We start from the raw sequence: 72,089 nt of genomic DNA, 5'->3' as shown, positions 1-72,089 counted from the left end.
GACTGCAGTCTCTGCAAAGATAAAAGCACTCAGTTTCCCTGAATGAGCAAATCCAATATAAAACACCGACTAATGGCATGTCTCTTGTAATATCAGAATGCTTATTCAAAACAACCAGGTTCACTCGAAGACTGCCTGCTTTTCTGTAGTTGATGAAGATATCAGTCTATTACACCTTCATGCATCACGTTCCTGTTTATTGTACAGAAGAAATAATAATGAAAACTCCCCTCACTTTATTGATTGTTTAGCAGGCTTCTTCATTGCGTCCTTCTTAATGTTATAAAAATGTATTTGATTCTTCTGTCTGAAGGATGGAAATCACATGGTAAATGTAAATAACATTGCTGAGAAAGCTGCACTCTCTGAAACCTTAAGCAATGGGAGATGGTTACATGGGGGTCCATTCGCCCCTACATTTGAGAGATATGTGCCAAGTATTGATTCATTGTACCTGCCTGACCCAAATCAGTAAAAAGTCTGACAACACCAGGTTTAAGTCCAACCGATTTATTTGATAGTAAACTCACAAGCTTTCGGGGTTTGTCCCTTCGTCAGGTGAATGGAGAGTTCTGGCCTCAGACAGAGCATATAAAGCACAGACAGTTTACAGATTACTGATTAGAATGCGAATCTAAAGATTCGCATCTTGCGTAAAGATTCGCATTCTAATCAGTAATCTGTAAACTGTCTGTGCTTTATATGCTCTGTCTGAGGCCAGAACTCTCCATTCACCTGACGAAGGGACAAACCCCGAAAGCTTGTGAGTTTACTATCAAATAAATCGGTTGGACTTAAACCTGGTGTTGTCAGATTTTTTACTGTGTTTACCCCAGTCCAACGCCGGCATACCCACATCATGACCCAAATCAGGCAGACAAGAATCATCGAGGAATATGTTAGGCTTGCATCTTTATCAAAATAATTTCTACAAGTACGTTTGAACTGCAGAACAATTCAGAGGAATCCCCATCCTCTACCTTTGAGCATTTTCACTTGGATAGAATAGTCATCAGAGACCCTGGATCTCTAATTCCAGGTGGAAAACAGAGTTATCGGCCGGAATTCTGTCGGAAAATATTCTACGTGTTGAATTAGCAGGAAAACTGGAGTAATTCATGCTGTTTATTTCAGTGGGAGTTCACACTAGAATCTCCCACACTCTGTGCACTGCAGAGGCCACCAGTGTGAATATCATTATAAGTCAGTGGGCGGGGCTCATTCCCACCTGGGAGGCTGAAACCAACAGGCCTCTGCACACGCGCAATGGCTCCAAACTGTCAGCTTGACTTTGCTGACCAGTTCGATTGCTGGGCAGCCCAGGGCCCCCCACAGTGCTGCCTCCTCAATCCTCCCATGGCCCGATTGTGCCCCCCTCCACGGTTCCTGAGCCAGCCTCAAACCCTTCCTCCCCATCCTGGGCAACCCTGATCTTCAGCCCATCCCAGCAGCAATGCCAATCCCCCCACACCCCCCAGCAGTGCAGACACCCCTGCAGGCAGACCTGACAAAAAGCGGGAGTCAGCGCTTGTGAATAACAGCAGCCACGGGTATGTAAAGCGATATAAATGAAAGTTAGCAAATGGAATTTTGCAAAACACGTGTGCACAGTAACAGATGGAATTACATCAGGCAGCATGTGTGGCTGTAACTGTGTGGAAGTAATGGTTGCTTTGTCAGCTTTTTGTATGATATATAGTGGAAAATCTATCCTGAACCACCCTTCGATTTAATTATTTGTTAACAAAAAACTTAAAAATGGAATAAATTGTGAACTTTGAGATTGCTGTGAGATAATTTTTGTTTGTTTACAACAACAATGATCGGGAATAATATTTATATACATTTATATTGCAATTTTAACACAATGAAAGTATGCAAGGTGCTTCTTTGGAGCATAAGAGACTGAAATTTCACACCAAGGCTCACCAGGAGGTGCCAGAGCAGTCAAGTAGTAGGATTTTAAAGACCATTTTAAAGGAAGTAGAGAGGTGTGGGGCAAAATTTCCGAAGCTGGAGCCTGGGCAGCTGAAGACACAGCTGCGATTGGTGAAGTGATTTAAATGGGGGATGCTCAAGTTTAGAATTTATTTATTAGTGTCACGAGTAGACTTACATTAACATTGCAATGAAGTTACTGTGAAAATCCCCTAGTCGCCACACTCCGATACCTGGTCGGGTACTCTGAGGGAGAATTTAGCATGGACAATGAACCTAACCAGCATGTCTTTCAGATTGAGAGAGGAAACCCATGCAGACACGGGGAGATTGTGCAGACTTCACACAGATGGTGCCCCAAGCCGGGAATCAAACCCAGATCCCTGGCGCTGTGAGGCAGCAGTGCTAACCATCATGCTACTCAATATTAGCTGCCCAAGAGGCCAGACCTGGAGGACCACAGATAGCTTGGAGGGTTTGTTGGGCTAGAGGGGATTATGGACAAAGAAAATTGTTTGAAAACAAATTGAGGCATTGCTTCACCAAGACATAATGTAAGCCGGTAAGAGGTGATGGAGGGGTGGGACTTGGCGCATATAAGGACAAGGGCACCAGAATTTTGGATAACAAAAGTTTACATAGGACAGAACCTTGGACATGAGCCAGAACTGTGTTGGAATAGTCAAGTCTGGAGTCAACAGGCGTTGGTGAACGCTTCAGCAGCAGATCAACTGAGACACGGGAACAGTAGGCAGTATAATGTAATGGACACTTATGCAGACTCCAATTTACTTACTACAGTTCAGCCTTCAACATGATAATTCCAACAAAATTCATCTCCAAATTCTGCCTCTGTGATTGGATCTTCGACTTCCTAACCTACAGACGGTAACCAGTAGGGATAGGTAACAACATCACCTTCATGATTATCCTCAATACCGGTTCCCTCAGCCTCTTACTACACTTCTTATACACGTATGACTGTGTGTCCTAATTCTTCTCCAACTCCATTTTCAAGTTTGCAAACAATACCACCATAGTGGGTGAGATCGCAAACAATGACAAGACAGAGTACAGGATGCGATAGAGAATCTGGTGAAATGGCATGGGCTTCCACCTTCTTCTGTTGGGAAAAAGGCACAAAAGTCTGAGAACACGTACCAACAGATTCAAGAACAGCTTCTTTTCTGCTGTCATTGGCACTATCATATGTTAAACTGATTTTTGTCTCAGTCCACCTGTAGCTACAACATGATGTTCTGCACCCACTCTTTTCCTTCTCCCCTACGTACATTAGGAACGGTATGTTTTGCCTATGTAGCATGCAAGAAACAATACTTTTCACTCTATCCCAGTACATATGACAATAAAATGAAATTAAATCCAATCCAGATGACAAATTCCCTATTCGTGTCCTCCTTGCCGCAACTGGGAAGACATTTCTGAGGCACTGAGGCACTATCCCACTGCTGACTCATCGCAATGCAGGTGACTCTATTGGCTAACCCTGCTTGTTCATTCAAAATCTGTATTCGACCATGAACGTCATGGTGGATGAGCTAATAAGCGTGACAGTCTACGTGCGCTAATGTTATGTGTGACAATACATGTGTGCACACACACCCCACATTGAACAAGGAGAGGACAAGGTTTTATACTATGAGGGATATTTATTAAGTTTATGTATGTATTAGTGTCACAAGTAGGCTTACATTAACACTGCAAAGAAGTTACTGTGCAAATCCCCAAGTCGCCACACTCCGGCGCTTATTCGGCTACACCGAGGGAGAATTTAGCATGGTCAATGCACCTAACCAGCACATCTTTCGGACTGTGGGAGAAAACCGGAGCAGCTGGAGGAAACCCATGCAGACACGGGGAGAACATGCACACTCCGCACAGGCAGTGACACAAGCCAGGAATTGAACCTAGGTCTCTAGCACTGTGAGGCAGCAGTTCCATTAATCCACCGTGCCGCCCTATCGTATAAGATTCGGCATCAGGGTCGCTGTTTAGTAGCATGTGAAAAGTTAAATTCCATTCTGATCACCCAGCACTGGATGGTATTCAACCTGCCTATCCATCATTCTATACTTTACATACATTCCTTCACCAAGTATTTGATTTTTGTAAAAATCCCAGACCAGTTTTAAAGTTGAGATTACACCGCAAGATAAATCAGCAAGATGAAGCTGGAGTTGGCACCCTGGTATTCCGCAACATTGATGGTGCTGGGAGTGGGGCTTAACTCCACTGTGCTGTTTGCTAGCTACCAGGCAGGTAATGTGAAGAATGGTGCCACATTCCTCGAACACAAAGCTATGACGAGTCAGTCAGAGGTAATTGTAATGAATATGGAAGTTCAAATGTGATGGACAGATATAATTGAAACAGCATGTGGCAAATGGGAACTCTGAGAGGAAGTATCGTTGAGCTCATAAAGCAAGCGCGCACCACACAAAAAAACCCCTGATATATTGCAAGTCAATCTGTCACACACATTTGCACAGAACGGAACTGATTTTTCCCTGAAATGTCTAGAAAGTATTTTGAAAGAACTTTGGAAGCCCGGTGACCAGATTGCACAATTCTGCAGTAAGCATCAGAGCTTATGGCAGGGAATCATGGTGACACGGTGGTTAGCACTGCTGCCTCACAGCGCCAGGGACCCAGGTTCGATTCCCGGCTTGGATCACTTTCTGTGTAGAATCTGCATGTTGACGGTGCTCCGGTTTCCTCCCACAGTCCACAAGATGTATTGGTTAGGTGCATTGGCCATGCAAAATTTTCCCTCAGTGTATCCGATACCAGAGTGTGACAACTAGGGGATTTTCACAGTAATTTCATTGTTGATGTAAGTTTGCTTGTGACGCTAATAAATAAGCTTAAATATTATTATAAATGTGAATGCAAAACTTTATGATGGGAAAACATTGATGCAGGAAACGTGACAAAAAAAGTGACATAATGAGGTAAAGTGACAGTGACAGTCAAGTATGTGTAAATAAATTGCACACTATGACAAATGTACCCCGAACATAATGCGAATGTCCAAAAACATTATAAGCTATTTTTAAAAATTAAATGTTTCCGAACACTGGATTGCTTCTTTTGGAAAGGAAGAGGAATGGTTACTGGAGATGTTTTAAAAAATTCCAAATGAATTCACTCTGGGCAGCATGGTGGTACAGTGATTAGTACTGCTGCTTCACAGCGCCAGGGTTGCGGGTTCGAATCCCAGCTTGGGTCTGTGTGGAGTTTGCACATTCTCCCAGTGTCTGCGTGCGTTTCCTCCGGGTGCTCCAGTTTCCACCCACAGTCCAAAGATGCGCAGGTTAGGTGGATTGGCCATGCTCATTGACCCTCAGTGTCAGGGTGCCTAGTTGGGTAAGTGCACGGAGTTATGGAGATAGGGCCTGGGTGGGTTCGTGGTCGGTGCAGATTCCATGGCCTTCTTCTACACTGTCGGATTCTATGATTCCAACTGAGCGCTAACATATTCTTGCACTTTGCCATGTCACTTGTCTGAAGCTCATGTGCTGTGCTTGTTTACCATTCAATATGAAAAGTACCACAAGGGAAAGTGGCTTCATCAGCTTTTAATTCCTGCTCGGAATCTGCTCAGCTGCATCACTAGGCAACTGAGAGAGATTTTTCCTTGTAGCTGGCAATTTCCAGAACACTTGATGTCAGGTCTGACCTTGTTTTGGGGAGGTGGGGGCTGGGGGGGGCGGGTGGGGGGGAGAGAATGGAAGGTCAGCTCCAGTTCAGCAGGGTTAGATGCAGGGCGAGGAGACTGTTCTGCAGAGTATTCAGTATGTGTCACTTTCCATTAATCACAGTTCTCTTCCCTTCATGAAGTGCCAACAGATAATTGGCACTAAATGCAATTTGCAACACCCTGCGCTGTGGCAGAAAGAACAGAAATGGGCGAACAGATGAAAATCTTGTTTAGCTTTCAGGCAGCAAGTGTTTGCTATTCAAGGGTACATCATGCATAAACATTGATTTAGGCGTGGGTTGACACTTAAAGCTTTTGCTGTTTACAGGATGCCCTAATAGTCAGGCTGTGTGACAGCCAAGGGCAAACTCAGCTGCTTCTGAAGTTTAAATTCCATTTAGATTCTCCTGTCCTAAATGGTCGATGGCTGCGAGGTTGAAGGAAAAGTTGAATGAGGGTGAGCAGTTACGAGTGTCAGATGGAACGCTCCTGCATTAGACACAGTTCTAACATGCTTCAGAAATGTAATCCTCCTCACAGCTCTCTGACATAAAATAATACTGAAGTGGCTCAACATAATATTTTCGATATTAACGGCCAATTGTGATGTGGCATTGGGTTTCAAGAGCTGAAATTCCTCCATCTTGAGGAAAACGCGAAAGTTCAAATTGAATTCATGCATAATACACGAAAAGGGACCAATAACTCGAGGTACAGAGCAGCTACGATTTAACTGAATGGCAGAATGGGCTTGAGGGACACAATGTACAGGTCCTCTTCCCCTGTTTCTTTTATAATTTTGCATTTGATCTACTGACAGAGCTCATATTTATTTGAAGAACTTGCAATGTGCTGTGTGCTGATAATTATACAATTCTGACCTTTTGCACAAGTCGCAATTTTCATTTCTTCACCATTGCCAGCTGTGCCTTCAGCTGCCTAGGCCTGAAGCTGTGAAATTCCTTCCCTAAATCTCTATGTGTTGAAGGCACAATGTATAAATCCAAGTTGCCATGTTGGTTTGCTTAAGAAAAAACAACAGCCTCATGAACTTGAGACCTGTGCTTTCCACTGCAGTGTTTCACACAGTCTTAGGATGGTCATGCAGCTTGGTATGGCTTCTGCTCTGCCCAAGATCCGAGGAAACTACAAAGGGTCGAGAATGAAGCCCAATTCATCACACAAATCAGCCTCCCACCCACTGACTTAGTCTACACTTCCCACAGCTCTGAAAAGCAGCCAGCATTCTTGAGGACCCCACGCAACCTCTTCCACCTTCTTCCACTGGGGAAAAGATACAAAAGTCTGAGGTCATGTTGCAACCGACTCATGAAGAGCTTCTTCCCTGCTGTCATCAGACTTTTGAATGATCCGACCTCGCATTAAGTTGATCTTTCTCAACACACTAGCGATGACCGTAACACTACATTCTGCACTCTCTTGTTTCCTTCTCTATGAATGGTTTGCTCTATATAGTGCACAAGAAACAATACTTTTCACTGTATGCAAATACATGTGATAATAATAAATCAAATCAAATCAGGACCATATCTTTTGTACTGAAGTGGGCAGCTTGAAATTCCCCAATTCATCAAACAGTACCACAAAATTGGCAATTATCATAAAAGCTGACACGTGTGGGATAGAGTTGGGCCTCACGACCTCAGAAGCAGTGTGTAGATGGCCAGAGGGCGAGCAAGTGCTGAGACTGATTGGTGGAAGGTCTACCTCAGTTCTTTGAGAGTTAATCCCGGTTGTTTCAAAGGTTGGTGTGCCTTCTAGCCCTCATTCCTTCTCATCCTCTCACTCCCATCCATCCCACCCCCATGCTAACTCAATGCTAATTTGTACCTCCGACCACCCTCTATGCCCTCTCATAGCCCCCATTTTACCTCTATAGCCATTCACCCAGTGGCCACCATACTTGCACCTCAGGAAACGTGGAGATGAAAAAAGCAACATTTTCAATTCTGCCCAAATTCTTGGTTGTTCAAATTAAATGCTAAGGGGCTGATTTCCATGGAGTCGGGAAAAGTCCTTGCACCTTGAAAAAACGGCAGGAGGGACCAAAGTGCAAAAATGCCACCCCATTTCCAATATCCAGTCTTTACTGATGGGAAGCATAGAACACTACAGCACAAACCGGCCCTGCGGCCCACAAGTTACGCCGATCATATCCATACCTACCAAGCCATAGAACTATCTGCAACTCCCAATCCCATGTACTCATCCAGAAGTCTTTTAAAAGACCCCAGCGAGTTTGCCTCTACCACCACCGACGGCAGCCGATTCCACTCACTCACCACCCTCTGAGTGAAAAACTTACCCCTAACATCTCCTCTGTACTTGCTTCCCAGTACTTAAAACCTGTGTCCTCTCGGAGCGAAACCTGTGTCCTCTTGTAGCATGATTCACTCATGTTATACTGCATCTACCATGTATTTGCCCTCTCATTCAACTTGTCTAATTACTTTGAAGCCTCTTAATATCCTCTTTACCACTCAGTTTCCCACCAGCAAACTTGGAAATTTTTTGTTTGGTTCTCCCATCCAAATCGTTGATGGATATTGTGAATAGCTGGGATCTGAACACTGGTCCCTGCGCACCCCACTAATCACTGCCTGGCCACTTGGAAAAAGAACTAGTTGTTCCTTCTCTCTGTTGCCTGTCTGCTAACCAATTCTCAATCCATGCCAGTACATTAATTCTAAATCCACGCGCTTTAATTTTGTACACTAACCTCCTATGTGGGACTTCATTGAAAGCTTTCTGAAAGTTCAGATACACTGCATCCACCCAGTTCACTCCTAGTTATGTCCTGAAAAATCTCTAGTAGGTTTGTCAACCATGATTTTCCTTTCGTAAATCCATGTTGACTTTGCCAATCCCATTGATATTTTCTCAATATCCTATTATCACATCCTTGAAAATAGGCTCTAACATTTCCTCTACTATTGATGACAGAATAACCAATCTATTATTCCGTTTTCTCACTCCCTCCTTTTTTAAATGGTGGAGTTACACTTTCCATCTTCCAATCTGCCAGAACTATTCCAGAATTTTGGAAGATGGCCACCTCCTTTAGTACCCTGGGATGTGGATTGTCAGACCGTATGGATTTATCATCTTTCAATCCCATTAATTTCTCCAACACTATTTTTTTAGTTATATTAATTTTCTTGGATTCCTCCTTCTCATTGGATCCTTGATTCCTCAAAATTTCTGGGAAGTTATTTGTGCCTTCCTCCTTGAAGGCAGAACTGAAGTATAAAGATCTTGTACTTTTGTATCTTTTTCTCGATGGAAGAAGATGGAAGAGAGTATGTCCAGAGTGTGTGAAGTCCATGATTATGCTGGATGCTGTTCCACGGCAACGGGAAGTGTGGAACGTGTCAGCGGATTGAAGGCTGGTTTGTGTAATGGACTGGGCTATGATCACAGCCTTTTATAGTTTCTTGCAGTCTTGGTCAGAACAGGAGTCATATCAAGCTGTGATACATCCTGAAAGGATGCTTTCTCTGATGCATCTGTAGAAGTTGCTGAGAGTTGGAGCGGACATGCTGAATTTCCTTAGCTTCCTGAGAAAGTAGAGGCATTGTTGGGCTTTCTCATCTATAGCAACGGCATGGAGGGACCAGGACAATTTGTTGGTATATCAACATCTATCAGCTAGACTGAAGATCTTCGTCATAATGAGATTTGGATTAAATTCTAAAGCGCAAATCAGCATTTGAGATTACATTAACATGAATTCTAATAAATGATAATTACACAGAACTGGGTCAGGATGATTAATATGATGTTTTTGAACTAAAAGTCTGTTTCACAAGCTATCAATGGTAGGAGTTTAATGATTTTTAAAGTAGAATTTGGAATAACTTAAGATTTCAGCAAAAATCCCTCAGTAAAATATGGCTCTATAATGTAACATGTCTTCTGGCTGTAAATAGACCATAAGACCATAAGATATAAGGATATAACTAGGCCATTCAGCCTCTCAAAATAGAGTTTTGAATTAGTAGAAACAAAAGCAAGGAAATTGTCCTTGCAATAATAATGTATCCCTGGCATTCCTTGATGATTAAAAGAAGTGTTTTTGAGTTGTGGATGAACATTCATTGCTCATCCTTTGTTGCCCGGAGAAGCCTTCTCCTTGAACCACTGCTCCTATCTTTTCCTCCTTAAATAATTTCCTGTGTTTGGATGCGATGATATTAAAAGGACAGTGATCTATTCCACAACCAGTTCATGATGCAATCCAAAAATCTGCGAGCCATTCCCAGAAGTCTCAATGTGTAAAAGTGCAGATTCGCTGGTAGATTTGACCGAGTGAATCCTGGACTCCACAGGCTCAGTGAGATGGAGTGATGACACAACTAAGCTTGTATTCCAAGAATCAGCACACGTAGAGGTGATTTGATTGAAGTTTTCAAGATATTGAGAGAAACATAAAGGTAGACCAGCATGAAGCATTAGTAAGTTAATGGCTGGCACAATTGGTCGGGTAGTTAATAGGGGCTGGGTGTCTTGGGCTATAAGAAGATATAGACAGAATGGTCAAATGGGCAGACAAGTGGCAGGTGGAATTTAACCCTGAAAAGTGTGAGGTAATACACTTTGGAAGGAGTAATTTGACAAGTAAGTACTCAATGAATGGAAGGATACTAGAAAGTTCTGTGGAACAAAGGGATTTTGGCATGTTTCTCCACAGATCTCTGATGGCAGAAGGGCATGTTAGTAGGGTGGTGAAAGAGACCGTTATGGGTCCTTTATCAAATAAGGCACAATGATAAAAGCAAGGAAGTCATGTTGGAGTTGTATAGAACTTTGGTGAGGCCACAGAGTACTGGTCACCACATTATAGAAAGGATCTGATTGCATTGGTGGAGGGGGGGGTGGGTGGTGAGAGAGAAGGTTCACCAGGATGCTGCTTGGGATGAAACACTTAGTTATGAAGAGAGGTTGGGTAGTCTTGGGTTGTTTTCGTTGGTGCACAGAAAGGATGATCTGATTGTGGCGTACAAGATTATGAGGGGCATGAACAGAGTGGATAGGGAGCAGCTGTTCCGCTGAGTTGAGGGGTCAGTCATAAGGGGACATAGGTTCAAGGTAAGGGACAAGGGGTTTAGCAAGGATGTGAGAAAAAAACTGGGCTGAACAGCCTCTTCTGCACTGTAAGATCCAAGATGGAGAGAAACTAATTCCACTGGTTGGGAAATTTTGGACCAGGGAATGCAGTCAAAAAACTTGAGGCAGGCCTTTCGGGAACCAAGGCTGGGATTTTTTTGCCTCTCCTCCCCCCCACATCAGGCTTTCCGGCAGTAGAGGCAGCTCATCATTGGTTGGCAAGCAATACAAATGACTATTTACCTCGGTGGGACTGGAAGGTCCCACTGGCTGGAAGGACAGGAAAATCCTGTCCAGAATTAGAAAACACTTCACACACCGAGAGTGATCTTCCTCAAGCACCACTGAATGCCAGATCAATTTGTGATGTTAAACCTGGGACTGATAGATTTTTGTTAACCAACATGACGAAGGGGTATGGGGCAAAAATAGTGGTATATGAAATTAGGCCTCAGATTGAATGGTAGAACAGGCTCAATGGGCTGATTGGCCTCCTCATATTACCTCTGTTCCATTGAGTAAAATGTTGAACGGCTTTGTTGAAGCGTGATCTTGCTTTCCAGAAGCCATGCTGAGATTCTCAACAATTCCATCTCTTTCCAGATAGATGCACAGTACATTATTAATGATCCCTGCTAACAACCTCCCTCAGAGCCAGTCGTTCAATCTGTTTTGAAATCAATAAGGACCGTATCCACATTTACTTTGGCATGTATAATGACAGCATCGAGCCTATTGTCGTATCGGAAACCCAGGATCATCTTCAACCTTGAATATTAATGCCTTTTAGAACCACCTGCTGCAACTCCACCGAATCTGCTGTGTGAAATGCGTACTATTTTTGATGGCCCCCTGACTCCTAATACAGATTTTGCTAGATCACCACATCTTTCCACTGCCCTCTGATCCAATATACTTTTTGGCTGGAATAATTTGTCAATTTTGTTTCGGATCCTCACCCCTCTCTCAGCTTCACACGGTTCACCTCCGCCACTTCCCTACCCTTCCTTCTCTGTTTCTATTCATGGGGATAAGTTGTCCACTAATATTCTTTACGAATTCACTAAATCCCATTGCTACTTCGACTGCACTTTCTTACACCTTGCTTCCCTTTGGCTGTTCACAACAGGTCAAGTACTGATCGGACCCAACCAGCCCCCTGCTTTCAACGCGCTAAGCGTATTCTGCCATTTTCCACCCATGTTTTCCACAAACACAAATATGCACATAATCTCATGGCAGTCGGAAAAGAAGAATTTCGCCGGCGAGACCTTGTTTTCCGATTCTCCCTGCTCCTTGCTGTTGATATCACAAATTCTGCCAAGGAAGTTCAAGAACCTCATTTCACTGCACCGCCACCACCCCCGCAACATTTGAAATCCCCCCCCCCCCCCCCCCACCTTTGTCACTGCCCCTGCCACTAACCCCTCCCAGCACCCAGGCACTGCCCGCTGGGAGCAATCTGAGGGGCTAGTGCCAGGTGGCAATACTGGTGCAGTGCCAAGGAGCCTTCTGGAGAGCTCAAATGAGGGGGGCTCACCTTTTGGTTGGGTATTGTTTCGCTTACATGTGTGAGAGTGGTTCCCTTTGTGCATAAGATCTCTGTTGAGGAGATGTTGGGGGGTGGGGTGTGGGTGGGTGGTGGAGTCCCCTTTGTCTGCGCGGGGGTGGGGGGGAGGACCCCGTGTACATGAATGGAGTTGGGGGGGGGGGGTGGAATCTCCATTTCGTGTAGGGGGTGTCCCTGCATTTTATATTAAAGATTGAAGTGGCTTTAAAATTTGGATTCCCAGCTGTCGACTTTTCCTAGCCCAACCCCGCCAGTGTGAGCCACACCTCCAAATGTTTTCTTCACAGGGTGCGGTGTTATCTGTGGAGAAAACGCAACTGTGAGCTGCACACCAGTTTTCTCACATCAGGCAGCAGAGACTGGAAAATTCCACCCATTGTGTTCACCACTGGATATAATTCCGCAATTGGGCGACACTGACTAAATAATCCCAATTGTGCTGAGAATTCCACTGAAACCAATTTAGGATTATCAGTCATAAAATCGTAGCGTCTACAGCACGGAGATAGGCCCAACGGGTCCGTGCCGAACAAGAAGCCCATCTAAGCGAGCCCCATTTGCCTACATTTAGCCCATATCCCTCCAAACATTTCCTATTTATGTCTGTCCAAATTTCTTTGAAATGTTGTCAATGTCCCTGCCTCAACACTTCTTCTGGCAGCTTATCCCACAGATGTACCACACTCTGTGTAAAAATGTTGCTCCTCATGTTTCCAATAATTTTTTCTCCTCTTAATGTAAAGCTATGCCCTCTAGTTCTCAACTCCCCAACCCTGGCAAAAAGACTGTGTGTATTCACCCTACCCATATCTCTCATGATCTTACACACCTCTATGAGTCAGGCTCACAGGGTCACTTACTTATCCCTGCTACAGATACATACATTCAATTACTGGGCCCTGTCTGCGGCAAAAAGAAGGAGCTTGTCCACACATTGCACCGTTTTTAACTAAACACAAGCTTGTGGAACAGCCATTCCCCGGTTGAATCCCCATTGCAATGCTTTGGCCAATCAAAGTTGACCTGGCTGACTTGAATTTGAACAAAGGCTTGGCAGTTAACTGCTCCCTGGTACATTCTCAATGACAACACCTGTACCAACCAGGGTCCACTTACCAACACATCAACACTCGCTTCTCAAGCAGTATCAATTATTGTTTCCTTTGCTATTGGTATTCTTGTAAACCATTCTGATGAGTGCAAGATTTAAAAACAAACATTGATAGCATGTCTTTTTACAACAAAATCCTTAGTTTTCCCATTGTTAAGGAATGATAGTGATTAGTGATTAGAGGGGAAAGATTTATAAGGGACCTCAGGGGCAACTTCTTCACGCAGAGAGGATGGTGCACATATCAAATAAGCTGCCGGAGAATGTGGTTGAGGCAGTTACAACAGCAATGTTGAAAAAGCATTTGGATAAGTATATGGGTTGGAATCATAGTCCATCGAGTCTGCATCGACATGCCAAACCTGAACTCCCACCTCATCCTATTTACCAGCACTTGGTCCATAGCCCTGAATGTTATGGCATGCCAAGTGTTCATCCACATACTAAGCAATCCACCTCTACCACCCTTTCAGACTGTGCATTTCAGATTGTCATTACTCTCTGGACAAAAATAATTTTCCTTACATCCCCGCAAGACCTCCTGGCCCTCATCCTGAACCGATGTCCCTTCGTGATTGATCCTTCAACTGAGGGGAACAGCTGCTCTTTATCCATTCTGTCCATGTCCCTCATAATCTTGTACAGCTCGATCAGGTCGCCCCCTCAGTCTTTTCTGCTCAAATGAAAACAACCCAAGCCTGTCCAAACTCTCTCCATAACTTAAGTGTTCTATTCCAGGCAGCATCCTGGTGAATCTCCTCTGCACTCCCTCCAGTGTGATCACATCCTTCTTATAAATGATCAACTGTTCTTCAATTATCACCATATAAAATTGGTGCTTCAGAGTTTTTATAAATATATAAAAAGGAAGAGGCTGGCTAGGGTGAACGTTGGTCCCTTAGCGGATGAGAAAGGGGACCTAGTGGTAGGGGATGGGGATATGGCTAAGGTCTTGAATAACTTTTTTGTTTCTGTCTTCACGGAGGAGGACGTGAATAATTTGCCGGGTGTTAGCGATGGAAAGGTGGTAGGACTGGAGGGTCTTAATGACATTACTGTTACTAGAGAGGTGGTGCGCGACAGACTGGAGGGGCTGATTGTGGACAAGTCCCCAGGACCGGATGGAATGCATCCGAGGGTTCTGAAAGAAATGGCGGAGGTGATAGTGGATGCCTTGGTGGTTATTTTCCAGACGTCGCTGGATTCCGGGGAAGTGCCGGAGGATTGGAAAACGGCTAATGTTACGCCGTTGTTTAAGAAGGGTGCCAGGCAAAAGGCGGGGAATTACAGGCCGGTTAGTTTAACGTCTGTGGTAGGTAAAATGTTAGAATCCGTCATTAAGGAGGAAATTGCGAGGCATCTTGAAGGGAATTGCTTGATAGGGCAGACGCAACACGGTTTCATTAAAGGGAAGTCGTGTCTGACAAATTTACTGGAGTTCTATGAGGATGTGTCTAGGGCGGTGGATAGAGGAGAGCCGGTGGATGTGGTCTTTCTGGATTTTCAGAAGGCGTTTGATAAGGTACCTCACAAGAGGTTACTGCAGAAGGTCAGAGGACATGGAGTTGGGGGTAGGGTGTTAGCGTGGATAGAGGATTGGTTGTCAAATAGGAGGCAGAGAGTGGGGGTCAATGGGTGCTATTCGGATTGGCGGTTGGTGACTAGTGGGGTGCCCCAGGGGTCGGTACTGGGGCCTCAGCTATTTACCATTTATATAGATGATCTGGAGGAGGGAACCGAGTGTATGGTGTCGAAATTTGCTGATGACACCAAGATTGGGGGAAAGGCAAATTGTGCGGAGGGTGTGGAGAGTCTGCAGAAGGATCTAGATAGGCTGGGCGAATGGGCCAGGAAATGGCAAATGGAATTTAATGTTGGCAAGTGTGAGGTGGTCCACTTTGGTAGGAAGAATGGTAGGAAGGACTATTACTTACGGGGCGAAAAACTGCAGCAGGCGACGGTGCAGAGGGACCTCGGGGTCCTTGTGCATGAGTCGCAAAAACCCAGCCTGCAGGTGCAGCAGGTGGTCAGGAAGGCGAATGGGATGCTGGCCTTCATAGCGAGGGGGATTGAATATAAAAGTAGGGAGGTCTTGCTGCAGCTGTATAGGGCATTGGTGAGGCCGCAGCTGGAGTACTGTGTGCAGTTTTGGGCGCCGCACCTGCGCAAGGATATTTTGGCCTTGGAGGGAGTGCAGAGGAGGTTTACTAGGCTGATACCGGAGTTGAGGGGGTTGAGCTATGAGGAGAGGCTGAATAAACTAGGCTTGTACTCGTTAGAGTTTAGAAGAATGAGGGGAGATCTCATTGGGACGTATAAGATGATGAATGGGATGGATAGGATAGAGGTGGAAAGACTCTTCCCGCTCAAAAAAGACAGTAGGACTAGGGGGCACAGCCTCAAGATAAAGGGGGGGCGGTTCAGAACGGAGTTGAGGAGGAACTTCTTCACTCAAAGGGTGGTGAATCTCTGGAATTCTCTGCCCGTTGAAGTGGTGGAGGCTGCCTCGCTAAATATTTTTAAGAAGCGGGTTGATGGGTTTTTGATAAGAGAGGGGATTAAGGGTTATGGGGAGAGGGCGGGAAAGTGGAACTGAGCCACGACAGATCAGCCATGATCTTATTGAATGGCGGGGCAGGCTCGAAGGGCCAGATGGCCTACTCCTGCTCCTATTTCTTATGTTCTTATGTTCTTATGTTCAGTCGTGTCTTCCCTGGTGAATTTTTTGGAGAAAGTAATTATTCGGTGTTTTGATTACATTGCATTTTCTAGGCATTTTATCTCTTCTCTGGTTTCAATGTTACAGTGCAGAAAGAGCATTTTGCTTTCATATGGAAGATAATGATTTTTGCCTCCAAGTCTTTTGTTGCCCCTGGAACCAACCTTTTATCCCGTGTTACCAATGCACTTCCATCCCTTCGTGCAGAACTTGCAGAAGTCATTTTCCTCCTTGGTGCACTTCTCATTAATTTGTTAATTCATGTGAGGTTTTATTTGTTTAATCTACTCTTGTAATCAAGTTGTAGGTTTTTAATCTTGTTAAATTAGTTTTTTTGAACCAAGTTCACTTCCTTGAAAGCCCAATCATATTGACATTAAATAGGTGAAAGCAATCCTTTTTTTAAAAGCCCTTTGTTGATTCTCTTCATCTAATTTGTATGGCTATGGGTCAATGAAACTGGCAATCCGTGAGCTCCAGCAGTTCTGCCAAGAGTGTAGAAGAGACTGCATGTTACTCAGTTTATTCCATTGTGAGACACTCCTGGGAACAGCACAAGTAGCAGCTAACTGTTGAGTGGCCTGTGAATTATCCATCTCTGATTTTTAACATGTGTGAAATAACAGTTCTGCTTGCAATGAAACCACCAGCCTCGGTGCTAGAATAAACATTTTTACTGTGCGCGCTCTTCATGTTCCACAAAAGGTCTTGCATGCATTTAGACCACATTAATCATAATGTTTATCTAGTACAATCTGTCCTCTCTCTGACAGGCTCCAAAACTATATTGCACGTTGAGCTTACATCTGTTCCAAGCAAGTCCCTGTGCAATTAACAGCAAAAAAGTCAAGATGAGAACACCACACTAAGCTGAGTGCTTTTGTTGCACGCAGTAAGACAGAGCTTGCTGTCAGCTTGTAGCAACGCGGTGCTCCTTTTGACTCTTAAGGTGCTTTTACGTTATTTGCAGTTCTGCTCCCTGCTTTGGGAGCATGTTTGCTGTTTCAATGCAACGTCAAGTCTCCACAATCATGCTGGTTCTCGCTGCGTTGCACAGAAGAATACAAATGTATGGGACTGTTGTTTCATGTGTGCTTTTCATAAACAGCTAGCCTACAAGCAGCAGATCTGTAGTCTGATGTTATCATTTGAGGACCATAGGTGGCAACCAGGTGCCTGTCATTCCTGGTGATCTTTCAGTGTGAGACACTTTGCAAAGGGGTATTCTTATTTGCCAAAATAAAAGCAAAATACGGCGAAGGCTGGGAATACGAAACAAAAACAGAAAATGCTGGATAAATTCAGCAGGTCTGGCAGCATCTGTTGAGAGAGAAGCAAAGTTTTCCGGCTCTTTTTTTTTATTGTCACATGTATTAACATACAGTGAAAAGTATTGTTTCTTGCGCGTTATACAGACAAAACATACTGTTCATAGAGAAGGAAAGGAGAAGCTGCAGAATGTAGTGTTAGAGTCATGGCTAAGGTGTAGAGAAAGATCAAATTAATGCAAGGTAAGTCCATTCAAAAGTTTGAGGGAAGAAGCTGTTCTTGAGTTGGTTGCTACGTGACCTCAGACTTTTGTATCTTTTTTCCCAAAGGAAGAAGGTGGAAGAGAGAATGTATGGGGTGTATGGGATTCTTAATTATTCACCTACCCTTCTTGGCAATACCTGCGTTCCCTGGCGGTGGAGGGCACAAGGCATACAAAACACCGTAGACATCCACGGCACTAGAGCATCCCGCCGCTAGCCAATGGTGGGCCTCTCTGCCACCAGAAAATATGCCGTGGGGGGAGTGCGGCAGAACATCCTGCCAAGAATCATAGTCATTATGCAGAAGGACGCCATTCAGCCCATCGAGTCTGCACTGACATCAATCCCACCCAGGCCCTGTTCCTGTACCCTACTTATTTACTCTGTTAATCCCCCTGACGCGGCTGATGTGGAGATGCCGGCATTGGACTGGGGTAAACACAGTAAGAAGTCTCACAACACCAGGTTAAAGTCCAACAGGTTTATTTGATAGTAAACGCCACAAGCTTTCGGAACGCTTTTCCTTCATCAGTTGAGTGGAGAGTTCTGCTCACAAACAGGGCATATAAAGGCACACACAGTTTACAGAATACTGATTAGAATGTGAGTCTTTACAGCTAATCTGCTATTCAAGTTTTAAAGGAGCAGACAATGTGAGTGGAGATGGCATTAAGCACAGGTTAAAGAGACGTGTATTGTCTGCAGACAGGACAATAAGTGAGATGTTGCAGGTTCATGCAAGTCATGGGGGTTACAGATAGTTTGACATGAACCCAAGATCCCAGTTGAAGCCATCCTCATGTTTGCGGAACTTGGTTATCAGTTTCTGCTCAGCAACTCTGCGCTGTCGTATGTCGTGAAGGCTGCTTTGGAGAACGTTTACCCGAAGATCAGTGGCCGAATGCCCATGACCACTGAAGTGTTTGCCAACAGGAAGGGAACAGTCTTGCCTGGTGATTGTCGAGCGGTGTTCATTCATCCATTGTCATAGCATCTGCATGGTCTCCCCAATGTACCATGCTTCAGGACATCCTTTCCTGCAACGTATTTGGTAGACAATGTTGGCCGAGTTACAAGAGTATGTGCCGTGTACCTGGTGGATGGTGTTCTCATGTCAGATGATGATATCCGTATCGATGATCCAGCATGTCTTGCAGAGGTTGCTGTGGCAGGGTTGTGTGGTGTTGTGGTCACTGTTCCCCTGAAGGCTGGGTAGTTTGCTGCGAACAATGATCTGTTTGAGGTTGTGCGATTGTTTGAAGGCAAGAAGTGGGGGTGTGGGGATGGCCCTGGCAAGATGTTCGTCTTCATCAATGACATGTTGAAGACTCTGGAGAAGATCCCCCCACCCCCACCTAATCCACACATCTTTGGACTGTGGGAGGAAACGCACGCAGACACAGGGAGAATGTGCAAACTCCACCTCGACAGTCAGCCAAGGCCGGAATTGAACCTGGGTCCCTGGTGCTTTGAGGCAGCAGTGCTAACCACTGTGCCACCCCAATGCCACCGTGCCACCCCTGTAGTTAATGTTAACCTGCAGTTAATGTTTTGAGTCCATATGACTGTTCTTCAGAACTCTTGCAGAAGAGTCATGCAGACTCAAAGCTTTAACTGCTTCTCTCCCCACAGAAGCTGCCAAACCTGCTGAGTTCATTTGCTTATGTGGGTTCCAAGTCAGGTTAGGAAAAATGAGAAATTGAAATCAACAATAGGGTCATTATTGTTTCCTTGGTAGAAAAAATTGAGTTCAGATGTCATTTGGAATTATATTGCAAGCTTTCAGTTTATGACTTTTCTGCAGTTTGTGATTTCAACTTTTCTAATTTTTAGCTGGATTCTCATATTTAATAGAAACCCCCAAAGTGTGAGTAAATAGGTTAAGCTTCAGGTCAAGGTTGCTGCTTTTCTGAATTCTTCTGAAATGTTTTTGGTTGGAGCTGTTGCTATTTATGTTGTTTGGATGGCAACTGGTGCAAAATGATCTCAATAACGCTACAATTTAATCAGAAATTCCCAACATGATACTCCATTTGCCATTCACTTAATTTGTAGATGCTTTGACAACTTACTCTCCAACCTACTTTTGTGTCATCAGCAAATCTATGTTCAAAAAAATGGCTGACTGCCTCCTTTCCAAGGGCAATTTATGATACAGGAACATAGGAATCAGGAGCCAGGGTCATTTTGGTTTTTGTACCATCTTTCCTATTCAATAAAATTATGGCTGATCTTCAACATCAACAATAATTTCCCACTTTCTCTTAATGCCCCTTAATTTTTGGGTGGGATAGTGATCGATGCAAACTCGATGGGCCGAATGGGCTCCTTCTGCACTGTAGGACTCTTTGATTCTATGATTCTAATTCCTTTACTGCACAACAATCTTCAACCTTTATCATGAATATAATCAACAATCTGTGGTTCTCTGAATTTTCACTATCCTTGGAGTGAAGACATTTCTGCTCAGCTCAGTCCTAAATGGCTGACCACTTACCCCGAGGCTGTGACCCTGTGTTCTGGGGAAATATCTTCTCATGCCCCTTGTTCCAATTTTAATGCCATTCTTCTACGTTCCAGGGAACACAAGCCTACTCTACTCAAACAGTAGACTGTAGATAACTGGGTTGTACCCTGCTAATTACAGCACGCTCACCTAAAAATATCCCTTTTATTCTCTATTTCTTGTCAATTAATTAGTCATACTAATATATCACCCTCAATCAAAAGAGTCCTAATTTTTTGTAATAAACACTTGAGTGACACCTTATAAGACATTTTGATCACACTGCATCCTCTTACCCATCCTCAAATAAGCTAATGAGGTTTGTCCAAGGTGATATCTCTTTCCTAAATCTGGACTGATTCTGTGGAATAATTTCATGATTTTCTCAATACCTTGTCATCACATCCCTCAGAACAGATTTTTCCGTTTTGCCTTCTATTGATATGAGGCGAACTGGCATCTTGAGGGGAATTGCTTGATAGAGCAGACGCAGCACAGTTTCGTTAAAGGGAAGTCGTGTCTGACAAATTTACTGGAGTTCTATGAGGATGTGTCTAGGGCGGTGGATAGAGGAGAGCCGGTGGATGTGGCCTTTCTGGATTTTCAGAAGGCGTTTGACAAGGTACCTCACAAGAGGTTATTGCAGAAGGTCAGGGGACATGGAGTTGGGGGTAGGGTGTTAGCGTGGATAGAGGATTGGTTGTCAAATAGGAGGCAGAGAGTGGGGGTCAATGGGTGCTATTCGGATTGGCGGATGGTGACTAGTGGAGTGCCCCAGGGGTCGGTGCTGGGGCCTCAGCTATTTACCATTTATATAGATGATCTGGAGGAGGGAACCGAGTGTATGGTGTCGAAATTTGCTGATGACACCAAGATTGGTGGAATGGCAAATTGTGCAGAGGGTGTGGAGAGTCTACAGAAGGATCTAGATAGGCTGGGCGAATGGGCCAGGAACTGGCAAATGGAATTTAATGTTGGCAAGTGCGAGGTGGTCCACTTTGGTAGGAATAATGGTAGGAAGGATTATTACTTACGTGGAGAAAAACTGCAGCAGGCGACGGTGCAGAGGGACCTGGGGGTCCTTGTGCATGAGTCGCAAAAACCCAGCTTGCAGGTGCAGCAGGTGGTCAGGAAGGCAAATGGGATGCTGGCCTTCATAGCGAGGGGGATTGAATATAAAAGTAGGGAGGTCTTGCTGCGGCTGTATAGGGCATTGGTGAGGCCGCAGCTGGAGTACTGTGTGCAGTTTTGGGCGCCGTACTTCCGCAAGGATATTTTGGCCTTGGAGGGAGTGCAGAGGAGGTTTACTAGGCTGATGCCGGAGTTGAGGGGGTTGAGCTATGAGGAGAGGCTGAATAAACTAGGCTTGTACTCGTTAGAGTTTAGAAGAATGAGGGGGGATCTCATTGAGACATATAAGATGATGAATGGGATGGATAGGATAGAGGTGGAGAGACTCTTCCCGCTCAGAAAGGATAGTAGGACTAGGGGGCACAGCCTCAAGATAAAGGGGGGGCGGTTTAGAACGGAGTTGAGGAGGAACTTCTTCACTCAAAGGGTGGTGAATCTCTGGAATTCTCTGCCCGTTGAAGTGGTGGAGGCTACCTCGCTAAATATTTTTAAGACGCGGGTTGATGGGTTTTTGATAAAAGAGGGGATTAAGGGTTCTGGGGAGAGGGCGGGAATGTGGAACTGAGCCACGACAGATCAGCCATGATCTTATTGAATGGCGGGGCAGGCTGGAAGGGCTAGATGGCCTACTCCTGCTCCTATTTCTTATGTTCTTATGTTCTTTGTTTTCTCTCTTCCTCCTTTTTGATTTTGATTTGATTGGATTTGATTTGATTTATTATTATCATATGCGGTGAAAAGTATTGTTTCTTGCACACTATACAGACAAAACACACCAGTCATAGAGAAGGAAAGGAGAGGGTGCAGAATGTAGTGTTACAGTCACAACTAGGGTGCAACTTAATAGAAGGTAGATTCATTCCAAAATCTGAAGGCAGCAGGGAAGAAGCTGTTCTTGAGTCGGTTGGTATGTAATCTCAGACTTTTCTATTTTTTTCCCAACGGAAGAAGGTGGAAGAGTGTACGTTCAGGCTGCGTGGGATCCTTGAATATGCTGGCTGCTTTCCTGAGGCAGCAGGAAGTGTGGACAGAGTCAATGGATGGGAGGCTAGTTTGTGCGCAGGACTGGGCGGATTCTGCTTGCTACCTTTCAGTCCTTGGGAACAAATATGAGGAATTCTGAAAGGTCAAAATCAAGGCATCAACTATCTCTGCAGCTGTCTCTTGTAAAATCTCTTTTAGCATGGATGGCATGGTGGCACAGTGGTTAGCACAGCTGCCTCACAGTGCCTGGGTCCACAGTTCAATTCCAGCCTCCGGTCACTGACTGTGCAGAGTTCGCACATTCTCCCCATGCCTGCATGGGTTTCCTCCAGGTGCTCCGGTTTCCTCCCATAGTCCAAAGATGTGTGGGGTAGGTTGATTAGCCATGGTAATTAGCCCTAGTGTCAGGGGGATTAGCTGGGTAAATGTGTGGGGTTACAGGAATCGGGCCTAGGTGGGAATGTGGTAGGTGAAACGCGATAGGCCAAATGGCCCACTTCTGCACTGCAGGGATTCTATGGAAATCCTTAGTGTAAGTCTTCAGGTCCAGGGGATTTGTCAGTTCTAAGGTTTCCTGGCAAAGGAATCGTCTGCTCACGCTAATATCAGTCGTATTTTACCTTGATTGCTGCCCGTGCTGCTGGAAAACCCACCAAAAGGGGTTGGCATCGGCAGGACATTCTGGAAAATTCAGCCCCGTGTTTATTTATGCAGATTTCTCTCAGTTCCACACTCTCACTGGACCCTTTGTTCCCCAAATTCCAAAACTTTTTTGTGTCCTTTCCACGAAGCCAAATGCAAAAATGTCTGTCATTACCTTCTTCCCCATTATAATTTCACCTTTCTTTGCCTCTGAAGATCCACGCTGGAATTCTACTGCCCCACCTGCCATGGAATTGGAGTGGGCGAGGGGCGGACAATGGAAATGTCCATTGACCATGGGTGGGATTTTCTGGTCTCATTCAAGCAAGGCCATAAAATCCCACCGACCCCCCCCCCCAAGTTTTCTTTCACTGATCGCTTCCAATTTACGTACCTATAGAAATGTTTGCAATCAGATTTTACCATCTTTTGCTAATACCTAATTTTCTCTTTGCATTTCCACTTCAATTTCTTCCTCCTCCTTTGCTGAATTCTAAAATGCTCCCAATTGTTGGGCTTAATGCTGCTTCTGTTAACATTGTCAACCTCTTCCTTTAATCTATCACTACCTATCACTTTCTATCCACAGTTGAACCACTTCTGCTGTCGGTTTTGTGCCTAAAGGAATGCTTACTTGTTGAAAATTATGTACATTGCTTTAAAGCACAAAAAAACACACAAAAAAGTGACCCTGTGTGACTGACAAGAGGAGTTAATTAGGGAAGGATAAGAAATACACAAACCCCATGAATACATTAAAAAAGGCACTGTCACAGCAACCAATCCTTGTTTTTTTTGTGTATTGCTTTCTCATCAAGTAATATTATGAGCTCCATCTGCAACTATAAGCTGAGAAGTATTAATTTAAAATGGTTCTGCATTAAGTACGATAACGATACCATCTAATTCTGTTCATTGACAAAGAAATTGCCGTGTCAGATTCACATAGTTAATGTTCGCTTTTTAATTAATGCTGAATTAAAACACTTACAATCTGCTACTTTGAACATCATCAAAATAAAGTCCATCAAATGTCCAATAACACTCTGCAGCAGGTTAGACCAATTACTGCCCAAATCGGTTTGAGAACTACTGCTGGAATTGCACATGCAACCCCAAAAAGTCCATTTGTTTTTGAGTAGAGCACCGGATCTATAAAACAATGAAACGTGAGGATGAAATTTCAGCTTTGTTTCCCTTTATGTAAGTGCTGTATTCGTCTGATTGTGAACACCATTTCAAATCGATTTGGATGGGGAGAATATCTTAACTGGAGATTGGAGGCATTTATTCAATCTTAATTTAAGAATCACAAATAAGCATTCTCTTTGCAGCAATTATAAAATAAAGAACAAAGAAAAGTACAGCACAGGAACAGGCCCTTCGACCATCCAAGCCCTCACCAAAGTTAAGAAAAAGCATTCTGTCCTTACTCGGTTTGTATCCCTCGATTCCCTCCCGATTCATGTGCCCAACCAGATGTCTCTTAAATGTTGCTGATGTGCCTGCTTCCCCACCTCCTCTGGCAGCATGTTCCAGGCATTCACAATACTCTGTGTGAAAAACTTTCCCCGCATATCTCCTTTAAACTTTCCTCCCTCACCTTGAACCTGTGCCACCTTGTAATTGACACTTCTACCCTTGGAACAAGCCTCTGACTATCCAACCTGTCTATGCTTCTCATAATTTTGTAGACCTCGAACAGGTCTCCCCTCAGCCTCCGCCTTTCCAGTGAAAACAATCCTAGTTTATTCAACCTCTCCTCACAGCCAATGCCCTCGAGACCAGACAACATGTTGGTGAACTTTCTTTGCACTCTCTCCAAAGCTTCCACGTCCTTCTGGCAGTGTGGCAACCAGAATTGCACGCAATACTCCAAATGCAGCCTAACCAAGGTTTTATGTGTGAGACATGTAATATATTCAGACTTTTTGAAGTCATAGATTTCCATTTTATTTCAAATGAATAATAGATTGTTAAATCTGCCTGTTCTACCATTGATCTCTGACACATATAGAAAGATAAAAAATCAACAAAAGAAAGTAAGGAAAGAAAACAACAAAAGTTAAGCTAGTCACCTTTTGCCAAGTGCAAAAATAAATTGCCTTGGCAGAGTATGATTGTACCGAAACCACTCTCATACAAAGTAGACGTGTACATTTATCCTTTTTTCCAATCCTTTCCTCTATAAAAAGTAGTTTCTCCATTGTACGGTGATCTGCAATTTTATAATTTAAATGGTCCTCTTCTGATTTTTTTTTCCCAAACCGTGGATCAGATTTGTGTCTTTCCTCTGAATTCTGTTTCCCATTGATTACAAGAAGAAAGCAAACTAGAAGCCACTGTTGGACTTGTGGGTGGTGGAGGAGGCAAAGGTGTGGTTTCAAGAAGGCACTGTTCTGAAACATTGCATAACTCACTGAAATGTACACATTTGTAAGTGGGCTTGACAGGGCAGGCTCTGAGAACATAAGAACATAAGAAATAGGAGCAGGAGTAGGCCATCTAGCCCTTTGAGCCTGCCCCGCCATTCAATAAGATCATGGCTGATCTGACGTGGCTCAGTTCCACTTTCCCGCCTTCTCCCCATAACCCTGAATCCCCTTGCCGATCAAAAACCTATCTACCCACGTCTTAAATATATTTAGCGAGGCAGCCTCCACCACTTCAACGGGCAGAGAATTCCTGAGATTCTGTTTCCCCTGGTTGGGCATCTAGAACTTGGAGGTCTTGTGCAGAAATTCATCCTGCCCTGCGGAGACTACTCAGAACTTTAAAACTGCAAGCTAGTCCCATCAGATCCAATTTTCACGGGAACAAGAACCTTAGCTCACAGTGTGGGCTTTATGAATTTTTAGAGTAGTTGTAAATGTTTCTGAAAGGTGGACAGTGACTCAAGAACTCTCAAACAGTGTAGTTATTGAAATACCCAGCTCTTGAAAATAAAAAAAACTATTTGTGCCAGCAAGAGGTGAGTACAGCTCAGGTTTTGGAGGTATTCAAATCTCTACCCCTTTAAAACAACAGGCTGGGTGTGTTTGTGAGAGTTGGAAAAGTCTGTTTGAGCAGTTATGAGAGCTTTTTGTTGACATTCTACCAAGGTTTATCATTTTTGTTGCTCGGCTCCTTTCCATGATATGTTATTATCTTAGGAGGAGATCTGAAGTTCATGGTTCAGTTAACAAATCAAATGTTTTTTTTAAAGGATGCCTTCTCTTTGTTGTGGGATTATGAACATAAATCTGCTTGTTGTATAAAGGATTAAGTACTTGAAGGGATTTCGAAGTTTTAAATGAACTTTCATGAATGTGAGTTTTCTTTCCTATAATAAAGGCTGATGTAAATATTAAGACCATTATTTAATTTCATCACAACATGGTTCCTAAGGTCTGCCATTGGTGGATATTTGCTGAGTTGGCATGGAGGCTGTATTGCTACAGGGTGGTTGGAAGGTTGGTATGCATTGACATTAAGTTGGCATGGAGTCTATAAGGGGTGGGTAGGGAGGCACAGGTTGGCATAAGTGGATCAGGAATGGATTCTATACAATTGCAGAATCCATGCAGTACAGAAGGAGGTCATTCAGCCCATCGAGCCTGCACTGACATCAATCCCACCCAGGCCCTTCCCCATAACCCACATGTATTTATCCTGTTAGTTCTCCGAACACAAAAAGGGCAACTTAACAGGGCCAATCAACCTAACCCACACACCTTTGGACTGTGAGAGGAAACCGGAGCACCCGGAGGAAACCTACGCAGACACGGAGAGAATGTGCAAACTCCTCACAGACAGTGACCCGAGGCTGGAATTGAACCCGGGTCCCTGAAGCTGTAAGGCAGCAGTGCTAACCACTGTGCCACCGTGCCTCCGATATTCCACCACGGCCACATCCAGGTTCTCGATGGCACTTTGCCAGGCAAGTCTCAGTCATGGTCTGTGCAACTGAGATTAGGAGGTGTCTTCAGTCAGAGGGTTGCGAACCTTTACTTTTGGAGCCAGCCAACCACTGTGGATGTTCAGTCATTGAGTATAATCTGGGAAAAGGCCAAGATTTTTGGACACTGATGGAATCCAAGACATCGAGACAGGAAGTGGAGTTGAGATGGTGCCTGAATCATTAAATGGTTTCAAGAAGGAGTTCGATATATTTCTGATCTTAAAAAAAAGGGATATGGGGAACAGATAGGGAAGTGGATTTGAGACCAGAAAGGGATTAGACATGATCTGATCGAATGGGCTCAGGCTCGAAGGGCTGTATTGCCTACTTCTGCTCCTAATTACTATATTCCTATGTTCCTTGATAAAATGAGCTTATAAAAGACCAATGTTTGTGAGTCAGCTCGCAGCAGTTAAGCTGCTAAATTTGCCTTCCTTATTCTGGCAGTTTGAATTGTAGATTCAGTTTTTCACAGGATCTGGGTGTTGCAAATGCCAGTGAGCTGGCTTGCGGTTAACAGTCCTTTGGAATTCAAATTAAAACAGTGTCATTTAAAAACAGCTTTAATTCTAGTTACACAATGCAGTTTTCTGTCTTTTAAAAAAAATCCATAGAATTGCTGCAGTGCAGAAGGAGGCCTCTCTGCCTGTTGAGTCTGCACTGACCCTCTGACTGAGCACCTTACTCAAGTTCATCACAAAGACTTTCAGCGCCGCTCCTTGCAGGAACCACTATGATCCCCCCAGCCTCCAGCAGTTTTCCATCCAGGATCCAGAGGTGTAATTTTCACCAAAAAGGCCCACGATTCCGGGTCTCCCAGATCAGATTCCAGACCTGGTCTCTTTGTTCCTCTTTTTGGTGGGCAGCACAGTGGTTAACACTGCTGCCTCACACGCCAGTGACCCAAGTTCAATTCCAGCCTTGGGTCACTCACTGTGTGGAGTCTGCATGTTCTCCCAGTGTCTGCGTGGGTTTCCTCCGGATGCTCCGGTTTGCTTCCACGTGCATAAAACGTGTTGGTCTGGCGCATTGGCCATACTAAATTCTCCCTGAGTGTGGGGCAGCATGGTGGCACGATGGGCTGGCACGGAGGCATATTGGTCAGCACTGCTGCCTCACAATGCCAGGGTCCCAGGTTCAATTCCCAGCTTGGGGCACTGTCTGTGCAGAGTCTGCACATTCCCCGTATCTGCGTGGATTTCCTCCGGGTACTCTGGTTTCCTCCCATAGTTCGAACGATGTGCTGGTTAGGTGCATTAGCCATGCTAAGTTCTCAGTGTACCCGAACAGGCATCAGAGTGTGGCAACTCGGGGATTTTCACAGTAACTTCATTGCAGTGTTAACGTAAGCTGACTTGTGACACTAATAAATAAACTTCCAAACTTTATGTTGGCAATCGTGCATACCGTTGGAGTGAAAGCTCGCAACATTGCTGCACTTTTCCCAGTTCTACCAGCTTCTTTTCTGTTGTGCCCAGTGAGAAGTGTTGGAGTGGGATCGTGTCTGGCTTGCGAAGGTTGGTGAGGCAGCTTGGCTTCGTGAACATGCTGTGAGAAGGAAGCAGAAAGGGTGTGAAAGATGGAGAAGTCACTTAATGAAAGAAAGTGTATGCAGTGTGAAGCATCAAAGAGCTTAACAGGAATGTGAGAAATAATCCATCTGAACAATATAAAAGTAGAATTTTATTTGTACCAGAATTGACATGGTAGCAGCTGTATTGAACGTGTGAGTGTAAGCTGAAGGAAATGCAACAAAACCCCCGATTGGAATTCATAGGTCCAGAGAATCATAGACTCCTATTGTGCAGACGGAAGCCATTCAGCCCATCAGGTCTGCACCGACCACAATCCCACCCAAACCTCATTCCCACAACGTCATGAATTTACCCGAGCTAGTCCCTCTGACACTAAGCAGCAATTTAGCATGGCCAGTCAACCTAACCTGCACATCTTCGGAGCACCCAGAGGAAACCCACACAGACACGGGGAGAATGTGCAAACTCCACACAGACAGTGACCCATGCCGGGAATCCAACCTGGGTTCCTGGCGCTGCGAGGCATCAGTGCTAACCATTGTGCCACCGTGCCGCCCATTGGAGAGAGTTACAGGTCTGTATTCAGAGGGAGAGAGATGCCATCTTGCTCAGGTCATAAAACCTTTTGTGGCTTGGCAACCAGTCACAACACACAGCTGCCAGCCGAGAGAATCAAGACAGCGCTCCATGTCCTGACTGCCTCAGTAAGCAAAGATGCATCTGAAAAGGTGGTTGCAGTGAGCATCCACACTATTTATGTTTGCCACCCTTAAAAACACAACTTGCCCTTCAAGTGGAGAAGGGAATGGCAAGCTCAATGAATTTTCAACTTCCCTAAATAAAATCCTGCCTTATAAGCAGCACGATTGTGGATAGCACTGTGGCACAGTGGTTAACACTGCTGCCCCGCAACAGGAGGAATCCAGGTTTGATTTCCAGTTTGGGTCATTGTCTGTGTGGAGTTTGCACATTCTCCTCATGTCTGTGTGGGTTTATTTCGGGTGCTCCAGTTTCCTCTCACAGTCACAAAGATGGGTAGGTTAGGTTAATTGGCCATGCTAAATTGCCCTTTGGGGATTAGCAGAGTGGGTGCACAGGATTGCATGGATAGGGACTAAGTGGGATTGTTGTTGGTTCAGGCACAATGGGCCGAGTGGTCTCCTTCTGCACTGTAATGATTCTATTCTTAATGCATTCAATTCCAATCTTCGGTTCGGAATGAAACATCCCTGGAAATGGTGCAGACTGGGGACACGTTTGAGATCCCTTTTGAAAGACAACTGAGTTACGAAGACATATTGGGGCGAATTTATCCATCCAGCCCACCGGGGGAATCGTAGAGAACGAGGGGCGGACCATGGAAAGGTCCAGTGATCTCGGGCAGGATTTTCCAGTTTTGGGAGGAGTGTGGCCGGGAAATCCCATCCATCACCACAGTTCAATTTGCACAATGAACTGTGTTTTTCACCCTTTGTATTGAACCTGTTCAGATACTTAAGCAATGCAGGCGTCTGTGGGACATGCAATTGCTACAGAAGAACTTGATTAGTAAAACTCCATTGGCAAAAGATGAATATAATGGGTTTGAACCTTATGGATTTAAAATCAAGAATGAAATGAATCCAGATGATTAATTTATTGCAGGAGAGGTCCCTACTCCTGTGTGGCTTTAACAAGAAATAGTTTACATGTGATCAACTGATTAATGGAAATATGGGATCTCTGCCCAAGGAATGCTACTGAGCAATGTCGAATAATTTGTATTTTAATGTTAAATTGATGTCCTGAAGCTTTTCTTCAATCAGGGGTGATAGATTTCTATGGGGTCATAAATTTTATTCTTTTTGGCTTTATCAATCATTATTCCACTCCTCAGATAGCACCAGAAGCTAAGAGACATTAATCATGCAATTTTTAAAGTTTTTTTTAAATTTATTAATCACAAGTAGGCTTACATTCACACTGCAATGCAGTTACTGTGAAAATCCCCTAGTTGCCACACTCCAGCGCCTGTTCGGGTACACTGAGGGAGAATTTAGCTTGGACAATGCCGCACATCTGTTGACTGTGGGAGAAAATCCACACAGACATGGGGAGAATGTGCAGACTCCGCACAAACAGTGACCTAAGCCGGGAATCCAACCTGGGTCCCTGACACTGTGAGGCACCAGTGCTGCCCACTGTGCTACTGTGCTGCGTGAATTGGGTGACCTGCCAGAATGAGTGGTGTGAATGACCTTTCTTTGGCTTGTATTACTGCATCTTTTTTCCCCATGCTAAATTTCTCCACTGAAGCCATTGGCCCAGAAGGTCCCAGGGGGAGAGGCATTGGGGAGTGATCCCAATAATGAAACTTCTTTTTTATTCATTAATGGGACAATGATGTCACTGGCTGACCAACATTTATTGGCCATTCCTAGTTGCTCGAGGGCAGTTGAGAGTCAACCACTGTGGTTCTGAAATCACACATAGGCCAGACCAGGTAAGGATGGCAAATTTCCTTCCCGAAAAGACATTCGTGAACCGGATGGGTTTCTTCTGACAATCGACAATGGTTTCATGGTCATCAGTAAATTCTTAATTCCAAATTTTTTATTGAATTCAAATTCCACCATCTGCCATGGTGAGATTCAAATTCAGGTCCCCAGAACATTAGGTGAGTTTTTGGACTAATAGTCTATCGATAATAGCACTCGACCATCAATTCCTCTCCACCACTGACCCCTAACGACATGACTCTGCTTTACAATGGGATATTTTGAAAGGGCAGCATGCTGCCACACAGTGCCAGGGTCCTGGTTTCAATTCCAGCCTCGGGTGACTCTGCGAAGGTTGCACGCCTCTCCCCGTGTCTGCACGGGTTTCCTCTGAGTGCTCCAGTTTCCTCCCACAGTCCAAAGATGTGCAAGTTAGGTGGATTGCTCATGGAAAATTGCCCCTTAGTGCCCAAAGATTGTCGGTTAGATGGGATTAGCCACGGTAAATGTGTAGGGTTATGGGGATAGATAGGGCTGAGGAGGGAACCAGGGACACGATAGACTGAATGGCCTCTTTGTGCATTGTAGGGATGCTATGAAAGGCTTTTTTAAAAAAATACAGCTGATACCTTATCTTCAAGTATTCGGGGTTCATTCATTTCTGCTCGACCCAATCATTAAATTGGAAATGGGTAACTGGAAGTTAAGTCAGGAAGCACAAAGTTGAATGGAAATCTAGACCTCCCTGCCCTCGAAATGCTGTGAACGTTGACTCAATTGAGATGTTCAGTACTGAGATTGGTGATTTTACTTGTTGGATAAAGGGATGTGGATTCCAAGGGAGGTAAATTGAATTGAGGTGAAGATCATCCATGATATCACTGAAAGATATGAGGAGCTGAATGCCCATTCCTTCTCCTATGGTCCCGAGTTTAGTTCAGGGCCGGAGGACACAAAATTGGCCTGCTGTACTCATCTACATATCCATCCCAAGGTACAGACATCCACAAGGCAGATGGCCGAAAGTGACCATTTTGAACCTTTCTGTAAGTCTCAGGAGGTGAGCTCTGAGCTTGGTGGACAGGAGGATTGTGTTGTCAAGAGATGCTATGCCCATCACTAAGTCTTTTCTAAATCACTGGCCATACCTCAGCTAGAGTACTGTGTTCAGTTTTGGGAAACACACTGCGAGAAGGATGTCAAGGCGATGGAATAGGTGCAAAGGAGATTTACTCAAACACCACTGAGATAAAGGACTTCAGCCATGCGGAAAGACATGCAGAAACTGGGACTGTTCTGGGACTGTAAAGAAGGAAAGGTGCGATTCGGTGGAAGTATCCTAAATCATGAATGGTTTCAAAGGAAAAAACAGTTTGCAGTGGCAGAAGGCTCAGTAAGCAGAGAACACAGAGACTGAAGGTAGCTGGCAGGACAACTGGGAGAGGTGGGGATGGATTTTTTTTACGTAGTGATTTGTTACGATCTGCAAAGGCAGTGGTTCAGATTGGAATGTACAACTAAAAAAAAACAAAACGTGGGCTATGAAGAAAGGTGGAGAGTAGACCAATCTTTCACTCTCTCAAAGAGACTGTCCACCTTTGATAAGTCAAATGGATTTCTTTAGTTCTATGGCCCAAGTCAATTTTGCATTGAATGTATTTAAAGAATCCTCGGGGTTCAGAACATCAAACTCAAGACTTGTGCTCACATTTTACTGGTTTAAAATGATCATAAAGTACTTTTTTCTATTGCAGTGTTCCTCTTTCACAAGCTAAGCACTCATTTGGAATGTTGTGTACAGTTTAGGTCACCCTGATATCGGAAAGACATTGATAAACTGGAAAGATTTATGAGGATGTTGCCAGGACAAGTGAGCATGAGTTATAGGAAGTGGTTAGCCAGACCGGGACTTTATTCCTTGGAATATAACGGAATGAAGGGTGACGTTATTGAGGTGTACAAAATCATGAGGGGTACAGATCGGATAAAACAACGGAATATTTTTCCCAGGATAGGAGGAATCGAAATTTAAGAGAGCATGGATTTAAGGTGAGAGGGAAAGATTTAAAAGGGACAACTTTTTCATGCAGAGAATGATACATATATGGAATGAGCTGCCAGAGACAGTGGGTGAGGCAGGTACAATGACAACATTTAAAAAGCATTTGGATCAGTGCATGAATGGGAAATGATTAAAAGAATATAGACCAAACGTGAGCAATTGGGATTAGCTATGAGGTCAGCATGGACCGACTGGGCCAAAGGGTCAGTTTCTGTGCTGTTCTATAATGCTAGGACTCTGTGACATGGTGGCACAGTGGCACAGTGGTTAGCACTGCTGCCTCACAGCATCAGGGATCCAGGTTTGATTCCTGGCTTGGGTCACTGTCTTTGCAAAGTCTGCATATTCTCTCCATGTCTGTGTGGGTTTCCTCCAGGTGTTCTGATTTCCTCCCACAGTCTAAAAGATGTACTGGCTCGGTGCATTGGCCATGCTAAGTTCTCCCTCAGTGTACCCGAACAGGTGCCGGAGTGTGGTGACTCGGGGATTTTCATAGTAACTTTATTGCAGTGTTAATGACACTAATAAATAAGGGCAGGATTTTATAGCCTCGCTCGGGCAAGACCAGAAACTCCTGCCGAGGTCAACACAGATTTCCGTTGTTGGATCCTTGCCCATGTCGATCCTGTGACGGGAAAGGTGGTAGAGATCTGGCCTATGACTTGTTTTGATTTTTTTTTCCCACATGTTGATGGTTCAAAGCTGTCCTACGCTCAGATGTATTGGAATTCTTTGTTTTGTCATTCCAGTGTGAAGTGAATTGTTTGGGGAAGAAAGTTATGTCGGATAATTGATCACACTATAGCTTTGGATTCACTCTTGGTTTGTCTTGTGCATTTGCACTTAATGCTGACTTCCTTTCAATGTCACATTTGTCATGTTTTTGAGAGTTTTGTTTCCAGGTTGTCATCATGACTGCTTGTCTCACTTCTTGGTCATTCTACTCATGATTATTTTTGGTGGCCAATTCTAACCAGCTACCCTCAGTTTTGACTGCCTCAATGATTTATTTGCATTTGGTGCATTAGACTTGTATGACTGTTTCATGTTTTTTGGATTGTTTTGTCATGAGTATTGTTGCATCTGTAGAACTGTAGAGCTATATTCTGTCACATGGTTTAGTTGCAAAAAAAATTATCCTGTCATTGTCATCTTCCCCATCTTTGTAGAATTTGCTGTTTGTGTGGTTTTCCAGTCTGCAAAGCATTGATTTCTGTTATCCTTGCTGATTTTTTATGAGCTGAATTTGTTCTGCTGATAGATTTTGCTCTATGTTTGTCTTGCACATCTTTGGGGGAAGAAAAAATGAGTCAGCTATCGGTTGCCATGGCTGCTGTCAAGGAACTTGTTCAGCGGGAGTCCAAAGTAACATCAGCTAGAATCAGTACTTATGAAAAACTGGGCAAAATTAATGTAAAAAATCGTTCAGCAATTTATGCCAAATTTTTGCATTGTGTCCCTGACAGTGTGTAAAATGAATAAATCAGCGGAGGTTTTGAATCATCTGGACTTTGGGCTGTCCAGGAGTCAGAATTTCTTCTGCAAATCTCAGAATAATCACAGCACAGATGGAGGTCATTGGGCCCATCATGACTGTGCTGTGCCTCTAAAGGAGCAATTCACCAAGTGCCACTTTCCTGCCTTCTCCCTGCTTATCTTTCCTTTAACAAAATCTTTGGGGCTTTACCTTTGCACTGTGCAGATATACACTGTGATGTGAGTGGTATTAAAGAAGGTTCATAGACTGAGGACTATATGTCCAAATCATGTGATGTTACTGTGCCTTTAAGGAATTCATTTGTCATGGCTTTTGTGCAAGATATGTTGTGGCAGTTTGTTATTATTGTCAGGGCCATTCTATCTGTATACAGCAGCACTATATTACTCCTGCAGCAGCCTAATTGCTTCTTAATTGCTGTAATGTTTGTTTTAATCTGAAGTAATGCAGGATTATGTTATTTTGTGTTTTCCCCTGGGATATTGCAAAATAAGGCTTGATTAGGTTGATTGACAGATAATGTCACATGACTATATGAAACTAGGCTGGCTTTCAGAGAGAACTAACTCAAGGTAGTCTGTTTTTTGGGATCTGTAGAGAGAGGTTATTTTGCTGTATCTCTTGCTCTTTTTTGAAATAGAGACTGGAATCTGCCAAGAAATAAGATCATTCCTTTGAGATTCTACAGATTGGGGATACAGCTTTCACTGGAAGTTGTTGCATGAGAATTAGAAGACATGGGTCTGTCTGGATCACTCTCCAGAAGTATTAAAAGGCCGGAAATCTAGTAGCTATGTAAGCATATTTAATTTTCTGCACTAACTGGTTCTAAAGAAGGAATTTATGTTTATGTAAGGTTACTGTGAGACTGGAACCATAGAGATAGCTAGTTGGTCAGAATTATACTTTGTGATGTTAACATTATGCTCGTTTTTTTAATACTCTTCTGTGTACTTAAAAAAGGTTTGTTTTGATAAAAGCTTCCTAGTGGGTCACTTGAATCATACCTGGAGTGAAATGTTTTATGCTCGCCCTTGTACCAAAATCAAATGAAAATGTTGGGGTCTAGGTTATCTTGATAATTTTATGTCCAAATAGTGTGATGATACTGTGCTTTAAGAAATTTATTTGCGGTTGTTTTTGTGCTGGGTCTGTTCTGTTTTTTTTTAATTGTTGGGGCTATTCTATTTGTAGACAGCAGCACTGTATTGCTCCTGCAGCAGCCTCATTGATCTTAATTGCTACAATGTTTGTTTTAATCTGAACTAATGCAGGGTTGTGTTATTTTGTATTTTCCCCTGGGATATTTCAGATTAGTGTTTAATTAGGTTGATTGACTTGGAGTTCCTGATCTGGCCCCTAACAATAGGACATTCATAGCATCAGCTCAGCTATATTGTTGGATATTAAACCCAGTTGTTCAAAGCTTCTCCTGTGCAACCTAGACATTGTCTATGATTCTCAATTTTAAAAAAATGAAGTGCTGCCATTAGCCGGAATCCCCTTTTGACTGTCATGCCAGATTCAGTTGGCCAGCAACAATCTTCCACCTTCAGTGAGTGGGAGTGGAAAATCACTCCCAACATTGTACTTGTTTCAACAAAACAAGTGACAGTCATTCGCTATTTCATTCTTCAGGGCAATGCCTTGACCAATCAGAATCAAGCTGCTTTGTTGAACTTTCAATAATGCTTGGCAGTTAACCATCAGTCACCATCAACTAGTGCATTCTTCTTGGTAATACCTCTACTACGCTTGCCAACCAATCAGCATTCTCTTCGAATACGGCATAAATATGCCTTCTTTGGATCTGTATTCTGTGAAATGTTCTGATGAGTGCAGAATTAAAAGCTTTGACAAGGTTTGTCTCTTTTTTTTCATATATTTTGTAGGGGGTTGGGGGTATTTGCTGCCTGTGCCGGACACAGTTTGAGGCTCCTGGCGCCTGCAGATCTTCATAGGGATTTAGGAAAAGTGTACATTCTTGCATCCATCCTCATTAATACATGAGCAGCTATTAGTTTCAAGCGTGGATTAATTCACCATTCACTCACACTGAAGCACTTTGTGTCAGATATGAAATTAGGCAAATTCGGCATGCCGCAGGGTTTCAGTGTGTTTGAAATCAAATCAAATCAATAGCCCTCCCACCAGTCCCCAGTAAACCCAGTCAGAGCACTGTCAGGTGCCCTTTGCCTATTAGAATTCCAAACAGCTGACAAATAGTAGCAAGTGATAATCTGACTCAAAATAATTCAGGAAAAATGATATAAATAACATTGCAACTGAGGCATCATTAAATGTTATCCACAAGAAACAGTGTGAGCCAGAGGGCAGTTTACTCATTGCTGAAAAAGACTATATTAATAATGTCAGCTGCTTCTCAGCTAAGTTCAAATTTTAAATTTTGGACTCACCTTGATTGACATTTACAATTATACTCTTCACTGAGTGCGCACTCTCTTCTGTATTACAAGTGGAATTCTGATATTTTTTTCAAAGTGTCAGGCTCAGACTGAAACCCAGCTGCACCGACCAGTTTTCACTCCGGATCATGAGCCTCTTCGAGTGAAAGTAATGAGTGGGTGGGGTTTATGCAGCCACTGTGTCCGTGTACAGGCAGCAAATACACCCACCCCTACAAAATATATGAAAAATAGAGACATATCTTGTCAAAGCTTTTCATTTTGCACTCATCAGGACATTTCACAGAATACAGATCCAAAGGAGGCAAATTTATGTTGTGTTTGAAGAGAATGCTGATTGGTTGGCAAGCGGTCTCTGATTAATAGGGACATTGCCAAGAAGAATGCACCAGTTGATGGTGACTGATGGTTAACTGTCAAGCATTATTGAATGTTCAACAAAACAGCTTGATTCTGATTGGCCAAGGCATTGCCCTGAGGAATGAAGCAGCAAATGGCTGTCACTTACTTTGTTTTGTTGAAACCGGTGGGAAGAGCCAAATAGAGCTGGCAAAGAGATCGAGGTGCCATTTTAAAAAGGTGCCCCAATCAGCGTCAAAATGAAACATTCTCCCATCATCCCCATGAAGGAAATAGAGTCTTCCCCTACTCTTCTTCCCCCCCCCACCACCACCCCAAGCACACTCTTCTGGGTCTGCCCCCTCCCACCCAAAGCCCCCCTCCCACAGGGGAACTCTGCAACTCAATCTCATTTTTAAAAAGCTGTTGTAAACCTTATTGATGTGTTTGAATATTCAGTAGTGGGGATCATGTGGCGGCGGGGGGTTGGCCAATAATATCAAAATCTATCAAAATGAGGTTCCTGTTCCTCGTGGTGTGACCCTCATAAAGTCAACAACAAGGGGAGGGGAAAATTGGGAAATACAATCTCTCTGGAGTGAATTGTGGGCCTGGATTCTAGTGTCAAATTCATGGAACAACTGGAGTAAATCATGCTGTTTTTTTTCTCAGTGGGGGTTCACACAAGAATCTCCCACACTCTGTGCAATGCAGAGGCCACCAGCCTAAGTGTCACTAGATTTCAAGGGGCAGGGCCTATTCCCCCTCATGAGACTGCACATGCGCAGTGACCCTGAACTGTTATCCGCCTGATTGCTGGCCAGCTCGATCGCTCCTCTGTCCCGGGCTGCCCTGATCTCCAGCTCCCCTCCCAGCAGTGACAATCCCCCCACTCCTGCACCCCCCGGCAGACCCCACACCCCCCTCCAACTGGTAGAACCCCCCCCCCCCCCACCCGGGAGGCAGAAACCCTCGGCAGAGCCTCCCCCTCTGGCAGACCACCCCCAGCCCGCCCTGATTGCTGGCCTCCCTCCTGCCCCCCACTGTATCCCGTTGCAGAGTGGAACTGGGAACCCCCCAACCCCCACCAATTGCCCTCTAGGTCCCACCCCGCAGCAGGTCCCATCCCTTAGACCCCGTCTCCCAATAGGTTCCGACCCTTTGGCACTGCCCACGATGGATGGGCAGTACCAAGGTGCTGCCTGGGTGTGGACACTTATAGAACTATAGAATCCCCCCAGTGCAGAAGAAGGCCATTCGGCCCACCAAGTCTGCACCAACAGTCCCACCCAAGCCCTATTTCCGTAACCCCACATATTTGCCCTGCTAAACCCCCTGTTACGAGGGTCAATTTAGCATGACCAATCAACGTAACCCGCGCACCTTTGGATTGTGGGAGGAAACCGGAGCACTCAGAGGAAAACCACGCAGACACGGGGAGAACGTGCAAACTCCGCACAGCCAGCGACCCAAGCTGGGAATTGAACCTGAGACCCTGGCGCTGTGCTGCAGCAGTGCTAATCACTGTGCCACAGTTCCAGCCCCCTTTTCCCCTTTGCTCCTTGGGAAGTGCCAGGGTGCACAGGCAGCACAACCCCCTGTGGTCTGAACCCCGGTGGGGGGAAGGGGGGCATTGATTGTCCCCCCCTTCACTCCAGCAGGGTCACCTGTCTATTCCCCAAATGTGGGGAGCTAGTCTGACCCCCACTGGAGTAAAATACTCTTGGCAAGGTGGGAGATGGAAGCCAGCCAAGAGAATTCAATGCCAGTCCGCTATTAGCATTTAAGTAGTGTGTAAAATACGATTTAAATGCTGGGCCTTCCTCCCAGCCGCTTTCCAGTGCCGTGCTGATGTCACTGGAAATCCAGGCCTGAGAGACGCAGGCGGGAATCCCGTTAATCGACCGACATGCGATTCTCCCAGCCCACTGCACTAAAAAATTAGCGCAGCCAGATGGGAGAACCATTCCTGAATCTTGCCGGATTTTCCGGCTGAATCACTGTTCTCTCTGACAGCCGACTCGGGCTGAAAATCGCCACCAATGTCCCACTAAATTTATGGTTTTAAAAATTGATGTCAACGGTTCCAAACCTGAACTGTGCTTTTGATTAAAGAACTGAAACTTTTCGCTTCCATTTTACAGAATGGTGAGCTATGTCCCTCACTGAAATATTGCCTAAAAGATGTTCAATCCAGTGTTGTACTTCACACCAGAGCTGTTTCAGGCTGAAGGCAATTGGACAGGAAATTTTTAGTCCCCATTGTCTCTACATCGAAGCCAGTCATGTCCATGACATTGAATCCCCTGATTACAATACGTAAGGTGCAGTTTTATTTTGTCAGTGATCTGTGTTCAGAATTGCACGAGCTTTCAGAACTGATCTTTCTACTCTTCAAACTTCCATTCAGACTCAGTTGCGTATCAGCAGACTGGCATAAAGTCACGTAACAGGGTGGCACACTGGTTAGCACTGCTGCCTCACAGTGCCAGGGACCCGTGTTTGATTACTGCTCGGCTCACTGTCAGCACCTTCTCCCCATGTCTGCGTGGGTTTCCTCCGGGTGCTCCACAATCCAAAAGACGTGATGGTTGATGCATCAGCTGAATTCTTCCTCAGTGTACCCAAACAGGCACCAGAGTGTGGTGACTCAGAGATTTTCACAGTCACTTCATTGCAGTGTGAATGTGACACTAACGAATAAACATATGTTGTGGGAAAAAAGGCATTCTAACACAATGGGCTAAATTTTACAGCAGGATTCAGGGTGCTGAGATTTACCTTTATTGTTTCACAAGGTTTGCATATCACTTGTTAGGCCCGCGTTTATTGCCCGTCCATTATTACCCTTGAGGCGGGACCAAATAAGTGTCCCCAGCCTGCCTCTCCTAGCAGCGAGACTGGCTGAGGGGCCAGCCCCACAGGAAGGAAGCGAAACCACTTGAATGGAGCACCATTGACGGGATGGGGGGAAACCCCCTCTTTAGGATATGGAGCATCAGGATTCGGTGAAGGCTGCTGTGCTGGTCGGAAGCCCACCTCCATGAAGCTGCCTATCAAATCCCCTTTAGAACATTAACATCACCCCATCAGCCTTTCACCAAGTGGATTCCAAATCATTAAGTTCTGCTGCATTAAAAAAAGTGTTTCCTTGACTCCCGCCTGGCTTTTTTCCTTCAAATATTGATTCTCCTGCCAGTGGGACCTGTTACTCCCTGCTTACTGCACCAAAACCTTCTTAATTTTGCACAGTAATGCTCGCCATCCAATTTCTAATTATTTTAGCACAGCGTAGGGTATGTATTCACACAAAATAAACCCTTATAAACTGTTGACATTTATATTTTTCTGAGATTTACTATATCTCTGACACCTTCAAGCACATACGAGTTTGTTGTTTTAGCTTTTGCATTTGCTGGGTGAGAGAAGTGAGCACACATTTCAATATTCACGGCATAACACTGTAACATATGCCATCATAAGAGATGTCTCACTTTTTTTTAATTACAAAATAATTATTCAAAGTGAATTCATCCTGGCCTATCTCCCCTCTCAACTTCCCTCAAACAAAAACTGAGGGCATCATTTGGGAGTACCAGAGGATCATTGTGACATAGACTGGGAATCCTGTGGTGAGTAGCCCATATCTTGACTCTCCAAAGCCAGTCCACCATCTCCAATAAGAGATCTCACCACACCAGGTTAACGTCCAACAGGTTTATTTGGGATCACAAGCTTTTGGAGCACTGTTCCTTCATCAAATGAGTCACCTGGTGTTGTGAGATTTCTTACTGTGCCCACCCCAGTCCAACGCCAGGATCTCCACTTCATGGCCACCATCTGCAAGGCACAAGTCACAAGTGTGATGAAAGGTCTCCATTTGCCTGCATGAGTGCAGCTCTAACACCACTCAAGAAGCTTGACACACCAAAGGGGATAGAATCATAGAACCCTATAATGCAGAAGGAGGCCATTCAACCCATTGAGTCTGCACCGACGATGATCCCACCCAGGTCCTAACCCCATACCCCAAGCATTTACCCTAGCTAGTCCCCCTGACACTAAGGGGCAATTTAACATGGCCAATCCACTTAATCTGCACGCCTTTGGACTGTGGGAGGAAACCTGAGCACCCAGAGGAAACCCATCCAGACATGGAGAGGATGTACAACCTCCACACAGACAGTGACCCAAACCAGGAATCAAACCTGGTCCTTGGCACTGTGAGGCAGTAGTGATGCCGCCCATCACCGTGCGACACTATCCAGGACAAAGCAGGCGGCTTGATTGACACCCCATCCACAAACAATCACTCCCTCCATCACCAATAGACATCAGCAGCGATGCACTGCAGGAACTCATCAATGCTCCATAGACAGCATTTTCCAAACTCTTGACTACTACCATCTAGAAGGTCTCGGGCAGCAGATGTGTGTGAACTCCACCACTTTGGAAGTTTCCTTCCAAGCCAGTCACCATCCTGACTTGGAAACACATCTTCATTTCTTCATTGTCGCTGGGTCAATATCCTGGAACTCCTTCCCTAAGAGCACTGTGGGTGTACCTACACCATAGGTGTGGTCATTGGATGTGGTCATTAGATTGGTTCCACTGGTCGGCGCAACATCGAGCGCCGAAGGGCCTGTACTGCGCTGTAATGTTCTATATGGACTGCAGCTCTTCAAGAAGGTAGCTGACCACCATCTTCCCAAAGGCGATTAGGGATTGCTGGCCTAGCCAGGGAAGTGCACATTCCTTGAATCAATGTAAAAGTAACATGATAAAAGCAAAATGCTGGGATCTGAAACAAAAACAGAAAATGCTGGAAAATCCTCAGTGGGTCTGACAGCATCTGTGTAGAGAGAATTGAGCCAATGTTTTGTGTCTGGATGACCCTTCGTCAGACCAGAACAAAAGGTCATCCAGACTCGACAAAGGGTCATCCAGAGCCGAAACTTTGGCTCCATTCTCTCTCCACAGATGCTGTCAGACCTGCAAAGATTTTCCAGCATTTTCTCATTTTTGTAAAAGTTACATGATGTACTTATAGCTCTATAATTTTCATCTTGCCAAAATAAGAATTATTGTACCGGCTGAAGTAATTGGGTTTAGTTTTGTTTAAATTATTTTTGAATTAAATTGCTGGTGTCAGACAGAAAATATCAACACAAACAAATTAAATATTTTCTAATTTTTGCAAACAACATGAACGTCAAGCGGTCCAAGATTTGATACACTGTGGGTTATACGATGAGCCACATTCTTGTCACTCTGCCCCAAGACTACCCAAAAGTAACCCACTGGACCACTGTGCATTTCCTCACTTACAACAGGACACCTATTTTCTTTTGCTTTGTGTCATATCATATGTCTACTCAGATATTAGTTGAATCCACTTCAACTCATTTCATGGCGGATACTTAAAGACAAAAGAGAGAAGAGGAGCTTTTATGCCAATTTATCTGAACCGGATTTGAACACAGGACTTAAAAGTGAAAAAACACTAAGTTCCAGCACTACCGTAATGATGCAAGTTCACAGTCAATGTCAGAATCTCCCAGCCGTTCACGCCAATTGGACCTTCTTATCTTTCTATAGTGTTTTTGTGAAGTGAACAGTGATTTGGCTGAGCGCTGAATTCTCCTTCCTCGCTTGCAGCAGCAGGTAAGCTGCCCAAAGAGTATTTATTAATAGGAAAAGAACTATACAGCAGCACCCACCCCCCCCCGGCTGTTACATGTCCACTACATGCCTTTCAGTCATCTTCTGATCTGATTTGATTTGTTATTGTCACATGTATTAATATACAGTGAAAAATATTGATTTTAATCTGCTATGCAGACAAAGCACACCGTTCAAAGAGAAGGAAACGAGAGAGTGCAGAATGTAGTGTTACAGTCATAGCTAGGCTGTAGAGAAAGATCAACTTAATGCAAGGTAAGTCCATTCAGAGGTTTGATGGCAGCAGGGAAGAAGCTTTTCTGGAATCAGCTGGTACGTGACCTCAGTGTTTTGTATCTTTTTCCCGAAGGAAGAAGATGGAACAGTTCTACCAAAGAGAGGATTCCACCCCCTAGGGTGATTCTCCACTCTCAGTCTCATTTGATCTCCCAAGCCAGACAACCCTCTTCTGCTGAGTTGCCCTTAAAGGGACAATTACCAGAACTACTTAATTCTGAAATATATATGTTTTCACTCCAGTTTTCTGACCCAACGATGTTTGGAAACTCCAGTTTTTAAGTTGATGCTTGGAAGAACATACAGAGGCAAATCTAAAGTGGCTGAAGGTCTAAATGGACACTCACCGCTCTTCTGTTTGACAGGTGTTGATGCCTTGTCTAAAAATAACAGAAGGAGGAAAAGTACCCTGGCCACTTGAACTTCAATAATCAAAAAATAAACTTCAAGCTTCTGATGTTACAAATACACCATCAGCAAAGAAGTTAATAGGTAAATAGTGAACAATGCAAGATAAAGTCATTCTGGATGACTGAAGCCATTTGGCCCCTTGTTTTTAATTTAACTCCCCAGAGAGATTCAAGTGTGCTGTCCTGGAATCCAATTTTCTTAAACAATCTGAAAATCTATCACACACCTAGGGTGAGATTCTCCACACCCCCGCACCCCCCCCCCCCCACCCCCACCCCGCACCCCCAGCCGTGTGTTGCCCACCAGAAGGAGGTGGCACGCTGTTTGCGAGTAGTGGGATTCTCTGGTCCCACCGGTGTCAATGGGAATTCCCATTGATGTCACCCCATGCTGACGGGAAACCCGCAGGTGGAGGTGCACTGCCGGTCAGGCTGGAGAATCCCACCGGTGTGAACGGCCACAGAATTCCGGCCCTTAATTTTTTTTGTGATGGTGAACTCCATGACATCAGTCCCAAAATTAGCCCTTACTCAATTGGATCTTAGTTCTAATCTCACGGTTTAGTTTAAGTAATATTCTGTGTTAATTTTTTCTGTATTATAAACCTCTCTCCAAGCTGCAAAGCCACAGGTCATCTTATCATTCCTTACTCTGAATCTTGACACAATACATCAGCTTCATGGTGCTTCTGTGCATTGCCGTGAACACTTGACATTCACTGATTTGTTGTTGACCACAGTTGCTGGAGTGGATAAGTCTGACCAGAGCATGATAAAGTTTGATCATTATCTCCTCTGACTTGCCTTCTGCCCTTTTAGTTTTGCAGTTCAGCTTCACATTGGCTTTGTTGATTGCTCCAGTGCACCAGCGAAACAAGTTCAGTATCCTGAGACACCGAGGCATGCTTCAAATTCATTTCCAGCAATTTCATGACAATTGTGGAGTGTAAACCTCTTCTTGGGCAGCACAGAGGCACTGCTGACTCACAGCACCAAAGATTCGGGTTCAATTCCCAGCTTGGGTCACTGTCTGTGTAGTCTGCACATTCTCCCCATATCTGTCTGTGTTCCCTCTGGGTACTCCAGATTTTTCCCACAGTCTGAAAGACGTGCTGGTTAGGTGCATTGGTCATGCAAAATTCTTCCTCAGTGGATCAGAACATTCACCAGAGTGTGGCGAATCAGGGGATTTTCAGAGTAACTTAATTGCAGTGTTAATGGGAACCTACTTGTGACACTAATGAATAAACTCAAACTTCAGTTTTTCTTCCTATATGTAGAATTTACACTTCAACAGCAACTTATATTTATATCATGCCTGAAACATAATTAAACCTTTCAAGGAACATAAAACTGAGCTCTTGGCCTAGATTTTCGTAGAGCCAGAGAGATGCAGTGGACCATTAAAATGGTGAGTGGGACCTACTTTAAGGAAAGCAAGCCTTTATTTCAGACCAATCCTTTTTTCGTTGACAGGGAAAAGGGTTCTGAATTCTAACAGACACCATTATCGTTGGAACAAGTACCTGAACCTGCAGTGTATGAGTTACAAATTTTTAAAGTGGATACAAGTGCTCATAAAAACCATGTATGTATGTAGAACTGAGAAGCTATCAAGTTATTTAAATAGCCTGCCCTTTAAGGTTTGAATGAACTAGCCTGGCTGTGCCTCTGAGTTGAAAAAATTTGCATGGCAGTTTTGATAGCTATTTATTGACATAACCTTCAGTGATAACATTGTAACCTATTGTTGCTTAAGTTCTTCCCATAATCTATTACTATCACAGTGGTGGCTCACAGTTTAATTGACAACTCAAAGAAGTTATAAAAGGATTAGCTGTTTTTGATGCGAGATTATTAATACAAATGTTTTCTTGTAAAGGATTATGTACTTTGGAGCATTAAATATATTGAATGGGCTTTTATTCGTAAGTGTTCTTTTTTAATATTGTGAAGTCTGTAATTGATATTAAAAACTTTATTACATTTCAGCTTAGCATGGCTCCTGAGGTTTGCGTCTGATGCATGCTGGGTGGAATGGCAGGGAGGGCGCAAGGGCTAAGGATCCTGATTTGGCAGCAAGTTGGTAAAGTGGTTAAAAGGAGCCATGGGTGGGGTGGGGGTTGGGGGGGTGGGTGGTGAGTGGAGAGTGGAAAACGTAAGTGGATATGAAGAATGGATGAGGGATGTGAGGCCGTGTGAGACGAAAGACCAAGCATGCCTAATATTTAACAAAACAACTGGGATAAACTCCCAGAAACTGAGTCAGACCTTTTCAACAGCCCTCCTTGGCACGGGGTAAACCCTTTGGCCACCTCTGATCTGCACCCGGGGGTGGCAGGCTCGATTCCATCCCACATTTCTTTCCTCCCCCAGAACAAAGATCCTAGTATTCGAGGCACTTTTCTCTGCGCAGTGAGCCACGAGATTTCCCAACTCTGCACACCGTCCTTTGGAGCAAAAATCCAGGTCATTTGGTCCAAAGAGATAGATTTTAAGAAATGTCTTAAATGAGGAGAGCGAGGACAAGAGGCAGAGAGGAATAAGGAGGGAATACCAGAACTGGACAACTGGAGGCCCGGGTAACAATGAAAGAGCAAATATAATTGGAAATGCACCATTTATATAGATGATCTGGAGGAGGGAACCAAGTGTAGGGTGTCGAAATTTGCTGATGACACCAAGATAGGGGGAACGGCAAATTGTGCGGAGGGTGTGGAGAGTCTGCAGAAGGATCTAGATAGGCTGGGCGAATGGGCCAGGAAATGGCAAATGGAATTTAATGTTGGCAAGTGTGAGGTGGTCCACTTTGGTAGGAAGAATGGTAGGAAGGACTATTACTTACGGGGCGAAAAACTGCAGCAGGCGACGGTGCAGAGGGACCTCGGGGTCCTTGTGCATGAGTCGCAAAAACCCAGCTTGCAGGTGCAGCAGGTGGTCAGGAAGGCGAATGGGATGCTGGCCTTCATAGCGAGGGGGATTGAATATAAAAGTAGGGAGGTCTTGCTGCAGCTGTATAGGGCATTGGTGAGGCCGCAGCTGGAGTACTGTGTGCATTTTTGGGCACCGCACCTGCGCAAAGATATTTTGGCCTTGGAGGGAGTGCAGAGGAGGTTTACTAGGCTGATACCGGAGTTGAGGGGGTTGAGCTATGAGGAGAGGCTGAATAAACTGGGCTTGTACTCGTTAGAGTTTAGAAGAATGAGGGGAGATCTCATTGAGACTTATAAGATGATGAATGGGATGGATAGGATAGAGGTGGAGAGACTCTTCCCGCTCAAAAAAGACAGTAGGACTAGGGGGCACAGCCTCAAGATAAAAGGGGGGCGGTTTAGAACGGAGTTGAGGAGGAACTTCTTCACTCAAAGGGTGGTGAATCTCTGGAATTCTCTGCCCGTTGAAGTGGTGGAGGCTGCTTCGCTAAATATTTTTAAGACGCGGGTTGATGGGTTTTTGATAAGAGAGGGGATTAAGGGTTATGGGGAGAAAGTGGGAAAGTGGAACTGAGCAGCGACAGATCAGCCATGATCTTATTGAATGGCGGGGCAGGCTCGAAGGGCTAGATGGCCTACTCCTGCTCCTATTTCTTATGTTCTTATGTTCTTATGTTCAAATTAACTTTCATCTGTCATTATTCTGCTCAATCATATGTCATATTCAACTTGTCCTGTAATTTCTGAGTTGCCTCTACAGGGGTGGCACGGTGGCACAATGGTTAGCACTGCTGCCTCACAGCGTCAGGGTCCCAGGTTCGATTCCTAGCTTGGGTTCCAGTCTGTATGGAGTTTGCACATTCTCCCTGTGTCTGCGTGGGTTTCCTCCAGGTGCTCTGGTTTCTTCCCACATTCCGAAAGACGTGCTGATTAGATGCATTGACCTGAACAGGCACCGGAGTGTGAATTTCACAGTAACTTCATTGCAATGTTAATGTAAGTCTTACCTGTGATGAATAACGTAAAAAAAATCATTCTTCAGTCCCAAACCTCTTTGGGTATCATCTGAAAATCTGACCACGTCACATTACATGTATAAATCTAGGCCATTTATGTATATTATTAACAAGAATGGCCTCAGCATTGTGTCCCAAGGCTGCCCACTCAGTACTTCCTCACCACTACAACTCTGACATGATATATTTTGTCCTCTTTGCATACTATACTGACACAAATGAGCTGAAATGCCAACAGATTCAGAATATTCAGCAAGATTCACTAGTCTTCCTCTCTGAGGAATTTCGCAGTGACAGGACTCTCGTTGTTTGAATATATTTCTCCGAGTGCCTTGTAATTTATCTCCTTGCGTTTATTGAAATGAGAATAAACCTATTGTCACGCTGTTTGGAAATATCTTGGCAGGGAGCACTCCTTGTCAGAGTGGGGTTACAAATCTGTGCTGTCCTTTTGCCCTTGAGGACCAGCTTGTTGAATTGATTCTGGAGTGATACACTGAAACTCCCCAGCCTACAGCTGTAAGGGTTCCTCGTGAAGTGAGTTCAGGCAGCGTACAATCCTTACTGGCATGAATTCATACGGTTGTGGATCCGTGGAATTCCCTGCCCAGCGAAGCAGTTGAGGCCACCTTGTTGAATGTTTTTCAGGGAAGGATAGATAGATTTTGGAACATTAAAGGGATTAAGGATTATGGTGGGCGGCTAAGTGGAGCTGAATCCATGAAAAGATCAGCCATGATCTTATTGAATGGCAGAGCAGGCTCGAGGGGTCAGATGGCCTACTCCTGCTCCTAGTTCTTATGTTCTTATAACACCAGTCACCAGCAGCATGGTTTAAAAGTAAAGTAAAAAAGTTTATTGATTAGTCACAAGTAGGCTTACATTCACGCTGCTATGAAGTTACTGTGAAAATCCCCTAATCATCACACTCCAGCACCTGTTCGGGTACACTGAGGGAGAATTTAGCATGACCAGTGCACATAATCTGCACATCTTTGAACTGTGGGAGGAAATCAGAGCACCTAAAGGAAACCCACGCAGACACAGGGAAATGTGCAAACTCCACATAGTCACCCAAGCCGGGAATTGAACCAGGGTCCCTGGTGCTGTGAGGCAGCAGTGCTAATCACTGTGCCACCATGCCAAAGTGTGGAAAAAGAGAGAGCCAGACTTCCCGTCCCACACTGCCCCAGTACCCTATCTACCAAAACTCAGCACAGCCAGAAGCATAGCTTAAAACATGGAAGGAACACAAGATTTCCTCGATTCTTTATCCCCACCCTAAGAATCAGTGAAACCAGTTCTCTGCAGCAAGTTCAGAAGGTTGCACCTTCTACCTGATGCCAAGTTTCAGGATACCTGCGCTTGGCTGGAGTGGAACCTGCAGTGACAGGGGGAATATCCAAGTGTTTGGTCAATTTAGAGTCAATGATTTAGATAGGATTGGGAAAGAGGTTCTCTTAAAGAGTATGAGCAGCTGGGGCTAAGTTACATTGCAGCACCTCAGAGATATTATTCTCTTGATTTTAGAGGTTTATAAATGATGAGAGGGATTGATAGACTGGACGTGCAGAGACTATTTCCTCAGGCGGATGTAACTATTACTAGGGGGCATAACTATAAGGTTCATGATGGGAGATATAGGAGGGATGTTCGAGGTAGATCCTTTACTCAGAGAGTGGTTGGGGTGTGGAATGCACTCCCTGCTGTGATAGTGGAATCGGACACTTTAGGAACTTTCAAGCGATTATTGGATAGGCACATGGAGCACACCAGAATGATAGGGAATGGGATAGCTTGGGTTTGGACATAGCTCGGCACAACATTGAGGGCCGAAGGGCCTGTACTGTGCTGTACTGTTCTATGTTTCTATGATTATTACCCAAACCATGAACAAACTGGTACAAGGTAAGTAAGATTACAGAGTTAAACACATAGCTGAAGGATTTGGATGGGAGTCATGGCTTTTGATTCAATTGACACTGGGAAGATTGGTGTCATACCATGAGGGTGGTCTTCAACTGAACCACCCTGGGACCAATGTCCTGTCGAGTCATATAACTAGGGTGGTGGAGAAGACTTTAAACTCAATAATGGGGGACAAAGGATCAAGTGAGGACAGATGTTCTATTTGAGAGAGAGAGGACAAGACGTGAGCAAGTTAGCAAAAAAGGAATTGATGATCAGAGCGTGACAGGAAGGGACAGAGCAGATATTGCAGAGTGTACCAACAGATAATGTTAAAGTTTGCAAAAATGGAAACAAGATGTCTGTATCTATATGTGCATAACAACATGGAAGAACTGGCAGCTCAAAGAAAAATAAATATATAGGGTGGAATTTACTCAGAAAAATTTGAAGGTTTGAGTGGATGAGAAAATGGTAGGTTTTCTCCCCACTTTTTTCAGCACGGTAAGTATTGGGAATTTACGGCACTCAATGCGATACAGAAGCTACAAAGCCAATCTTGTTAGTGGGCAGATTGTTGGGGGGTCGAGTGTGGGGGTAAAGCATCAGCTCGCTTGAGAAACCAGCTGCTGAGCTCTAGGGGACACTATTGTGCAGGCAACCCAATCTCTCAGTGTACTGTATACACACATTGTGTTGGGAGATCTGTCCTTCTCCCCTACATGCCCCCCCCCCCCCCCCACCCCATGGACATCACTGCCCTGTACACTGCCCCCACTTCTGAATGTCTGCGATGCGTGGGGTTCTTAATTCTGCTGTCTGCTTTGCAGACATGTAGGAAGTATCAACAGAGTCAATGGATGAGAGGCTGGGTTGCAAGATGGATTGGGCTACATTTGCAAATTTTTGTAGTTTCTTGCAGTCTTGGGCAGAGCAGGAGCTATACCAAGCTGTGATACAACCAGAAAGAATGCTTTATATGGTGCATCCGTTAAAACTTGGTGCAAGCAGTAGCTGACATGCCAAATTTCCTTAGTCTTCTGAGAAAGTATAGGCATTGGTGGGCTTTCTTAACGATAGTGTCGGCATGGAGGGATCAGGACAGATTGTTGGTGATTTGGACACTGAAAAACTTGAAGCTTTCAACCATTTCCACTTTATCCCCATTGATGTAGACTGCGACATGCTCTCGACTATGCCCCCTGAAGTTGATGACAATCTCCTTTGTTTTGTTGACATTGAGGGAGAGATTGTCATCGCACCAGTTCACCAGATTCTCTATCTTATTCCCCTACTCTGTCTCATCATTGTTGGAGATCTGACCCACTATGGTGGTGTCGTCAGCAAACTTGAAAATCGAGTTGGAGGGGAATTTGGCCACACAGTCATAGATGTATAGTAGGGGGCTGAGAACACAGCCTTGTGGGGCACCGGTGTTGAAAATGATCGTGGAGGAGGTGTTGTTGCCTATCCTTACTGATTGCGATCTATGAGTTAGGAAGTTCAGGATCCAGTTGCAGGGGGAGGTACCAAGGCCAGGCCACAGAATTTGGAGATGTTTTGTAGGAATAATGGTGTTGAAGGTTGAGTTGTAGTCAATAAATAGGAGTCTGACATAGGTTTCTTTGTTATCTAGGTGTTCCAGGGTTGAGTGCAGGGCCAGGGAGATGGCACCTGCTGTGGACCTGTTGCGGTGGTATGCAAATTGTAGTGGATCCAGGTAGTTTGGGAAGCTGGAATTGCCATGACTAACCTTTTGAAACTCTTCACAATGATGGGTGTTAGAGCCACCAGTCAACAGTCATTAACGCACGCTGCATGGCTTTTCTTTGCTACTGGATGATGATCGTTGTCTTGAGCAGATTATTGCAAAGAGAGGTTGAAGATGTCCGCAAATATCCCTGCCACAGGATCTGAGTGCCTATCCGGTACCCCATCCGGGCCAGTTGCTTTCCGTGAGCTCGGATACAGCTCAACATTGCAGATGTCGAGTCTGCACCGACAACAAACCCACCCAGGCCCGATCCCCATAACCCCATGCACTTACCCTAGCTCATCCCCCTGACACTAAGGGGAAATTTACCATGGCCAATCCATTTAACCCCCACATTTTTGGACTGTGGGAGGAAACTGGAGCACCTGGAGGAAACCCACGCAGACATGGGGAGAATGTGCAAACTCCACACAGACAGTGACCCAAGCCAAGAATAGAACCCGGGTCTCTAGCACTGTGAAGCAGCAGTGCTAACCACTGTGTCACTGTGCCGCCATGATTAGGAAGGACATGAATTTAGTAAAAGGTTGAGGGGTAGCTTTGTTAATTAACAATGATATTAATACAATAGAGAGATATGACGTGGGTTTTTACATATACCTAAAAAAGAAAAATGAATATTGGTCATCTGGAGACTGAGAAAGATGAATAGAGAATAAGGACTTGTCAAATGAATGGAACAGATATTTTGCCTCTATCTTCCCCATAGAGAATACAAATAACATTCCAGAAATAATCGTCAATCAAGAGATGAAAGAGAGGGAAGAGCTTAAAGCTGGTCCAATTATCAGCAAAAGGGCCCTGAGAAAATCATCAAAACAAAAAGCTAACAAATCCCCAAGTCCTGGTGAACTTACCAGTGGCGCAGTGGTTAGCATTGCTGCCATACAGCGCCAGGGACCTGGATTTGATTTCCAGCTTGGGTCACTGTCTGTGCAGAGTCTGCAATTTTTCTCCCTGTCTACGTGGGTTTCCTCCGGGTGCTCCAGTTTCCTCCCACTGTATGAAAGACATACTGCTGAGATGCATTGGCCATGCCAAATTCTCCCTCAGTGTAGCCAAACAAGTACTTAAATTTGGCTCCTCGAGGATTTTCACAGTAACTTCACTGTCGTGTAAGCCTATTTGTGAAACTAATAAATAAACCTAAAACTTTAATTCGAGGGACTTAAAAGAAGTTGCTGCTGAGGTGGCAGATGCATTGGTTTTAATTTTCCAAAATTTCCTTTGTCTTGTAAATATCTCATCAGATTGGAAAATAGTGAATTTTCTATTCAAGAAAATGGGGAGGCAGAATGCAGGAAAGTACAGGCCAGTTAGTCTATCATCTGTCAGGGGAAAAAATTTGGATAATCTAATATGGCATGGCACTTAGAAAACCTCAGCATAATCAGGCAGGGTCAATATGGTTTTGTGAAAGGAAAATCACGTTTGATTCATTTATTAGTATTCTTTGACGCATTGGGCAGTACAGTGGCACAATGGTTCGCACTGCCACCTCACAATGCCAGGAACCCTTGTTCAATTCTGGCCTTGGGTCACTGTCTGTATGGAGTTGCATGTTCTCTCTGTGTCTGCGTGGATTTCCTTCAGATGCTGCGGTTTCCTCCCACACTCCAAAGGTGTACAGGTTAGGTTGATTGGCCACGATAAATTGCCCTTAGTGTCAATGGGGACTAACAGGGTAAATGTGTGGAGTTGCAGGTCTGGGGCCTGGGTAGGATTGTTGTTGGTGCAGGCTCGATGGGCCTAGTGGCCTCCTTCTGCAGTGTGGGGATTCTATGAATTAACAAGCAATGTGGATAAAGGAGAACCTATGGTTGTGGCGCACAAAGTAAGAGTCCATGGTATAGCAGGTATCATATTGGGTGGAATTTTCTCCAAAAGTGTCAAAGGTGTGAGAAACATTAACTCTGTGTTTCTCGCTCCACACGTGTGCCAGACCGGAAGAGTTTTTCCAGCACTTACTATTTTTAATTCAGATCCACAGCAATGTGTTTGACTCTGAGGTGCCCTCTGAAAATTCATAGCAAGTTACTCCGTTGTTCCAAACTGCAAGCAAAACAGAACTTTATGTGCAAAGTTGAGCTCACATGCATGACATTTCGGTTGATGGCTGCACACCAGAGTTAGAAGTAGCCCGCCGGTAATCAAGAAGCCCACTTAAAGTAATTAAACACCAATTAACTGGAAATTTCTGTGGCCCATTTCTCCTTGTGATGAGCAGGCAGGCCAATGGGCAAGGCAGTCTTTAGGTATAAGCTGCAAATGCCATCTAGGACAGGATGAAAAACATCAAGGCTCAAATAAAATCAATAGTAGTTTCAGGAGGCTGAGACCTGTGTCAAATTGTGTGGCTGAGACCCTTGTGGCATAGATTTTCCATTGATATTTATTTTTCATGGGTTTGCAGTTTGCTGAGATAACTCCACAGTGGCCGCCCTCTTGAGGTGCCACATTAGAAGTGCCAGCCCGTACATTTCTTTTTCTAACCACCGGTCCACTTTCCACCTCTCCTGGCAGTGGAGGCTGACCAGTGGTTAGCCAGCCAGTGTGAAATTGCATTCCAGGCCCATATAAATTCAGCAGTTTGATATCACAATGGGATTTTCTGTTGTTCATAAGAACATAAGAAATAGGAGCAGGAGTAGGCCATCGAGCCCCTCGAGCCTGCCCCGCCATTCAATAAGATCATGGCTGATCTGTCGTGGCTCAGTTCCACATTCTCGCCCTCTCCCCATAACCCTTAATCCCCTTGCCTATCAAAAACCTATCAACCCGCGTCTTAAAAATATTGAGCGAGGTAGCCTCCACCACTTCAACGGGCAGAGAATTCCAGAGATTCACCACCCTTTGAGTGAAGAAGTTCCTCCTCAACTCCGTTCTAAACCGCCCCCCTTTATCCTGAGGCTGTGCCCTCTAGTCCTACTGTCCTTTCTGAGCGGGAAGAGCCTCTGCACCTCTTTCCTATCCATCCCATTCAACATCTTATACGTCTCAATGAGATCTCCCCTCATTCTTCTAAACTCTAACAAGTACAAGCCTAGTTTATTCAGCCTCTCCTCATAGTTCAACCCCCTCAACTCCGGAATCAGCCTAGTAAACCTCCTCTGCACTCCCTCCAAGGCCAAAATATCCTTGCGTAAGTGCGGCGACCATTGCTGACCATTGCCAGGGAACTCCTAGCAGCAATGGTGCCATGGGCAGGACTGGGAGATTCCATCAACCGGAACAGTAAAAAATCTCACCTAACACCTTACAACACTCATATCCCAAAAACGAGTCTTACTCAGTGAGGCAGCTAAGATTGCTGGTATGAGGCAATGGAAATATTACCTGATGCAGCCGTGGTATATTTTTAAGGGAACTTTGTGCAAATTATCCTTCTCCATCCAATGGAGAAGCCCCAATCATTCAATCCAATGGGAATAAAGTCATCAATTTGTTTTCCCCATAATGTCCTAAATAAACTCTGCAGTAATGGTGTATGGGGAATCTCATTCGCGTTAAATTAGCTTTCCATCGGACCTACATTAATTCAATATGAAGAAAAAGGGCCTGTTCACTTTGGATTCACAGTTTTCCATTCCTCCTATAAACTACAGGTTTATGAGACACAGACTCATTGACACCAAGTCACTACTTGTTGATGTATTTTGCTTTTTTCCCTCCTGTTTTCAATCTTGGTCATGTCTTAGATTTGTCCTCAACTAGATTTGATATCACAACAAAGCCCCCCCGCATTCTCTCACACTGTGTGCAGAGTGTTTATTTAACAGTATTTGTATTCGATTGGTATACCAGAGGATATTTATATTGTAACTTTTTTTTTGAGACAGAAATGACTGATTTAGATTACCTCAGTTTTGTGCTGGCAAAAAAAAAGGCAATTATTTTTAATTGGAGATTAATGCTCTTGCGCAAGGTATGGTTGCATAACAAATTCATGTTGAGAAGCTGCACCACCAGCCCCAACCCCCCTCCTCTTTCCTCCTCTGGTCTGGAGCACAAAACTGTTAAAAGGTCAAAACTTATCATCTCATGGCACCATCACATAGGTGAAACCATAACGGGACTTTGTCCTGGGGTCAAAGCTGATCAGAGATTAATTTATCTCCAAAGGACGTTATGTTATTCCACAAGTTGTAGTATTGTCTGCCTGCTTGGCACTTGCTGGTTAGTGGATTTGTTGCTTCCTCCCTGTGTCCCAGTTAGTGGAGAGCTTCAAAACCTGTGCCAGTCTAGATGGTATTCAGGTCAAATGCTGGTTCAGTTGTGCCGTGGAACCTCTTGTGCCTCAGCAATAAGCTGCAGATGGTGTGACAGCCAGCAAGAATTAAGATTCATACTGTGAGGTAAAACGCGGTCTCAGTAATGACAATTGCAAAAGAGAATTAGTAAAATGCAGGGATAGTGAATCATGTTTATGATAGATAATGTTATTGCTGTACTGTTGCCCATATTTGATATGAAACACATTCATTTGGCAACATTTTCATTTCCTCTTGTCAATCATAGTCTGCCATAGTCTGCATGAATGGCCTGTGGTTGACAGAAACAGGGAAATTTTACTCAGATATATAATAAAGTGACAGTACTGTTAACCAAATGTGATTTAATATGATATGTAAACAAATGACAGAATTGCTGTCACATCTACATTTTAATATGCTCAACATTGCGTATTCCAATATTGGCCAAAAGTTTCTCCTGGAGTAATACAGCTAGGGGTACATTAGAAAACCTAGCCATTTAATGAAAGCTGTCCCCAGTTGCCACTCACGACTTTTCGCTATTGAATTAAATTTTCTTTGAGAACGTACATGCAGATAAATATCTTGCAGGGCATTTTTCTTCATGGTGTGAATTTAATGTTTTTTGGTGGGAGATGGGACCCCAGAATTGTCAGGTCTGTTGATTCACGCCCTTGCCCTTTATATATGCCGAATAAATGCGCTGAGGCCAATAAGCACCAATCAGTAGGGCAGCAGTACACAACTGCATGGAAAACTTGCTTCCCCATTCCAAACCCTACCTTCCTTGCAAGCTAGCAGTCAGGGTCAGTTTCTCATTTTTTTTAAATGCCACACCTCATGTCATTGCACAAACCAGCCTCCCATCCATTGACTCCATCTACAGTTCCCGCTGTCTCGGAAAATAATTAAGGACCCCATGTACCCTTCCATCTTTCTTCCACCTTCCTCCGTTGGGAAAAAGATATAAAAGTCTGAGGTCACGTATCATTCTACTCAAGAACTGCTTCTTCCCTGCTGTCATCAGACTTTTGGATGGATTTACCTTGCATTAAGTTGATCTTTCTCTACACCCTAGCTATGGCTGTAACATGACATTCTGCACTCTCTCATTTCCTTGTCTATGCTTTGTCCGTATAGGTCACAAGAAACAATACTTGCACTGTATACTAACACGTGTGACAATAATAAAGCAAATCAAATCTAAATGTAAATCAATGTGACTTGAGTTAAAAGATAAAGATGAGGTTGCCATAATTCCACATGATTGAAGATTTTAATCACGTTTTTCATCTGTCACTTAACTTGATATTTTAAATGAAATATCGGTCGTGTTTTAACTTATATTGAAATGTTGATCTTGAACTAGTGGTATTTTAACCTGAGGGTCGCCATACCTTAGGTGAGGGGCAAGATTAAAAATGAAAATTGGTTATTCATGAATAATCTTGGTGCTGACTTGATGGGCTGAATGCCTCTTTCAGCACTGTAGGGATTCCATTATTCATTGGGTGGAATGGAGAATGGCGTTCTCCGATTCACCCGCCCCTGGAATAGAGGCGGGCGTTCCGGTAAAATTCCGATCTATGTGTCTGCATCTGCGTGCTAATCGTCTTCTCCCTCCAGCTCTCCTATCTTCCTCACAACAGTAACTTCCTTGTTTGTCTTCTCTGTGTCCACCTTAACTCCCTTCCTGTTAGTGGAACAAGGTCAAGGGTTACCTGATCACATTGACCAATAAATTACAGTTGACCTCTTTACAATTCATGCAAACACTTAAAAGTTATTTTCAAGCATTCTTGTGAAACAATTACAGATGCCACAGACATTTTAAAGAAATTGCATATTTTCCATACTGTATTTATTCCAGATCAAAGGTCATCATAAATTGTAACTCTTTTATTACTTTAGAATAATGATCCTAAACTCTTCAGCCTCTACCCACACCTTAAACCAAGTGTCCAAGGCAGCTCCATGGGTCACATGATCAATATAATTTTGGTAATATGCTCAGAGTGGGCTATCAAATTCAAGCAGCTACTCCAATGAATGTTCGATTTCAAATGGCTACTTGGGCCTCCACAATTTGTTAAAATGTTCTTCAGTCAAAAATTGAAGATGCCTGAACAGTAGTGGAAGTCAGCAGTGAAAAGATAACTCTGCCATTGGATCATGTATTTGTAGGAAGCAAATGTACAGCTACTGTTCAGAAGGTCCTGCTTCCCAGAGCTACTTCTGTGTCCTGCATTGAGAACCTCTCATAACATCAAGGGTAAAACATTGCATCATTAAATAATAGACTACAGAAAGCCTCATTAGTTCCACTACTGATGCAGTTTCCTGATAGAAAAGTAAAGCTGCTCTTTCAGAGAAAAATAAAATATGACGCCTTCTGAAAACCTGAAATTCAAACAGAAAATGCTGGAAGTGATCAAATTCTAGAGAGAGAAGCAGAATTAATATCTCATGTCAATTGTGTTTAATTGGAATGCTGACAACATATCAGGGGGGCATGGTGGCACAGTGGTTAGCACTGCTGCCTCATCACGCCAGGGACCCAGGTTCACTGTCTAGGCGGAGTCTGCATGTTCCTCCCATGTCTGTGTGGGTGGTGGAGGCTGCCTCGCTAAATATTTTTAAGACGCGGGTTGATGGGTTTTTGATAAGAGAGGGGATTAAGGGTTATGGGGAGAGGGCGGGAATGTGGAACTGAGCCACGACAGATCAGCCATGATCTTATTGAATGGCGGGGCAGGCTCGAAGGGCTAGATGGCCTACTCCTGCTCCTATTTCTTATGTTCTTATGTTCTTATGCTCCGGTTTCCTCCCACAGTCTAAAAAAATGCTGGTTAGGTGCATTGACCATATTAAATTCTCCCTGAGTGTATCCAAACAGATGCCAGAGTGTGGTCACTAGGGTATTTTCATAATAACTTAATTTTAGTCTTAATGTAAGCCTGCTTGTGACGCTAATAAATAAACTTTACTTCAAAAACAACCATTGACCTGAATTGTTGGCAGAATTCTCCAGCTGTTAATGCCAGTGAGATTCTCTGGTCCTAACGGCGTGTTCTCTTGCCCATTGGTTTCATGGTGACATCAATCCCCCTGACAACGGCGGGACCAGAGAATCCTGCCACCAGCAAACAGCATGCCACCTTCCATGCTGAGAAACACACGGCTGGGAGAATCTACCACCTGAACTCTGTTTCTCTGTCCACAGATGCAGCACAGTGGCTTGGTGGCATAGTGGGCAGTATGGTGGCACGGTGGCACAGTGGTTAGTGCTTCTGCCTCTCAGTGCCAGGGACCCAGATTCAATTCCGGCCTTGGGTCATTGTCTGAGTGAAGTCTGCACGTTCTCCCCGTGTCTGCCACAGACCAAAGATGCGCAGGTTACATAGAGTGGCCATGCTAAATTCTCCCTTCGAGTCCGAAGCTGTGTAGGTTAGGGGGATTAGCCGGGTAGATGAATGGGGTTATGGGGATGGGTTTGGACAAGATGCTCTTTCAGAAAATCGGTGCAAACCCGATGGGCAAAATGGCCTCCTCCTGTACTGTAAGGGTTCTATTGTTCACTCGGGTGTTTTCACAACAACTCCGTTTTAGTATTAATGTAAGTCTGCTTGTGACACTAATAAATAAACTTTACTTGAAAAAAATCATTGACCTGAAATGTTGGTATACCATGTTGACAGCTGTGCGGTCCCACCATTTTCTGCTCTTTTACATCTCCCCATTGTGTGAAAACAGTCACGATTAGGGAAGGGTTTAATTTATTTTATCATTTTAGGAGCGTTCATAATCATTGAAACATTCTCATCTGTAGCTGACCTTTTTGTTCTCATTAAGTCCCTATGCTGCTCTGTTAGACCTGCAGAGACCCATACCATGTACCAAGCTCATTAAAATTGAACAAAACCTCTGTGTTAAATTCCTCGAGATTAGACAAGAGACTATGACAGAGCCTGAGAATGGCAGACACTCCTTCACTCTTTGGTTGGTTGAGACTAATTCACCTGCAAGTGTTGTTGCTTTTGAGTGGGCAGCTGGTGATTTACTTCATCTAGTAGAGTTGCAGTGGTGCGCAATTGTGAACAAGTAACAACCCTCAGCCTTGCATGCTTAAGTTCCAATTGCCAACATCAAAGCTTTGCCACACTCCTCACTGTTTGCTGATACCTCGACAATCACTGTCATGCTGCTGAAGATTGCCATTTAGGGTTGCAGTTATGTCAGGCGCTGATACAGGTTGTATGTGCACCTCAAGCATGGTGAATTTGCCAAACACGACTTAACTCACCCGAGAGCTGTATTTAAGTCCTTCTTATGCTTTGGCCTCAACTGCTATCTGTGGTCACGCATTCCTAAAAGAAGTCCAGTAGATTTCTCAAGCATGATTTCCCTTTCGTAAATCCATGCTGGCTCTGACGTTGGTTTCTTCATGTTGACATATACGTTTGAACATACGAATTAGGAGCAAGAGTAGAATAATTGGCCCCTCAAGCCTTCTCTGCAATTCAATAAGACTATGGCTAATCTGACTGTAACCTCAACCCCACATTCCTGCCTAGCCCTGATAACCTTTCACCCTCCTTGTTAGTCAAGAATCTATCAAACTCTGCCCATTTTTCAGGAAGAGAGTTCCAAAGGGCCACGAACATCAGAGAGAAAAAAATCTTCTTATTTCTGTCTTAAAAGAGGAACTGTTTATTGTTAAACAATGACCCCCAATTCTAGATTCTCAAGAAGAAACATTCTCTCTACGTACATCCTGTCGAGGATTTTAAAGGTGTTAATCAAGTTGCCTCCGACTCTTCTAAGCTCTAGTGAATGCAAACCTAACCTTTCCAACCTTTATTCATAAGACAGCCTGCCCATTCCAGGCATCAACCCAGTAAACCTTATCTGAAATGCTTCTAACACCAGCATTATATATGATACTCCAGATATGGTCTCACCAATGCCTCGTATAAAAGAAGCACAACCTCCCTACTTTTGAAGTCAGTTCCGAACATAATAAATGATAACGCTCCACCGGTTTGTTAATTATTTGAAATACCTGGATAGTAGCTTTTTATAATTCATGCACTATAACAACTTTTATAATTCATTCCCTCTGCATCTCAGAGCTCTGCAATCTCTCACCATTCAGAAAATATGCTTCTATTTATCCTTCTTACTGCCAAAATGGACAAATTCACGTTTTCCCTCATTGCATTCCATTTGCCACTCGCTTAACATATCGATGTCCCTCAAATGAAACTTGAATGAGAAAAAGGTGTCCTAAGACAATAAATAAATTTTAAAACATGGTTCACTTGGCTGGTAGCCTTGGGAAGCAGTAAGCTGATACCATATTCCATCCACGGAACGTGCTTTACGATGAAAGCACTTGCGGTGAGATTTATTTCATGTTTTATCCTTCAATATTTTAACACCTTGGCTAGAATTTTACTACCCCACCTGCCACAGGAATTAGAATGGGTGAAAGGCAGATAATGGGAAGGTCCATTGATCTCGGGTGGGATTTTACAGTTTCGAAATGAGCGAGGCCGCAAAATCCTGCCCTTAAGGTTTATTTTCCACATGGGCCAAAGCATCCCCTTTCAGTTTGTCACACTGGCCATGCTAGTGCTTAATATTTGGTTTATATCATGCAGAGCTATTTTAAATAGAAAATACCTTGTTTTTTCTTACTCAGGGCCTTCATACCCTTGTTGTGGGGCAGCTTCCACAGCAACGTCCCGAAGATAGAACTGTGGATAAGGTGGCATTTGAAAGATATCACTCATTTTAAAATTTCTGAAGTAAGCTGGGAGTAATGACCATAATGTGAAATGTTGGTCGCTACCAGAATGGTGGCACAGTGGTTAGCACTGCCTCACAGCGCCAGGGACGGGTTCCATTCCCGACTTGGGTCACTATCTGTGTAGAGTTTGCACGTTCTCCTCGTGTCTGCATGGATTTCCTCCGGGTATTCCAGATTCCTCCGAAAGATGTGCTGAATAAGTGCATTGGCCATGTTAAATTTTCCATCAGTGTACCCAAACAGGCACCAGAGTGTGGCAACTAGAGGATTTTTACAGTATCATCATTGCAGTGTTAATGTAAGCCCACTTATGACTAATAAATAAACTTTAAAAACTTTAAACACCAAAACCAGATTAGGCCAGGACAGACTTTAGGAAGTTAAGAAGGAGAATAACTGAAGAAAGATGGAAGAAAATTGGCACACAACGGAATGTTTTTCAAGAAGGAGTTTGAAAAGTTTCAGATTAAGCTTGTTCCCTGAAAAAAGGAAAGCTGGCAACAAACTTCATGTGGCATGGGTAAGTGAAGAGTTTCGCAGCCAATTAATATTTGGAGAAAAGAACCGAACAAGTGCTTTAGAGTAGTGATGAGAAGGCTGAAGCAGAACATGAGAAAACTGGGGAAAAGGTTAAGAATAGGATAGGGAACACTAAAAAGCGTGCAAATGAGATTCAAAAGTTAAATGGAACTGAAAGTCCGTTACAAGTGTATCAGTAAAAAGAGAATTGAGAACAGTGAGGTGGGACTGCCTGAGAGGAGAGGCTTTCAATTTGTAGATATAGATCCAAACGTGGCAGAGATATTTAATAAGTACTTCCCTTGAGTCTTTACCAAAGAGAAGGATATCGGTGAGCGATATTATGATGGATAAAAGACACATTTTTGGATGAGTTATTTAAACTGAAGGAAAGACAGCAGCAAAGCCTGAAGGAATTACCAATTGGCTCCATTGAACAAAGGACAAAGAATAGTACAGCACAGGAACAGGCCCTTCGGCCCACCAAGCCTGTGCTGATCATGTTCACCCATCTCGACCAACTGCCTTTATGTGTGCGAGAGATTGGCCAAATGTAGCACCCATCTTAAAGGAAAGCTGAGATAAATGAAGTCATTTCAGATCAGTTTGTTTAAAATCTGTGATAGGGAATTAGGATGGAAATAATTTTTGATTTCATTTGATTTATTGTTGTCACATATATTGGGGTACAGTGAAAAGTATTGTTTCTTGCATGATATACAGACAATTCTTAGAGAAGGAAAGGAGAGAGTACAGAATGTAATGTTACAGTCATAGCTGAGATGCAGAGAAAGACCAACTTAGTGCGAGGTAGGTCCGTTCGAAAGTCTGATGGCAGCAGGGAAGAAGCTGTTTATATGTCAGTTGGTACGTGACCTCAGTTTTTGTATCTTTTTCCCGACGGAAGAAGGTGGAGGAGAGAATGTCTCAGGGGCGTAAGGTCCTTGATTATGCTGGCTGCCTTTCTGAAGCAGCGGGAAGTATAGACAAAGTCATTGGATGGGAGGCTGGTTTGCGTGACGAACTGGGCTATGTTCACAACCCTTTATAGTTTCTTGCGGCCTTGGCACATGGCCAAATGTAGCGCCCATCTTAAAGGAATGCTGAGATAAATGAGGTCATTAAAGATCAGTTTGTTTAGTACCTGTGATGGGGAATTATTCACAGTCTTGCGTTATGATGGAAATTGATCAAGACTCGAAACGTTGGCTCTATTCTTTCTCCACAGATGCTGCCAGACCTGCTGAGATTTTCTGACATTTTCTGTTTTTGTTTCAGATTGCTGCATCCGCAATATTTTTCTTTTATCTTTGTGTTTCAAAAGAGTCGGTCATGCTGGACAAACACAGTAGAATTCATTAAGAAGGTAACAGACATGGTTGAGGGTTGAAATACAGTGCTTGTAATATACATGACTTTGACAAGACTCCACATGGGGAAGGACTAGAAAAGATTATGGAGCACATAAGAACATAAGAAATAGGAGCAGGAGTAGGCCATCTAGCCCCTCGAGCCTGCCCCGCCATTCAATAAGATCATGGCTGATCTGTCGTGGCTCAGTTCCACATTCCCGTCCTCTCCCCATAACCCTTAATCCCCTCTCTTATCAAAAACCCATCAACCCGCGTCTTAAAAATATTTAGCGAGGCAGCCTCCACCACTTCAACGGGCAGAGAATTCCAGAGATTCACCACCCTTTGAGTGAAGAAGTTCCTCCTCAACTCTGTTCTAAACCGCCCCCCCTTTATCTTGAGGCTGTGCCCTCTAGTCCTACTGCCCTTTCTGAGTGGGAAGAGTGTCTCCACCTCTATCCTATCCATCCCATTCATCATCTTATACGTCTCAATGAGATCTCCCCTCATTCTTCTAAACTCTAACGAGTACAAACCCAGTTTATTCAGCCTCTCCTCATAGCTGAATTGGGAAAGGGATATTAACCTGAGTAAAAATTGGTTCAGTTGAAGATTCAGGAAGACACTTTGTCTGATATGCAGAATTACTAGGTCTTGAAGATATTGGTCTCTTTCATTTGAACAATATAGTTTGCAGGGCAATATAGTAGAATTATTTAAATCATGGAAGGATAGAAACAGAAAGTTTCCATTTGTTGAGGAGTCAAGAATGAAGGGCTATTTAGAACCAAGGAGAAGAAACTTCTCAATATTGAGAATCTTGAGGTGATCGAATATATTACCAAGGTCAATGATAGTGGCAGAAACATTCAACATTATATTGGGGAGGCAAAAGCAGGAAAAAGGGTTGTCAGAGTGGGTAAAGATGATTCACACCTTATGGATGGCATGGGCTGAATGATGTATTTCTGTCTTGCAATTTAGGTATATTTCCACATAATTCTGGCCACTGTGCTTATCCAGCCATTGGATGTGGCCTGTACAGAGCACCATTGCTGCCTTGTGAGGATGAGCTGAGATTTCAGCTTGCCTTTGGTTAGAAAAAGACGACTGGTGGCTCGTGCTGAGCGATAACAGCGATTGTGGATTATATTTTGTGGGAGCAGAATTTGACCCCAGGGTTACAGAGAAGCACTCCTCAAGGTGGCACTGGGTGGCATGGTGGCACAGAGGGCGGTATGGGGGCACAGCTGCCTCATAGCGCCAGGGACCCGGGTTCAATTGCCGGCTTGGGTCACTGTTGTGTGGAGTTTACACGTTCTCCCCATATCTGCGTGGATTTTCCCTGGGTGTTCCAGTTTCCTTCCACAGTCCAAAAATGTGTGGCTTAAGTTGATTGGCCATGTTAAATTGACCTGAGTTTTGGGGGGTTGAGCAGGATAAGTACATGGGGTTACAGGAATAGGATGGGGTTGTTGTTGGTGCACGCTTGATGGGCTGAATGACCTCATTCTGTACTGTAGGGATGCTATGATTCAATGATTCTCCTTTAACGTTAACTCCATCTGTATACACTGAGCACAAAATGTCCCTGAAATGTATGACTCTGTGCAAAAGGAGTGGCATCAGTGCTGTGCATTGGAGTGCTATCCCACATTCGGACAAGTGCTGAGCCTATGTGGGCCAAGTATATTACAGTGGCCTCAAAGGTAAAACTGTATATGCTCTACTGCAGCTTTGTGTACTGTGCTTTTGCCCAAGGTAACATTCATTCCTCTACTGGTTCAGACCTTCCTTTCACAAATTAACAGCAACTTTGGGCTGATATCTCATGACGATTGAGGCACAGGTCATGCTTACCCCAAACTAATGCCATGTTGGACCCTTGCATTCAAGAACATCTTAACCCCACAGCTTGGGTTCAACTGAAATCTCATGGATTTAATTGGGTTAATTGGTTGGCATGTTGATACCGCCGTGAAAAAATTATGAAAAATGTTTTACAGGATGTGAGTGTCATTGGCTGGACTAGCACATCTCTAACTACCCTCCATTTCAGAGGGCATTTTGAAGTCAAACACGCTGCCTGGAATTTTAGACACACTGCCCCAGAATTGGGGCGGGTGAGGTTCACAGAATGGCATTCTCCATTGGGCTCAAGCGGGATCTTATGATCCTCAGGCAGGCGGTAAAATTCCAGCAACTGTGAGCTCAGATCAGATAAGGATGGCAGATTTCCTTCCCTAAAGGACATGAGTGAACCAGATGGATTTTTGTGACAATTGACAATGGTTTCATGGCCATCATTAATGGCTTTAATTCCAGATTTTTATTCAATTCAAATTTCACCGTCTGCCATGGTAGGTTTTGAACCCAGGTCCCCAAATACTTGCCCTGGGTCACTAATCCACTGACAATACCACTACGCCATCGTGCCTCCCCCTAAAAACATCTTTGTAATTATAATTCATGGGAATAGAAACACTACAGGACAGAAAGAGGCCATTCAGCCCATCGAGTCTGCACCGGCCACAAACCCACCCAGGCCCTATCCCCAATCCATACATATTTTACCCACTAATCCCCTCTAACCTATGGATCTATGGTCAATTTAACATGGCCAATCAACCTAACCCACACATGATTGGACTGTGGGAGGAAATCAGAGCACCTGGAGGGAACCCACGCAGACATGAGGAGGATGTGCAAACTCCACACAAACAGTGACATAAACCAGGAATTGAACCCAGCTCCCTGGGGCTATGAAGCAGAAGTGCTAAACCACTGTGCTACCGCACCGCCCCGGATTATTTAACATGTGCTCTGAGCACTGTAAAGAAGGCATTGCGCTTTTGAAAGCAAATTGCTATGAAGCTAATAGTGGCCTGATGGTACAATATATTACTTTACAACCCTCTTGGCTGTGACATATGCCAGTGAGTAACTAAATGTGTATTGCCAGACCAATTTGTGGTCGCCCTCCATTTATTATTCTGGCAAGTTGTCTTGCACAGGAATTAACCAGATGAGAATGTTCCCCTTATGCTTTTCAAATATTAGTAAAAGAATGTAATTCATGCAATTTCTTCCAATTTAGGAACCAGTCAATGCTCAGGCTATCCACTGATGATGGAAAGGGCTGCATTTAAGCATCAACTGAGAAAAGCACTGAGCACAGTTTCAAACCCCTCCCTGCCAAGGTTTGGAGAGTCTGTCCATAGCTAAATATCTGGGGCATCTTGATCTGCACTCCCCTGCTGCCAAGCCCAGAGCAGGACCTCTCCTCCGGAAGAAGAGTCAAAAAACACCCCTATGTCTCACTTTCATTCCTGTAATTGCTAATGCCTCAAAGAATCAGTGCAATTGTCAGCCATTTTCATTGCTTCAGGGCTCCCGTTATTGACAGGGAAGGTCATCATCACACCTTTACTTTGTGAATAGTGAAGAAAGAAAGAAAGCAAGGAAGGCTTGTGTTTATATCGCACTTTTCGTGACCACAGTTCAACTCGATACATTTCACAGCCAATGAAGTACTTTTGTGAAGTGTAGTCACTGTTGTTATGTTGGAAAGACAGCTGTTAATTTGCACTGGGTAAACTCCCGCAACTAGCAAAGTGATAATATTCAAACTCATTTATTGGAGATGGATGTCACTGGCTGGCCAGCATTTATTGCCCATCCCTAGTTTCCCTTGCAGGGCAGTTGAGAGTCAACCACATTGCTGTGGCTCTGGAGTCATATGTAGGCCAGACTGAGGAAGGATGGCAGATTTTCTTCCCGAAAGAACATAATGACCAAATAATCTGTTTTTTTGTGACGTTGATTGAGGGATAATTGTTGATTGGAACACTTGGGACCATTTTCCTATTCTTCTTTGAAATAATGCCATGGGAGCTGTTAAATCCACCTGAGCCAGTGGATGGGGCCTTGGTTTAATCTGGAAGTCAGATCTGTAACAGCACTCTGTTCCCCTCAGAACAGCACTGGCTTGTCAACTTTGATCTTCGTGCTCAAATGCTAGAATGACCCATGAACCTGAAATCTTCTGATTCCGAGATAGATGTGCTACCAACTGAGCCTGAGTAAGATGCTCTTTCAGAGAATCAGTGCAGACTTGATGGGCCAAATGACTTCCTTCTGCACTGAATGGGTTCTATGGTTCTCTCATTCAAACTCAGCAGTCAGATGCAAATATTGTAGCTGAGTTAAGAATCATGGCAAAAACCACTCTAGCAACAATCGTGCTCCTGAACCCTACCTGCACCTCCCCCGCTGCCCCGCACTGGTCCATTCGTAGATCAGCTCTGATGCAAGGTCATCCATTCTCGAAATGTTGGCTCTATTCTCTGTCCTCAAATGCTGTCAGACCTGCTGAGATTTTCCAGCATTTTCTGTTTTAGTTCAATTCAAAGTCTGCTCAATGGGTAAGATTGAACATGGGAAACAAAAGAGGGAAATTTTTATATTATATTTTTATTTATGTATATGTACATTTTTATTTAAAAATGGACCCGACCATGAAGGTGAAGATGACTGTCAGAGGTCAGGTGACTTGTGCAATTTCTTTAGAGACAAAGGATAAACTCACGTCCAAAAATGCCTCTGGAAAGTTCTCAAATACAAGTGGGTTTCTCAGGTGTCCTTACCAGCTCAGTGGAAGAGATCTAACAAACAATGATTGCCGGACCTGTCAGAGCTGAGAACATGTAACATCAAATAAGATCTTCCAGTGAAATAATCATAGTTGGTATGTTAATGTGGTGTCAATCATTTCCCCATTGTATACTGGTCATCCTGGCTCCAACCCATTATGTGGACCTACTGGAAGCCACTGAAACATGTGACCAAAACTGGCTGCAGATAAAATATCTATTATCATCAGAACTAAAGAAAATTGGTCAATCTGTACACAAATTTCATCTGCAAAGCACGCCCGCTCTGCAGAATGCTAGCTGCAGAGCAAGGTAATAACGCCCGTGCCTTTGTTAAACCTGGAGACTGCCTCATCCTAAAAGTCTCTCAGCCTGTTTCCAATTCCAAGTCAACCTGTAAAGAAATCTGACCTTCTGGCAAGAAAGTTAGTTAAAATTTTATTTATTCATCACATGCAGGCTTACATTAACACTGCAATGAAAATCTCCTAGTCACCACACGGAGGGAGAATTTAGCATGGTCAATGCACTTAACCAGCACATCTTTTACTCTGTGGGATGAAACCCACAGAAACACAGGGAGAATGTGTAGACTCCATACAGGCAGTGACCCAAGATGGGAATTGAACTTGGGTCTTTGATGCTGTGAGGCAGCCGTGCTAACCATTGTGCCACCGTGCTGCACAGCAAAAGCTGCAAGGGATTATCATTGTAACCTGCTGAACATCCCACCTCAAAGGAATCCTGCAATAATACCAGAAATTTGAAGCCAGTTAATAAACACACCTGAACTAGCCTTTCAGGATAAAAACACTTTGATGGACCCATACAGCAACTGTTATTCCTACAACCAGCCAATAATGTAAGCTATGAACTAACTATTTTGTTTACAAAGTGCACTATTCTCTTGAACTTTATCTTTCACTCCTGTGTATGTATGAGCGACGTAGCATTTTGTGGTGAATGTGTAAATAAATAATCCTCTTTAATAAAACCCACAAAAGCTTTCTGCTATTATTTAAATTGGCTGCATATATTACACGGATAAGAAACACTCAAATGCTCCTTTTATGAGAAACGCACTTAATGCAGGCAGGAAGCAAAAGCCCTCCCAACCCTGACCTTAATATGAGCAAGAAAATTCTCCCTCTGTCTAACCTTCCATTTGACAAATGGAATACTATTTAATTGCGCTGCTTAAATCTTTCGATGATTCAAATAAAAGCCACAACTGCCAAGCGTACAAATCACAGTCTGTACTTTTTTTTTAAACCATTGACATCTTCATTTCAATCCACAGTCAAACATGGGGCACGTACCTCGCATGTCTGCAATGAATAGAAGTGAAGAAATATCATGCACATTGGCCATTAGGTCAGACCACAGCAAATTGTTGTATTTTTCTTCCCTGATCTGCTTGTGATGTGGAATGTGTAAAATAACATCGATAAGGACATGGAAACTGTATTTGTGTCTATGCTTAGAGATGAAAGGTTATTTGAAAATTTGAAATTCTGTCAAGGAAAATTGTGTTGAGATCAGTGTAGCAGAATGCAACGCTTCAGAATTTCTGATCTATTGAGTTACACTTTGTGTGTGAGACTGTTTAAAAACGCAACCCTTTCTGAAAGCCTGATTCTTTGCAAAGTGTGCCGACTCTGTTTATTCTAATGGGCTTTCAATCTGTCTTACGTGGCTTCGTGAAATGTCACTCCTCGCGCTGCAAGGGAATTGGCTGCACTTCAAGCAGAACTGCAAAGTCCCTAAAACCTAGCCACTCCAGTAAATTTGAAATACAAACAGAAATCTGGGCTTATGCCAGTTGTTGGTACATTATCGCCCGAACTTTGCTCTGCTGGTTGCCGCACTTGGTGGGCATGGAAGCAGACGTGAAATGCATTTCTGGATGCAATCAACCCTGGAATGGGATTTCACGCCAGCTGGCCAATTAGCAAGCAAGCCAATGTGAAATGCACACTTCGAAAGGCTCAGTGTTGGTGATGGGGGAAGGAAGCGGGCCGGTGTCAAGAAAGGAGAGGGTGTGGGCTGGTACTGGGTGGAACCTGAATGGGGGTGGGGCTATGCACAATGGAGAGGGGCTGATGTGGGGTTGGCAGGGCGGTGCTATGCAAGGGGGAAAATAGAAAGGGTAGTTTTAAATATCCTGGCTGCAGAAACGCTGGCTCTAGTGGAAATACTGGATATGGAATTGTACTTATCTAATATTCTGAAGGAAATTCTATTTAAGATGCATTCTGAGAAAGGCTTGTCCATTGATTGCTGCGTGGTGAATCATTCTCTTCTGGATAATGTTATACTTGACGAAGAGTGTCACTGAAAAAAGACAGAAGGTTGTCCTTGCAAGTTTAAAGAAAATGTTGGACAGAAAAGGAATTTCGAAAATGAAATGGGTTGCACAGGTCACCAATTAATATGTTGTTTCACAATGTATACTCCAAATAATTACTGGGTGTCCTGGAAGAGGGATGACTAGTGTAATGCTGAATTGCAAGAAATGTGGAAAACCATTTTCTTTGAAATCATTTAAATGTGCGATAAAGCTTTTGTTTGAAGAAAGGGGAATATTTGGTGGTTAGTTGATTATGTTCTTAAAGATACCCAGATGGTAGGCATTGTCTGATTAAGGACTGAGAATACATTTAATAGTTGGCTGGTAGCTTGGAATCATGGATCTGTAATGCTGCATCCAGTGAATAAACCTACTAAGAAGGAAAAGATCTGTGTCTCATTTCATTCTTCACTGTTTGTCTTGGATCCATTTGACATAGAAGGAGGCTAATTGAAGTGGAGATGCCAGCGTTGGAGTGGGGTGGGCCCAAGAAGAAGTCTCACATCACCAGGTTAAAGTCCAACAGGATTATATGGAATCACGAGCTTTTGGAGCAAAGGTCCACACACCTGACGAAGGAACAGTGTTTCTGAAAGCTTGTGGGTTTACTATCAAATAAATTGGTTGGACTTTAACCTGGTGTTTTGTGAGACTTTTTATTGTGTTCCTCCTGCGGTCCAAAGATGTGTGGGTTAGGTTGATTGGCCATTCTAAATTGCCCATTAGTGTCTTGCAATGTGATGTGTTTCCATGCAGGAATGTTGCAGGTTAGAATCCTGGGCTAGAGTTGGAGGAAAAAAATGACTGAACTACAAAATTTTCTATCTGTGCTTCTTTTGCATTGTACTTCACTTACTGTTATCAAATTGTGAAACGAAAGCTAAATCCATTAACCTCTGGGAATTTGGTTCAAATCCAGCTAAGACTCATGGGACAACGTTTCCGCTTCTGGTTGTTGTTTTTGTATCTTTGTAGTCTGCCCTCGGAGATTTGTGTGAAGTAATGGAAAGATTTGCAGGCCAATTAACCATCTGACAGCCTGAGACACTAATGCCTCTTCCATGGACCCAATCACTCTTACATTAGCTGGTAGCCTGAGAAGATTGGTTATATTGGCTCACACAAAATACATGACCTGAGTACATGGGGTCTGCTCAGTCTCACTGAACTGGAGCATCCCACTACATGCCAAACCCAGAATGCAGGTCACATCTGGAATTATCTATCACAGGATTCAAGCCCTGTCTGTACCCTTAACTCAATGGTAGGAATTCTCCCACTGAACCAAAGGCGTGCTTATCACCATTATAGATAACGTGGTCCAAAATGAAAAATGTCTGGAAAATTTCGGCTCAGTTTCTGGTGGATGTGTAAGGAGAAAAGTTGACACTTGGTTCACCAATAAATGTCATTCTAACTGTGATAAAAAAAAATACCTCTTCATCAATTTATGATACAATCATTTTGTAATTTTGGATGTCAAGTGGCAGAAGAAAAGTAGAAACTTGAGGGAAATGGTGTACAGGCCTTTTGTATTGATCTTTTTCTATGGTGTATGTTGCTCTTTCACTGATATCATGGCTGGATATTGGAAGAATTCCAAGGAAAATCCAGTCTCAGGAGTTTAACAGCACCCCGAAACCATAGTCTTAAAACGAGGCTCTCTGGGCAAGTTTCTTCAGTTACAGGCTTGAGAGAAAAAGAGTTAATTCAAATTTAAACATTGTAAGGTGATTCGTTTGAAACCATTGAAAAATAACCACTTTAGTAACTTAACGTGGCCAATCAACCTAACCCGCTCATCTTTGAACTATGGGAGGAATCCGGAACACCTGAAGGAAACCAACACTGACACAGGAAGAATGTGTAAACACCACACAGACACTCACCCGAG

Source organism: Carcharhinus amblyrhynchos, chromosome 5 (assembly GCF_965287045.1).
Source record: "Carcharhinus amblyrhynchos chromosome 5, sCarAmb.v2.hapA, whole genome shotgun sequence".
In the NCBI taxonomy this organism is placed as follows: domain Eukaryota; kingdom Metazoa; phylum Chordata; class Chondrichthyes; order Carcharhiniformes; family Carcharhinidae; genus Carcharhinus; species Carcharhinus amblyrhynchos.
Note: the sequence above shows the minus strand (reverse complement) of the source record.